The 60,948-nt window shown below is 53.3% G+C and overlaps 1 long non-coding RNA gene across 1 annotated transcript; it reads left to right on the forward strand.

Annotated features, from left to right (window-relative positions):
• The first annotated feature begins 10,453 nt into the window (after positions 1-10,453).
• On the forward strand, positions 10,454-59,861 carry LOC140395743 (uncharacterized). The gene is made up of 3 exons (XR_011936290.1): positions 10,454-10,591; positions 19,045-19,143; positions 55,628-59,861. It is a non-coding gene; the product is annotated as an uncharacterized lncRNA (long non-coding RNA).
• Positions 59,862-60,948: the final 1,087 nt, after the last annotated feature.

Here is a 60,948-nt window from a genome sequence, read left to right on the forward strand (position 1 = left end):
TTACAGGGAACAGATCAGTCCGAGGGGGAGTCGTTGAGGAGTCTAGAAGCTGTGGGGAAGCTGTTCCTATCTCAGGATATGCGGGTCTTCAGACTTCTGTACCTTCTGCCTGATGGAAGGGTCTGGAAGAAGGCAATGCCTGGGTGGGAGGGGTCTCTGATAATGCTGTCTGCCTTCCTGAGGCAGCGGGAGGTGTAGACAGAATCAATGTGGGGGTGGCAAGCTTGTGTGATGCGTTGGGCTGAGTTCTCCACACTCCGCAGTTTCTTGCGATCTTGGACCGAGCAGTTGCCATACCGACTGTGATGCAGCCGGATAGGATGCTCTCTATCGCACATCTGTGGACGTTTGTGAGAGTTGATGCAGACATGCCGAATTTCTTTAGCTTCCGTAGATACCGACGCCAAACGGGTCTGCGCATGCAGACTGGGACTGTACTCGGAATTTAGAAGGATGCGGGGGGATCTTATAGAAACATATAAGATTATGAAGGGAATAGGTAGGATAGATGTGGGCAGGTTTTTTCCACTGGTGGGTGAAAGCAGAACTAGGGGGCATAGCCTCAAAATAAGGGGAGGTAGATTTAGGACTGAGTTTAGGAGGAACTTCTTCACCCAAAGGGTTGTGAATCTCTGGAATTCCTTGCCCAGTAAAGCAGTTGAGGCTCCTTCTTTAAACGTTTTTAAGAAAAAGATAGATACCTTTCTAAAGAATAAAGGGATTCGGGGATATGGTGTACGGGCCGGAGAGTGGAGCTGAGTCCACAAAGATCAGCCATGATCTCATTGAATGGCGGAGCAGGCTCGAGGGGCCAGATGGCCGACTCCTGCTCCTAGTTCTTATGTTCTTATGTTACGACCGGCGCAAACTCGCGCATGCGCGCTGGCTTCCTTCTCTGCGAAGGCCCTGACGCAACATGGCGTAGGGCTACAGGGGCCGGCGCGGAGTAAAGAGGCCCCCACCAGGAGAGGCCGGCAGGCCGATCGGTAGGCCCCAATGGTGGGCCAGGCCACGGGGTCAGAGAATCCCGCCCAAGGAGACAGAATAGTTACAGGAACAGTTTCCCGATATTTGTCAGTGGTGTGTGGTGACCAGGGCAATGGTGAAACAAAGTTCCCCACCAGAGATTGAAGTCACATCACCATCGGATGGTAGAATAGCCGAAACCATCCGAGAGGATGAGGATAATTCCGAGGATTCGGTAGGACCTCATTAATTGAGACCCATGGGACAGACCCAGAGTTACATTGATTAGCAGAGCCAGCTCTCCCAGAGTTCTGATGAGGAAGTGAAGACATCCTCATAGACCTGCGGACGAGGAATGGATCAGATTGCTCATCAGATTGCGGTACCGCCCAATTGTCGTCGGGAAGTCCTGCGGGTGGAAGTACTGAGATGCCAATGACAGGACAGGTAGGAATTCGGAAAACTCCGGCATCAATCAACTGCCATTTTTCCTGGCCAGGACTGCCTCAGGATGTTGCACGATTCTGTAGAACCTGTGATACCTGTCAGGTGATAGGTAAACCACAACATGTGATTAAATCCGCTCCTTTAATACCCCATTCCAGTGTTTGAAGAACCATTTAATCCGGCATTGGTAGATTGCGTAGGACCATTGCCTAAAATTAAGGTGGAGCATCAGTACATTCTTACGCCCATGGATATGACCAGCTGATTTCCGGAAACTATACCTTTGAGAACAGTTACAACAAAGGGAGCAGTGGAAAAGTTAACACAGTTTTTCACTTTTAAAAACAATTTAGAATACCCAATAATTTTTTTCCCAATTAAGGGGCAATTTAGCATGACCAATCTACCTAGCCTGTTGTGGGGGTGAGACCCACGCAGACACGGGGAAAATGTGCAAACTCCACATGGACAGTGACCCAGAGCCGGGATTCGAACCTGGGTCCATAGTGCTGTGAGGCAGCAGTGCTAACCACTGCACCACATGTCGCTCTTCAAATAACTAAAGTTGACCACCTATCACCCACTAACTCAGGTAGATTTGGAGAGATATCATCAGACTCTCAAAACCATGATTAGGGCCAAGAGTTTGGGACAACGGGGTGGATTTTGTACCATATGTCCCGGAGATTCTATGAACAAATCTCCTGGGTTTAGCCCATTTGGATTAGTCCATGGCCATGAAATACAGGGTCCATTAAAATTGGTGAAAGAGAAGTTTCTAAAACAACAGAATAAATCCTGATTGTTGGATTACGTGTCCACGTTTCTGGAAAGACTCCCAGGAGATTGTCAGGTCGCCTCTTGGCACCATGTGGATCTTAGGAAGCAGGTTTGGAGGGAGTCAGATTGATTGGTTGGCTGACAAGGGACAGTGTTCTGCGATCAGTTCCTGTGTGACGCTTTCTGAGAGAACAGGGCACAGCATTTAGAGTTTCATAGAATTTACAGTGCAGAAGGAGGCCATTCGGCCCATCGAGTCTGCACCGGCTCTTGGAAAGAGCACCCTACCCAAGGTCAACACCTCCACCCTATCCCGATAACCCAGTAACCCCACCCAACACTAAGGGCAATTTTGGACACTAAGGGCAATTTACCATGTCCAATCCACCTAACCTGCACATCTTTGGACTGCGGGAGGAAACCGGAGCACCCGGAGGAAACCCTCGCACACACGGGGAGAACGTGCAGACTCCGCACAGCCAGTGACCCAAGCCGGAATCGAACCTGGGACCCTGGGGCTGTGAAGCAATTGTGCTATCCACAATGCTGCCGTGCTGCCCCTGGGACCTTGGAGCTGGAGGCAGCAGTGCTAACCACTGTGTCACCGCACCACCCTGGTGCTCTGAGGCAGCAGTGCTAACCACCGCACTGCCCTGACTCTGTGAGGCAGCAGTGCTAACCACTGTACCGCCCTGGCTCTGTGAGGCAGCAGTGCTAACCACTGTGCTGCCCTGGTGCCCTGAGGTAGCGGTGCTAACCACTGTGCCGCCCTGGCACCGTGAGGTAGCAGTGCTAACCACTTTAGACCTTGCAAGTGAAAGGAATGGCTCAGTGGTTAGCACTGCTGCCTCACAGAGCCAGGGAGGCACAGTGGTTAGCACTACTGCCTCCAGCTCCAAGGTCCCAGGTTCAATCCAGCCTCAGGTCACTGTCTGTGCGGAGTCTGCACGTTCTCCCCGTGTCTGCGTGGGTTTCCTCCGGGTGCTCCGGTTTCCTCCCACAGTCCAAAGATGTGCAGGTTAGGTGGATTGGCCGTGATAAATTGCCTCTTAGAGTCCAAAAAGTTTGAAGGGGTTGTGGAGTTCTGGGTAAAGGGTGGAGGCGGGGCTGAAGTAGGATGCCCTTTCCAAGGGCTGGTGCAGACATGATGGGCCGAATGGCCTCCTGCTGCACTGCAGGGTCTCTGGATCACTCTCTCGCTCCTGTTTGAAGTGAAAGTACTGCTTTATTGTTCAGAAAGTGAGAGGAGGAACGTCCTTTACTGTGAACCTGAAATGATGCTGAGTCTGCAGAAGGTGGACAGCCTTCAGGAAGATGTATCAAACCGAAAGCTGAACTTCAGAAAGATATTAACTGAAAACCATCCCAGTGAGTCAAAGATCCTTATCCTCTTATTTTTATTAGTATTTTCTTTCCCTGTCCACCATCCTTCAGTGTTGTCTGTCTGTGTGTGTGTGTCTGTGTGTGTATCAGTCTGTCTAGGTGTGTGTGTGCGTCTGTGTATATGTCTGTCTGCCTGTGTGTGTGTGCATGTGGCTGTGTATTAGTCTGTGATGCACTATCAATTACGATGAGACGAGAGTGGAGAGTAATCGAGGCTTTATTACACAGAGATGTGTGGCCTCCTACAGCTGCTACCGAAATGGCTGCAGCTCGGTGAGCACACACATTTATACTCCGCCTACTGGGCGGAGCCAGCAGGCAGGGATCTACCCCCGTACCTGTAGTACAGGGGCCTTATCGTAATACCCATATATACAATATAATACAACAGTGGTGACTACCACATTCACCCCCTGTTAAAAAAAGAGTCCAGTGGGGAGGGGGGGTGGAAAACTATTTACATGTAATTGCATTTTTAAAGTGTACAGTTCTGGAAAAGTTCACAAATTTAGCCGGTCGGGTGCCTTGACCCTCCGTTGTGAGCGCCGCAGTCCCGGTGATGATACAGGCGACGGCGTGGTCGCCGGTGACTCTGGGAGCGTGTGGTCTTCATCTTCATCCCCGGGTGGAGCCAATGGGAGGACGGATCGTCCTGGAGCGGGGGCTGGGGTGAGGTGCACTGGGGGGAGGATGGGTGGTGCCGGGGCAGTTGGGGGGGTGGGGGGGACCAGCTGGTGCCAGGTCCCTGAGGGAGATTGTGTCTTGGCGGCCGTCGGGGTACACTACGTAGGCGTACTGCGGGTTTGCGTGGAGTAGCTGTACCCTCTCAACCAACGGGTCCGCCTTGTGGAGCCGCACGTGTTTGCGGAGGAGGACAGGTCCTGGAGGTGCCAGCCACGTTGGGAGCGAAACCCCGGAGGTGGACTTCCTGGGGAAGGTGAAGAGACATTCATGGGGAGTTGCATTAGTCGCAGTGCAAAGTAGCGACCGAATGGAGTGGAGTGCGTCGGGGAGGACCTCCTGCCAGTGGGAGACTGGGAGATTTCTGGACCGCAGGGCCAGCTGGACGGCCCTCCAGACCGTCGTGTTCTCCCTCTCCATCTGTCCGTTTCCCCGGGGGTTGTAGCTGGTCGCCCTGCTTGAGGCAATGCCCTTGCTGAGCAGGAACTGACGCAGCTCATCGCTCATAAAAGAGGACCCCCGGTCTCTGTGGACGTAGGTGGGGAAACCGAACAGAGCGATGATGCTGTTGAGGGCTTTGATGACTGTGACAGGCGTCATATCCGGGGCATGGGATGGCGAAGGGGAATCGGGAGGACTCATCGACCACGTTCAGGAAGTACGTGTTTCGGTTGGAGGAGGGGAGGGGCCCTTTGAAATCCACGCTGAGGCGTTCAAAGGGGCGGGAGGCCTTCACCAGGTGCGCGCGGTCCGGCCGGTAGAAGTGCGGTTTGCACTCCGCGCAGGCCTGGCAGTCCCTGGTGACTGTCCTGACTTCCGCAATGGAGTAGGGCAGATTGCGGGCGTTTATGAAGTGAAAGAACCGGGTGACCCCTGGGTGACAGAGATCGTCGTGTAGGGCCCGGAGTCGGCCCACTTGTGCGCTGGCACATGTACCTCGGGATAGGGCATCGGGGGGCTCATTGAGCTTACCGGGGCGATACACATTAGGCTCTATCCTCCACCTCAAGATTTTATCATTTTTGATCTTGCCCCGCTGTGTGTTAAACATGAAGGCAACCGACCGTTGGTCAGTGAGGAGAGTGAATCTCCTGCCGGCCAGGTAATGCCTCCAGTGCCGCACAACTTCTACGATCGCTTGGGCCTCCTTTTTGACGGAGGAGTGCCGAATTTCAGAGACATGGAGGGTGCGGGAACAGAATGCCACGGACCTGCCTGCCTGGTTGAGGGTGGCGGCCAAAGCGACGTCTGATGCATCGCTCTCAACTTGACAGGGGAGGGTCTCATCGACCGCGTGCATCGCGGCCTTGGCGATGTCGGCCTTGATCCGGTTGAAGGCTTGGTGAGCCTCGGCCGTCAGTGGGAAAATGGTGGAGTGGATGAGTGGGCGGGGCTTGTCCGCATAGTTAGGGACTCACTGGGCGTAATACGAGAAGAACCCCAGGCATCGTTTGAGGGCCTTGGGGCAGTGGGGAAGGGGGAGTTCCATGAGGGGGCGCATGCGGTCGGGGTCGGGCCCTAGGATTCCATTTTGCACCACATAGCCGAGGATGGCTAATCGGTTTGTGCTGAACACGCACTTCTCCTTGTTGTAAGTTAGGTTCACGAGTTTGGCGGTGTGGAGAAATTTGGAAAGGTTAGCGTCGTGGTCCTGCTGGTCGTGGCCGCAGATGGTGACATTGCCCAGGTACAGGAAAGTGGCCCGCAGTCCGTACCGGTCAACCATTCGGTCCATCTCCCGTTGGAAAACCAAGACCCCGTTAGTGACGCCGAAGGGAACCCTAAGGAAGTGGTAAATGCGGCCGTCTGCCTCGAACCCAGTGTACGGGCGGGTCCGCCTTGCGGGTGGGGAGCTGGTGGTAGGCAGATTTCAGGTCCACTGTCGAGAAGACCCGGTACTGTGCAATCTGATTGACCATATCAGATATGCGTGGGAGGGGGTACGCGTCGAGCTGCGTGGGAGGGGGTACGCGTCGAGCTGCGTGGGAGGGGGTACGCGTCGAGCTGCGTGTACCGATTGATGGTCTGGCTGTCGTCGATGACCATCCTGTGTTTCTCCCCAATCTTTACTTGGGCCACTTGGGCTCTCCAGGGGCTGTTGCTGCCTTGATGATACCTTCCCGCAGTAGCTGCTGGACCTCGGACCTGATGAAGGTCCTGTCCTGGGCGCTGTACCGTCTGCTCCTAGTGACGACGGGTTTGCAATCCGGGGTGAGGTTAGCAAACAGGGAAGGTGGATCGACCTTAAGGGTCGCGAGGCCACATACGGTGAGGGGTGGTAGGGGCCCGCCACATTTCAGGGTTAGGCTCTGGAGGTTGCACTGGAAGTCCAGGCCGAGTAGCAAGGCAGCGCAGAGGTCGGGGAGGACGTAGAGCCGGAAGCTGCTGAACTCTACGCCCTGGACGGTGAGGGTGGCGGTGCAGTACCCCCGGATCTCCACGGAGTGGGATCCCGAGGCCAGGGAGATTCTCTGGGTAACGGGTGTATCGCGAGGGAGCAGCGCCTTACCGTATCGGGGTGGATAAAGCTCTCCGTGCTCCCGGTGTCAAGAAGGCAAGGTGTCTTGTGGCCATCGATTTTCACCGTCGTTGTCGCGGTTGCGAGGTTGTGTGGCCGGGACTGGTCGAGCGTGATGGAGGTGAGCTGCGGCTGGTGTTGGTGGGCCCCGGGCTGGTCGGCGGCGGTTGCGGGCGATGAGCGGCCCGATGAGGTGCCCGACGAGCAGGGGTCCTGAGGCGGCGTCCAAAATGGCGCCGAAGATGGTGAGTTAAAGATGGCAGCGCCCACAGGCCGCACGTGGGGGCTGCAGGAACAATGGGGCTGGTTACAGCGGCGATCAACCGGCCTGGCACACTGCAGCGAAATGTCCTTTCTTCCCGCAGGCCTTGCAGAGCACCCGGGCGGCGCTGCCGGGGGTGTTTTGTCTTTCCGCAGAAGTAGCACTTGGGCCCCCCGGGCTTGGCTGGCTGCCGCGCGGCGCAGGCGTGGGGTTAGCTGGGGGCGGTCGCTGGTGGGGTCCACGATGTCCAGGAGGGGGCGCTGTGCGGTCGGGGGCGTACGCTTGCACATTACGGGAGGCGACCGTTAGCGAGGTCGCGAGTTTCTTGGTAGGCACGAGGTCGAGCGTACCCCCTTCTAAGAGGCGCTGGCGGATGTATATCGACCCTATGCCTGTAACGAAAGCGTCCCTGATTAAGAGTTCGGAATGCTGAACGACTGAAATTGCCGGGCAATCGCAGTTCCTCGCCAGGGCGTGCAGGGCACGCCAGAAATCTTCCAATAACTCACCGGGGAGTTGGTGCCGCGGGGACAGGAGGTGCCTGGCGTAGAGTTTGTTGATCGGCCGGGTGTAGTTCTCTTTCAGAAGCGCCACGGCCTCAGTATAGTTGGGCACGTCCCGGAAAGAGGAAAAATATCGGAGCTCAACCGTGTGCACAGGATCTGGAGTTTCTGTGCCTCTGAGGGTGGTTCTGTTGCTGATCCGATGTAGGCTTCAAAGCAAGCTCGCCAGTGGTCGAAGGCCGACGTGGCGTTGTCTGTTTGAGGGCGCAGCTGCAGGCGACCTGGTTTGATGCGAAGGTCCATCGCTGTAAAATCTCTGCGTAATAAATTGATGCACTATCAATTACAACGAGACGAGAGTAGAGTGTAATCGAGGCTTTATTACACAGAGATGTGTGGCCTCCTACAGCTGCTGCCGAAATGGCTGCAGCTCGGTGAGCACACACATTTATACTCCGCCTACTGGGCGGAGCCAGCAGGCAGGGATCTACCCCATACCTGTAGTACAGGAGCCTTACCGTATTACCTCTTATACGTGCACTATATACAACAGTGGTTACTACCACAGTCTCTGGGTGTGTGTGCGTCTGTGTATGTGTATTAGTCTGTCTGGGTGTGTGTGTGCGTCTGTATATATGTCTGTATATGAGTCTGTCTGTGTGTGTTTGTGGCGAGGGGGGGTAGTTAGGAAGGGGGTTGGGAAACTTAAAAACCTGCGACTGCAGTTTATTGGCTCAGCCAAGGACCTCGGGTATTTTAAATGAAATTTAATTTCACCTGTGTTTGCGACTCCAGATCACGTGCGGCTGGAATTGACGGCGCAATCACCCCGCCTCGGGTGTGGTGACAGGGAGAATTTCTGAAATGTGTTCAGGAGAACGACCTTGTTCAGTATGTTTCAGAATGACTCGGAAGGCAGCATTGCTGCATCTGGTGCTGGGAACTGAGCTGAACGAAGTGTCTGTGGGGGAACATTTCGATAAGAGTGATCAAGGTATTGAAGCGGGAAATTAGGAGGGCTCGGAGGGGTCATGAAAAGTCCTTGGCAAGTAGGATTAAGGTGAATTTCAAAGCTTTTTATTCATATGTAAAACGCAAGAGGGTGGCCAGGGAAACGATTGGACCACTGAAGGACAGAGGGGGGAATCTATGTGTTGAGCCAGAGGAAATGGGTGAGGTACTAAATGAGTACTTTGCATCAGTGTTCACCAAAGTAAAGGACTTTGTGGAAGATGATTCTTGGGTAGGGTATGTAAATAGTCTGGGGCATGTTAACATCGAAAAGGAGGAGGTATTGGGTGTTTTAAAAGACATTAAGGTAGATAAGTCTCCTGGGCCGGATGGGATTTACCCCAGAATACTGAGGGAAGCAAGGGAGGAAATTGCTGGAGTCAGATGTAACGGTATTACAATTAAATAAGGGTAACTACAAAAACGTGAGGGAGGAGCTGGCCAGAGTTGATTGGAAAAGGAGAATGTCATAATATACACCAGTATATCATGGGGCAGACACACACACTGATGGACACACAGTGGGACCAATCAACACACACAACACCGCAGCCAATCAACAGTTAGAGCACACGCACTATAAAGACAGGGGGCATCAGAGTTCCCGCTCATTCGGGATGCAGCCTCCTACAAGGACAGAGCTTACAGCGTACAGCACAGATCCTCACCATGTGCTGAGTGCGTAGACTGGGTAGGACAGGCATAGGTCTTTAGTTTAATATAACATCGTGTTAACCCACAGTGAAAGTATGTTCAACTCTTTCTAACTTAATAAAATAGTGTTGTACTATTTTAAGTGTTGGTTGCCTGTATGTGTTCCACGGATCCAGAGCACCCAACACATCAGAGAAGACAGTAGAACAGCAATGGCAGGAGTTTTAGGGGTTTATTAGGGTTTAGGCCAACCACGGTTGGTATCATGACCGGTACAGGCTTGGAGGGCTGAAGGGCCTGTTCCTGTGCTGTGTTGTTCTTTGATCATTGCATGGTATAATTTAGATTCTAAACTGGAACAGCGTATTAATAAACAATGCAGCAACTGGTGATCTTTAAGGAAGAGAGGCTTCAAGTACAGGCGATTGGTAGATTCCAGCAAAGGAGAAAGGTGCCGGTGAACCGAATCCAGGATCTCCTGGGACAGCAAGAACCACAGAGAGAATGATGGAAATAAAGAGGCTGGACTGACCGACCAAATGAATCCTTCGAGCAAGAACCTGAGCCCAATACAAAAAAGCTGGAGGGCAAGTGAAAAGGAAAATTGGAAAAGAGACAATGTGACAATGGATTTGTTGTTAAAGTAAAAGGGAATCTAAAACTCTGATTGCATTGTAAATATTCCGTGTGTTCTAAGAGGTGGGGTCTGTCTGGAACCCAGACCTTCCTCGTTCCTGTTAATTAATCACAGGTAATGTTTCCTTTCTTGGTTTTTGACGGATGAGCCAATTTTCCCATACCCACTATTTTAATTTATAAAAACTTTCACTCTTCTCCTTGACATCACTCACAGAATTTCTTTTCATATTATGTTCTTGATACTTTCCTTGAGATACCTTCTAATCTGCTGGCAGTGTTTGTCAGCCTCGTCCGCACCCCTGGGACATGCCAGTGAAACACGGAAACCTGGACGCCATTGATTGCCAGTAGATCAGATTAAACTTCCTGTTTCACAACTACCAGCGGTTTGCTGGTAATACGATCTCAAATTCAGTAACATAAAGGAATTTCAGCAGCTTGATCTTTGGGGCGTTGAAACCGCATTCCTCAGTGACAAGGGTCAAAGGTATTGTGAACATTGCTTTAATTAGTGAGAAAAACAAGTGAACAGCAACTTGCTGAGCAACTGGGTGTTTATAATAAACATCCTGGAATATAATCTCCCCAAACCTGCTGCTGAATACATAACTAAGTAATCTGCAGCAAAGACACCACAGGGAGCGGTTACATATTGCTGTGGGATTCGGAGATTTACAAATCCACAATATAAAACAGAAGAAATAACAACAGCAGAATTTCTTCCAATTCCTGAAGGCGTTCAACAAGGTGAATAACAGGCGGTGTTGTTGGAGGGACTATATTGGCATCGGTAGAAAACTAGCGAATGGGCAGGAAACAGTGAGTGGGGGTATGGGATGATTTTTCAGGATGGTGATCTGTAACCAGTGGGATCAGTGCTGGGACCGCAACTGTTTGGATTTGGTACTGGGTAATGAACCAGGACAAGTGTTAGATTTGGAGGTAGGTGAGCACTTTGGTGATAGTGACCACAATTCCATTGTGTTTACTTTAGTGATGGAAAGGGATAGGTATATACCGCAGGGCAAGAGTTATATCTGGGGGAAAGGCAATTATGATGTGATGAGGCAAGACTTAGGATGCATCGGATGGAGAGGAAAACTGCAGGGGATGGGCACAATGGAAATGTGGAGCTTGTTCACAATAGCTTTTATTGGTAGAGGGATTGAGTTTCGGAGCCATGAGGTCATGTTGCAGCTGTACAAAACTCTGGTGCGGCCGCATTTGGAGTATTGCGTGCAATTCTGGTCGCCGCATTATAGGAAGGATGTGGAAGCATTGGAAAGGGTGCAGAGGAGATTTACCAGAATGTTGCCTGGTATGGAGGGAGGATCTTATGAGGAAAGGCTGAGGGACATGAGGCTGTTTTCGTTAGAGAGAAGGTTAAGAGGTGACTTAATTGAGGCATACAAAATGATCAGAGGATTAGATAGGGTGGTGTTATAACCTGCCTACTTACCATTGGCTGGGGACTAATGACAATCCCACAATCCTGTGGGAGTATGAGCTTCCCCAATGAGGGGGGCGGAGAAACCATTAGTAAACTCCAAGTATAAATAAAGCTGGCCAGTTCAGGAACCAGCAGGAAGAAGTATGCAGCAAGGGAAGTTGCTGCTGTTATATATATATGTTATTGTAAATAAATGTTATTACTTTGTATCCTTAAGACTCGTGCTGGATTCTTCGTGGCCCTCACAAAACTGGCGACGAGGGTTAAAGTGAATAGCTGTCTACACTGCTGAAGCCACCTCCCTGGATTTTTGTTGGATACAGGTTGGAAGTTGTTTTCGATTATACCATGCCTCTGTACGGACGTTTGGATGTTTTTGATGCTGCGCTGGAAAGCTGGAACCAGTACACACAACGGATGCGTTACTATTTCCGGGCAAACAATATCACCGAAAACGAGCGCCAGGTGGTCATATTGCTCACCGCCTGCGGGCCGCATACGTTTGGGGTGATTAGGAGCCTTACGTACCCAGCTGCGCCGGACACCAAAACGTTTGATGAACCTGTGAATATAGTGGGGCAACATTTTAACCCAACCCCGTCCACGATAGTCCAGCGTTACCGGTTTAATACCGCTGAGAGGACCCCTGGAGAATCCCTTGACGATTTTCTATCCAGGCTACGCGGGATTGCGGAATACTGTGACTATGGCGAGACCTTGTCAGAAATGTTACGCGACTGTTTGGTTTGCGGTATTAACAATGCGGCCACCCAGAGAAAGTTGTTAGCTGAGCCAACATTGACTTTTCAACAGGCAATACAAATAGTATTGTCCCGAGAGAGCGCAGAGCGAGGAGTACAGGAGCTACAGGGAACGGAGGTGCATGCCTTGGGGCGCAACCCCTTCCGTCCGAAATCGTCCCCCCCGCACTCCTGCGGTACCTTGGGCGAGGCAACGTTCGGACCGACGCCAGTGGCCGACGGACATTCCTCCCCGAAGGGAGCCTTCTCCAGAACCAATGGATGAGGAGCCATGTCCGTGTCAGACTTGTAGGCGCCGACCCCATCGCGGACGGCGGTCCTGGGGGCGCCAGAGGCGCCGTCGTTCCGACCGAAACTGGGACCAGCCCAGGGGCCATAACTGGGACCAGCCCAGGGGCCGTATCTTCCATGTGGATGAACCTGCGGCGACTACTTCTGAGGACGTGGAGACGGAGGACGACTGCCTGCAGCTGCATTGTGTGGCAGCTCCCCGTGTGGCCCCCATTAAGGTGACAGTACGGGTCAATGGCCACCCGCTTGAGATGGAGTTGGATACTGGCGCAGCGGTCTCCGTGATCGCCCAGAGGACATTCGACCGCATCAAGCAGGGTATACAGACCCTTACACTAACTGACTCACAGGCCAGGTTGGCCACCTACACGGGGGAACCACTGGACATTGCAGGAACTACAATGACCCCTGTTGTTTATGGATGCTAGGAGGGGCGTTTCCCACTTATCGTAGTGCGTGGCCATGGGCCCAGCCTGTTGGGTCGGGACTGGTTGCGCCATTTGCGGTTGCAATGGCAGCACATCCTCCAAACAGTTTCTGAAGGGTTGACTGAGGTGCTAGGACGATACCCAGATGTATTCCAGCCTGGTTTGGGGAAAATAAAAGGGGCCGTAGCCCGTATCCAAGTTGAACCAGGAGCCACGCCGCGCTATTTCCGGGCGCGCCCAGTGCCTTACGCTTTGCTCGAGAAGGTAGAAGGGGAGCTCACTCGTTTGGAGAGTTTGGGTATTATCAGGCCTGTCCGTTTTGCTGACTGGGCAGCACCAATTGTACCTGTAATGAAGCCAGATGCCACAGTTCGCTTGTGTGGCGACTATAAACTTACAGTGAATACGGCTTCCCGACTCGACCGATATCCAATGCCTCGCATAGAGGATCTCTACGCGAAGCTTGCAGGTGGACTCTCGTTCACAAAATTAGATATGAGTCACGCCTACCTGCAGTTGGAGCTGGACCCTGCCTCCCGACCATATGTAACGATTAACACACACCGGGGCCTGTATGAATATACACGGTTGCCCTTTGGAGTATCCTCTGCCTGCGCAATTTTTCAACGTGTTATGGAGGGCATTTTGAGAGGTTTACCACGTGTTGCTGTGTACTTAGATGACGTTTTGATGACAGGGACGTCGGAGCAGGAACATTTGGAAAATCTGGAGGATGTCCTTAGACGCTTTTCAGAGGCTGGAGTCCGTTTACGTCGCACAAAGTGCATATTTCAGGCAAAGGAAGTAGTCTACCTAGGATATCGGGTGGACTGCGAGGGTCTGCACCCCGTCGCAGAGAAGGTGCGTGCAATTCAACATGCCCCCACCCCGACTGACACTTCGCATCTTTGTTCTTTTCTCGGCCTCGTAAACTATTACGGGAAGTTCCTCCCCAATCTGGCAACTACGCTGGTCCCCTTACACCTGCTGCTAAAGAAAAATCACACCTGGGTTTGGGGTCAGCCGCAAGAAACCGCTTTCCGGCGGGTAAAGCAATTGTCGTCGTCTGGGTTACTAACCAACTATGATCCGGGAAAGCCTTTGCTCGTCACATGTGATGCATCCCAGTATGGTATTGGGGCCGCCCTGTCCCACAAGATGGAGAACGGGGCCGAGCGACTGATAGCTTTCGCCTCCCGCACATTGACTGCAGCGGAGAAAAAGTACGCGCAGATCGAGAAGGAGGGCCTGGCAGTGGTTTTTGCGGTGAAACACTTCCACCAGTACGTGTATGGCCGCCATTTCACTATCGTGACTGATCATAAGCCCCTGCTGGGACTTTTCAGAGAGGATAAGCCAATACCGCCCATTGCTTCTGCACGGATCCAGCGCTGGGCTTTGTTGCTTGCTGCATATGAGTATTCTCTGGAGCACAAACCAGGAACGCAGATAGCAAATGCCGACGCACTGAGCCGATTGCCTTTATCGACCGGCCCCATGTCGACCCCCACGACCGGTGAGGTGGTTGCAACCCAAAATTTTATGGACACCTTGCCTGTCACGGCATCACAGATCCGTGAGTGGACCCAGACGGAGCCAGTCCTGTCAAAGGTTCGGCACATAGTCCTGTATGGTGGGCAGCATAGACAGCTCCCAGGCGAGTTGCGGGCATTTTCCTCCAAGCTGTCAGAATTCAGCGTGGAAGACGGCATCCTCTTGTGGGGGACGCGTGTGATTGTCCCGGAAAAAGGCCAGGAGCTGATATTATCAGACTTGCACAATGGGCATCTGGGCGTGACCAAGATGAAAATGTTGGCCCGGAGTTATGTCTGGTGGCCAGACCTCGACACCGACATTGAGAAGGTGGCCCAAAACTGCTCCATTTGCCAGGAGCATCAGAAGCTTCCGCCGGCCGCGCCCCTACATCACTGGGAATGGCCAGGGCGGCCTTGGGCACGCTTACATGCAGATTTCGCAGGCCCTTTTCAAGGATCCATGTTCCTTCTACTAATTGACGCCCAGTCTAAATGGCTGGAGGTGCATAAGATGCAGGGGACAACGTCCTGCGCAACAATTGAAAAGATGCGTTTGTCGTTTAGTACGCATGGCCTCCCCGAGGTGCTGGTCACGGATAACGGCACTCCATTCACGAGTGAGGAGTTTGCGAGGTTCATGAAGATGAACGGCATACGCCATATCCGCACTGCCCCTTACCACCCGGCTTCAAATGGGTTGGCAGAGCGCGCAGTGCAGACATTCAAAAGAGGCCTAAAGAAGCAGTCTTCCGGATCAATGGACACGAGACTGGCTCGCTTTTTGTTTACGTACAGGACCACCCCCCATGCGGTGACTGGGGTAGCTCCCGCAGAACTCCTAATGGGCCGGAGACTTCGCACCCGCCTTAGTATGGTTTTCCCGGACATTGGCGCAAAAGTACGCCGCACACAAGAACGACAGGGACAGGGATTTTTTCGGCATCGTCCGATTCGGCAGTTTGCGCCCGGTGACAAGTGTTCGTTCGGAATTTTGCTGGTGGTGCCCAGTGGGTTCCTGGCGTAATCTTTCACCAAACGGGCCCTATATCTTACCAGGTGCAAGCCCAGGGTCGTCTCCAGCGAAAACATGTAGACCACGTTCGGTCCAGAAGACCATCCCCTCCAAAGATTCCCCGCCCCCGGAGCTCATTTCAACAGCTGCAGAGACCAGAGACAAGGGAAGGGAGTCCTCACAATCTTCCACTGGTGCCTCACGCGAAGCCTGCGCAGGTCATGACGGGACCGAATGGAGATAGAGATGCTGACATGACGGAGGCAGCAGACTCTGACTCCGAGATGGAGACACAGGATGCATCAGAGGGGGAATCCTTGGGTCCACGGGCCGTGGATGTACAACCGCGCCGTTCATCACGGAAGCGCCGGTCTCCATCTCATTACACGTCGCCTGATCCAGCGCCGTGTGCAAATGGTGTCCAGCCTGCGGCCAAACGAGTCCGACGCCCTCCTTCGCCAGGGTCTTCGGTGGATTCCTTGGACTTTGGGGGGGAGGGGATGTTATAACCTGCCTGCTTACCAGTGGCTGGGGACTAATGACAATCCCACAATCCTGTGGGAGTATGAGCTTCCCCAATGAGGGGGGCGGAGAAACCATTAGTAAACTCCAAGTATAAATAAAGCAGGCCAGTTCAGGAACCAGCAGGAAGGAGTGTGCAGCAAGGGAAGTTACTGCTACTGTTATGTATATATGTTATTGTAAATAAACGTTATTACTTTGTATCCTTAAAACTCGTGCTGGATTCTTCGGGGCCCTTACAAAAGGTGGACAGTGAGAGCCTTTTTCCTTGGATGGTGATGTCTAGCATGAGGGGACATAGCTTTAAATTGAGGGGAGATAGATATAGGACAGATGTCAGAGATAGGTTCTTTACTCAGAGAGTAGTAAGGGCGTGGAATGCCTGCCTGCAACAGTAGTGGACTCGCCAACACGAAAGGCATTCAAATGGTCATTGGATAGAAATATGGACAATAAGGGAATAGTGTAGATGAGCTTTAGAGTGGTTTCACAGGTCGGCGCAACATCGAGGGCCGAAGGGCCTGTACTGCGCTGTAATGTTCTATGTTCACCCAGCTGGATTTGCCAGAATCCATGCTACGCATCTAACTTCGCAAAGAACCTGGCGTGTGCCATCTCACTGGTGAGTTCCTCCCGCTTCGGGATCGTGTTCGGGGTAGTGTTGCCGCATTATATTTTGGTTGACATCCTTGGGATCAATACAGATACGCATCTCTCCCGAGGGCTTTTTCACACAGACCATCGAGCTGACCCAGTCAGTCAGTTCCGTCACTTTGGAGATGATGCCCTGGTCTTGAAGATCCTGGTACTATGCCTCCAGGCGCTCCTTCAGTCGAGCCGGTACCCGGCGTGGTGCATGGACCACAGGCTGGAGCAGGATCTTGTAACAGTATGGCAGAGTGCCGATCCCGTCGATCACATCTGGATACTGAGCGAGGATGTCGTCAATGCCGGCTTGAAGATCCACGTTGGAGGAAGTCATGGTGTAGACTCGCTGTACCAGGTTGAGATGCTTGCATGCATGGGCACCGAGCAGGGAGGCCCTGTCTGGCTTGATGATTTCAAACCTCAGTCTGGCATGAGTGCTTTTCTTGGAGCCGAGCAGACGGCAGGATCCCAGTGCTGTGATGGCGTTGCCGTTATAGTCCAGGAGCTGGCAGGCTGCTGGAAGAATCGTGGGTGGCTTCTTGATGCGGTTGAAATCTGCCTGTGAAAGGAGATTAGCAGAAGCACCTGTGTCCAGCTGGAACTGGATCGAGCATTGATTTACTTACAGCGCCGCTCGCCATTGGTCCGCAGAATCCACAGTGAGGATGGGCAGGCACCGTGATGATGTCGGTGAGACATGTTCACGTGTGGTAATGATGCCCACACAGTAGGGGGACTCCAGGCAGTCGTCCTCTCGATCCATTGTGCTGAGAGTATCAGAATCCTGGAAACCTTGTTGGACACTTCGAACGCGCCTGCGTTGGAATTGGGAGCGCTGACCCCTGACTGGTGGTGCAGATCTGCACAAGGCTGCACCGTGTCCAGGCTTCCCGCAGTTTAAACATCGCCTGCCTCTTGCAGGGCAGTGTTTCTTTAAGTGGGCGGTGCCGCAGTTCGGGCACGTCATGACGTCGATGTCGTTACGCTCCGGCCGCTTCGTTCTCCCGTTCGTGTTGCGCATGCGTGGGGCCCTGGGAAGAGCACGCGAAACGGCCGCTTTCATCGATACTGAGGCGCTGCACCCAGGCGATGGCCTGGACACTCCCTGCCTCGTGGGAGGCAGGTTTTTCGTTTTCAGCCGACTTGAACCAGGAGTACCGATTTTTTTGCATGCTTATGCACTGTACACGTTTCAATCGCAACTGACAGGGTCATATACTTTGGGCGGCGGGTCGGAGAATGGCCGTTGGCCGCCGTGAATCCCACCCCCGGTAGTTGCCGAAGTCTCCGGTACCGGATATTCAGCGGGGGCGGGAATCGCGCCGCGCCGGTTGGCGGGCCCCCCCCCGCTCGATTCTCCGGCCCGAATGGGCCGAAGTCCCGCCGATAAATTGCCTGTCCCGCCGGCGTAAATTAGAGTACCTATTTACCGGCGGGACAAGGCGGCGTGGGCGGGCTCCGGGGTCCTGGGGGGGGCGCGGGGTGATCTGACCCCGGGGGGAGCCCCCACGGTGGCCTGGCCCGCGATCGCAGGCGAGCCTGTGCCGTGGGGGCACTCTTTCCCTTCCGCCTCCGCAACGGTCTCCACCATGGCGGAGGCGGAAGAGACTCTCCCCACTGTGCATGCGCGGGAAACTGTCAGCGGCCGCTGACGCTCCCGCGCATGCGCCGCCCCGACATGTCATTTCCGTGCCAGCTGGCGGGGCGGAAATCCCTCCGGCGCCGGCCTAGCCCCTCAATGTTGGGGCTCGGCCCCCAAAGATGCGGAGCATTCCGCTCCTTTGGGGCGGCGCGATGCCCGTCTGATTGGCACCGTTTTGGGCGCCAGTCGGCGGACATCGTGCCGTTTGGGGAGAATTTTGCCCATGATCTTAAAAAGCTGCTGTCTCAGAGAATCAGAGTGCACTCCAAAAACGATTTGGTCTCTGATCATGGAGTCAGCAATGGCACCATAGTTGCAGGACTGCGCTAGTAAACGGAGATGAGTTACAAAAGAGTGGACAGGTTCATCTTTACCTTGAAGACGTTGCTGGAAAATATAACACTCGAAGATTTCATTGGTGTCCACTTCACAATGACTGTCAAACTTTTCCAGAATGGTCTGAAACTTTGTCTTGTCCTGGCCTTCGGTGAAGTAAAGCGAGTTGAAAATTTGGATGGCTCGATCCCCCGCAGTTGAGAGAAGCGCGATCTTCCTGGCATCAGACGCACCCTCGAGGTCTGAGGCTTCAATGTAGAGCAGGAAATTTTGCAGCAGCAACCTGGGTAGAGGCGGGGGGGGGGGCGGGGGGGAACGTCCAGGGAGGGGGGGGAATGGGGAGCTGCCTGGGGGGTGGATGAGCAAGAGACAACATGAAGAGTCAGGGAAACTGGCACGTACGGGAGAGAGCCAGTGTACAAAGCTATGTAAATATACTATTTTGCCATGTATATATCTTGCTCCGCGCGATTTCTCATTTTGTTTTTTTGTTTTGTTACGGGGGGTGGGGGTTATTGTTTGTAAGGGAGAAAAACTGTGTTAAAAACTTTATTAAATATATTTTTTTTAAAAAGAGATAGAAGTCACCTGGTACCATGTTGTGTTAAGCACACTGTGATAACACGGGCTGCAACTGGATGCAGCTTTAACTGAAAGATACTCCAAACCTTGAGGTTAGTTCAATCCGATTTATTGATACCGCCAAACAGTTAGCACAGTTCTTTGTGAGTTCGACTCTCTGCTAACCTAAGTGTGATTACTCTGTCTGACTGGACCAGACTAGCTCTTAGCCACGTGTAGAAGGTGCTATGTGATATTTAACACCCTGACTGTCACTGTAGATGTCACCAGTGGAAAGAGGCAGAGTGTCAGTGCCTCGTGTGTTTTATAGAGGGAATCCACACCCGAGTGTCCTGCCTGCTGATTGGTTATGTCCTGTTCTCTGTGTTGATTAGCTATCTGTCACTGCCTGTCTGTGTCTCATTATGTGCATGACTGCAAATCATGACAGAACCCGTAGCCAAGTGAGAATCAGTGTTTGTGGAACTGTCCCCCAGTGAGAGTCTGTGTGTGGAACTGTATCCCAGTGAGAGTCAGTGTGTGTGGAACTGTATCCCAGTGAGAGTCAGTGTTGTGGAACTGTATCCCAGTGAGAGTCAGTGTGTGTGGAACTGTATCCCAGTGAGAGTCAGTGTGTGTGGAACTGTACCCCAGTGAGAGTCAGTGTGTGTGGAACTGTACCCCAGTGAGAGTCAGTGTGTGTGGAACTGTATCCCAGTGAGAGTCAGTGTGTGTGGGACTGTATCCCAGTGAGAGTCAGTGTGTGTGGAACTGTATCCCAGTGAGAGTCAGTGTGTGTGGAACTGTACCCCAGTGAGAGTCAGTGTGTGTGGGACCCGTACCCCAGTGAGAGTCTGTGTGTGTGGAACTGTATCCCAGTGAGAGTCAGTGTGTGGGGGAATGTATCCCAGTGAGAGTCAGTGTGTGTGGAACTGTATCCCAGTGAGAGTCAGTGTGTGTGGGACTGTATCCCAGTGAGAGTCAGTGTGTGTGGAACTGTATCCCAGTGAGAGTCAGTGTGTGTGGAACTGTACCCCAGTGAGAGTCAGTGTGTGTGGGACCCGTACCCCAGTGAGAGTCTGTGCGTGGAACTGTATCCCAGTGAGATTCAGTGTGAGTGGGACTGTATCCCAGTGAGAGTCAGTGTGTGTGGAACTGTATCCCAGTGAGAGTCAATGTGTGTGGAACTGTATCCCAGTGAGAGTCAGTGTGTGTGGAACTGTATCCCAGTGAGAGTCAGTGTGTGTGGAACTGTACCCCAGTGAGAGTCAGTGTGTGTGGAACTGTATCCCAGTGAGAGTCAGTGTGTGTGGAACTGTATCCCAGTGAGAGTCAGTGTGTGTGGGACTGTATCCCAGTGAGCGTCAGTGTGTGTGGAACTGTACCCCAGTGAGAGTCAGTGTGTGTGGAACCCGTACCCCAGTGAGAGTCTGTGCGTGGAACTGTATCCCAGTGAGATTCAGTGTATGTGGAACTGTATCCCAGTGAGAGTCAGTGTGTGTGGAACCCGTACCCCAGTGAGTCAGTGTGTGTGGAACTGTATCCCAGTGAGAATCAGTGTGTGTGGAACCCGTACCCCAGTGAGTCAGTGTGTGGGGAACTGTACCCCAGTGAGAGTCAGTGTGGTTGGGACTGTATCCCAGTCAGAGTCAGTGTGTGTGGAACCCGTACCCCAGTGAGAGTCAGATTGTGTGGGACCCGTACCCCAGTGAGAGTCAGTGTGTGTGGAACCCGTACTCCAGTGAGAGTCAGTGTGTGTGGGACTCGTACCCCAGTGAGAGTCAGTGTGTGTGGAACTGTATCCCAGTGAGAGTCAGTGTGTGTGGAACTGTATCCCAGTGAGAGTCAGTGTGTGTGGAACTGTATCCCAGTGAGAGTCAGTGTGTGTGGAACCCGTACCCCAGTGAGAGTCAGTGTGTGTGGAACCCGTACCCCAGTGAGAGTCAGTGTGTGGGACCCGTACCCCAGTGAGAGTCAGTGTGTGTGGAACTGTATCCCAGTGAGAGTCAGTGTGTGTGGAACTGTACCCCAGTGAGAGTCAGTGTGTGTGGGACCCGTACCCCAGTGAGAGTCAGTGTGTGTGGGACCCGTACCCCAGTGAGAGTCAGTGTGTGTGGAACTGTATCCCAGTGAGAGTCAGTGTGTGTGGAACTGTATCCCAGTGAGAGTCAGTGTGTGTGGAACTGTATCCCAGTGAGAGTCAGTGTGTGGGGAACTGTACCCCAGTGAGAGTCAGTGTGTGTGGAACTGTACCCCAGTGAGAGTCAGTGTGTGTGGAACCCGTACCCCAGTGAGAGTCTGTGCGTGGAACTGTATCCCAGTGAGATTCAGTGTATGTGGATCTGTATCCCAGTGAGAGTCAGTGTGTGTGGAACCCGTACCCCAGTGAGTCAGTGTGTGTGGAACTGTATCCCAGTGAGAATCAGTGTGTGTGGAACCCGTACCCCAGTGAGTCAGTGTGTGGGGAACTGTACCCCAGTGAGAGTCAGTGTGGTTGGGACTGTATCCCAGTCAGAGTCAGTGTGTGTGGAACCCGTACCCCAGTGAGAGTCAGATTGTGTGGGACCCGTACCCCAGTGAGAGTCAGTGTGTGTGGAACCCGTACTCCAGTGAGAGTCAGTGTGTGTGGGACTCGTACCCCAGTGAGAGTCAGTGTGTGTGGAACTGTATCCCAGTGAGAGTCAGTGTGTGTGGAACTGTATCCCAGTGAGAGTCAGTGTGTGTGGAACTGTATCCCAGTGAGAGTCAGTGTGTGTGGAACCCGTAACCCAGTGAGAGTCAGTGTGTGTGGAACCCGTACCCCAGTGAGAGTCAGTGTGTGGGACCCGTACCTCAGTGAGAGTCAGTGTGTGTGGAACTGTATCCCAGTGAGAGTCAGTGTGTGTGGAACTGTACCCCAGTGAGAGTCAGTGTGTGTGGGACCCGTACCCCAGTGAGAGTCAGTGTGTGTGGGACCCGTACCCCAGTGAGAGTCAGTGTGTGTGGAACTGTATCCCAGTGAGAGTCAGTGTGTGTGGAACTGTATCCCAGTGAGAGTCAGTGTGTGTGGAACTGTATCCCAGTGAGAGTCAGTGTGTGGGGAACTGTACCCCAGTGAGAGTCAGTGTGTGTGGAACTGTACCCCAGTGAGAGTCAGTGTGTGTGGAACTGTATCCCAGTGAGAGTCAGTGTGTGTGGAACTGTATCCCAGTGAGAGTCAGTGTGTGTGGAACTGTATCCCAGAGATAGTCAGTGTGTGGGGAACTGTATCCCAGTGAGAGTCAGTGTGTGTGGAACTGTACCCCAGTGAGAGTCAGTGTGTGTGGAACTGTATCCCAGTGAGAGTCAGTGTGTGTGGAACTGTACCCCAGTGAGAGTCAGTGTGTGTGGAACCCGTACCCCAGTGAGTCAGTGTGTGTGGGACCCGTAGCCCAGTGAGAGTCAGTGTGTGGGACCCGTACACCAGTGAGAGTCAGTGTTTATGGGACCCGTACCCCAGTGAGAGTCAGTGTGTATGGGACCCATACCCCAGTGAGAGTCAATGTGTGGGACCCGTACCACAGTGAAAGTCAGTGTGTGTGGGACCCGTACCCCAGTGAGAGTCAGTGTGTGTGGAACTGTATCCCAGTGAGAGTCAGTGTGTGTGGAACTGTATCCCAGTGAGAGTCAGTGTGTGTGGAACTGTACCCCAGTGAGAGTCAGTGTGTGTGGAACCCGTACCCCAGTGAGAGTCAGTGTGTGGGGGACCCGTACCCCAGTGAGAGTCAGTGTGTGTGGAACTGTATCCCAGTGAGAGTCAGTGTGTGGGGAACTGTATCCCAGTGAGAGTCAGTGTGTGTGGAACTGTACCCCAGTGAGAGTCAGTGTGTGTGGAACTGTACCCCAGTGAGAGTCAGTGTGTGTGGAACTGTACCCCAGTGAGAGTCAGTGTGTGTGGAACTGTACCCCAGTGAGAGTCAGTGTGTGTGGGACCCGTACCCCAGTGAGAGTCAGTGTGTGTGGGACCCGTACCCCAGTGAGAGTTAGTGTGTGTGGAACTGTATCCCAGTGAGAGTCAGTGTGTGTCGGACCCGTATCCCAGTGAGAGTCAGTGTGTGTGGAACTGTACCCCAGTGAGAGTCAGTGTGTGTGGAACTGTATCCCAGTGAGTCAGTGTGTGTGGGACCCGTAGCCCAGTGAGAGTCAGTGTGTGTGGAACTGTATCCCAGTGAGAGTCAGTGTGTGTGGAACTGTATCCCAGTGAGAGTCAGTGTGTGTGGAACTGTACCCCAGTGAGAGTCAGTGTGTGTGGAACTGTACCCCAGTGAGAGTCAGTGTGTGTGGAACTGTACCCAAGTGAGAGTCAGTGTGTGTGGAACTGTACCCCAGTGAGAGTCAGTGTGTGTGGGACCCGTACCCCAGTGAGAGTCAGTGTGTGTGGAACTGTATCCCAGTGAGAGTCAGTGTGTGTCGGACCCGTACCCCAGCAAGAGTCAGTGTGTGTGGGACACGTACCCCAGTGAGAGTCAGTGTGTGTGGGACCCGTACCCCAGTGAGAGACAGTGTGTGTGGAACTGTATCCCAGTGAGAGTCAGTGTGTGTGGGACTGTATCCCAGTGAGAGTCAGTGTGTGTGGAACTGTATCCCAGTGAGTCAGTGTGTGTGGGACCCGTAGCCCAGTGAGAGTCAGTGTGTGGGACCCGTAGCCCAGTGAGAGTCAGTGTGTGTGGGACCCGTACCCCAGTGAGAGTCAGTGTGTATGGGACCCGTAACCCAGTGAAAGTCAGTGTGTGTGGGGCCCGTACCCCAGTGAGAGTCAGTGTGTGTGGAACTGTATCCCAGTGAGAGTCAGTATGTGCGGAACTGTATCCCAGTGAGAGTCAGTGTGGTGGAACTGTATCCCAGTGAGAGTCAGTGTGTGTGGGACTGTATCCCAGTGAGAGTCAGTGTGTGTGGGACTGTACCCCAGTGAGAGTCAGTGTGTGTGGAACTGTATCCCAGTGAGTCAGTGTGTGGGGAACTGTACCCCAGTGAGAGTCAGTGTGGTTGGGACTGTATCCCAGTCAGAGTCAGTGTGTGTGGAACCCGTACCCCAGTGAGAGTCAGTGTGTGTGGGACCCGTACCCCAGTGAGAGTCAGTGTGTGTGGAACCCGTACTGCAGTGAGAGTCAGTGTGTGTGGGACCCGTACCCCAGTGAGAGTCAGTGTGTGTGGGACCCGTACCCCAGTGAGAGTCAGTGTGTGTGGGACTCGTACCCCAGTGAGAGTCAGTGTGTGTGGAACCCGTACCCCAGTGAGAGTCAGTGTGTGTGGAACCCGTACCCCAGTGAGAGTCAGTGTGTGGGAACTGTACCCCAGTGAGAGTCAGTGTGTGTGGGACCCGTACCCCAGTGAGAGTCAGTGTGTGTGGGACTGTACCCCAGTGAGAGTCAGTGTGTGTGGAACTGTATCCCAGTGAGTCAGTGTGTGGGGAACTGTACCCCAGTGAGAGTCAGTGTGGTTGGGACTGTATCCCAGTCAGAGTCAGTGTGTGTGGAACCCGTACCCCAGTGAGAGTCAGTGTGTGTGGGACCCGTACCCCAGTGAGAGTCAGTGTGTGTGGAACCCGTACTGCAGTGAGAGTCAGTGTGTGTGGGACCCGTACCCCAGTGAGAGTCAGTGTGTGTGGGACCCGTACCCCAGTGAGAGTCAGTGTGTGTGGGACTCGTACCCCAGTGAGAGTCAGTGTGTGTGGAACCCGTACCCCAGTGAGAGTCAGTGTGTGTGGAACCCGTACCCCAGTGAGAGTCAGTGTGTGTGGGACCCGTACCCCAGTGAGAGTCAGTGTGTGGGAACTGTACCCCAGTGAGAGTCAGTGTGTGTGGGACCCGTACCCCAGTGAGAGTCAGTGTGTGTGGAACTGTACCCCAGTGAGAGTCAGTGTGTGTGGGACTCGTACCCCAGTGAGAGTCAGTGTGTGTGGAACCCGTACCCCAGTGAGAGTCAGTGTGTGTGGAACCCGTACCCCAGTGAGAGTCAGTGTGTGTGAGACCCGTACCCCAGTGAGAGTCAGTGTGTGTGGGACCCCAACCCCAGTGAGAGTCAGTGTGTGTGGAACCCATACCCCAGTGAGAGTCAGTGTGTGTGGAACTGTACCCCAGTGAGAGTCAGTGTGTGTGGAACTGTATCCCAGTGAGAGTCAGTGTGTGTGGGACCCATACCCCAGTGAGAGTCAGTGTGTGTGGAACCCGTACCCCAGTGAGAGTCAGTGTGTGTGGAACCCGTACCCCAGTGAGAGTCAGTGTGTGTGGAACCCATACCCCAGTGAGAGTCAGTGTGTGTGGAACTGTACCCCAGTGAGAGTCAGTGTGCGTGGAACTGTACCCCAGTGAGAGTTAGTGTGTGTGGAACTATATCCCAGTGAGAGTCAGTGTGTGGAACTGTATCCCAGTGAGAGTCAGTGTGTGTGGGACCCGTACCCCAGGGAGAGTCAGTGTGTGTGGAACTGTACCCCAGTGACAGTCAGTGTGTGTGGAACCCGTACCCCAGTGAGAGTCAGTGTGTGTGGAACTGTACCCCAGTGAGAGTCAGTGTGTGGGACCCGTACACCAGTGAGAGTCAGTGTGTGTGGGACCCGTACCCCAGTGAGAGTCAGTGTGTGTGGGACCCGTACCCCAGTGAGAGTCAGTGTGTGTGGGACCCGTACCACAGTGAGAGTCAGTGTGTATGGGACCCATACCCCAGTGAGAGTCAATGTGTGGGACCCGTACCCCAGTGAAAGTCAGTGTGTGTGGGACCCGTACCCCAGTGAGAGTCAGTGTGTGTGGAACTGTATCCCAGAGAGAGTCAGTGTGTGCGGAACTGTACCCCAGTGAGAGTCAGTGTGTGTGGAACTGTATCCCAGTGAGAGTCAGTGTGTGTGGAACCCGTACCCCAGTGAGAGTCAGTGTGTGTGGGACCCGTACCCCAGTGAGAGTCAGTGTGTGTGGAACTGTACCCCAGTGAGAGTCAGTGTGTGTGGGACTGTATCCCAGTGAGAGTCAGTGTGTGTGGAACTGTACCCCAGTGAGAGTCAGTATGTGTGGAACCCGTACCCCAGTGAGAGTCAGTGTGTGGGGGACCCGTACCCCAGTGAGAGTCAGTGTGTGTGGAACTGTATCCCAGTGAGAGTCAGTGTGTGGGGAACTGTATCCCAGTGAGAGTCAGTGTGTGTGGAACTGTACCCCAGTGAGAGTCAGTGTGTGTGGAACTGATCCCAGTGAGAGTCAGTGTGTGTCGGACCCGTACCCCAGTGAGAGTCAGTGTGTGTGGAACTGTACCCCAGCAAGAGTCAGTGTGTGTGGAACTGTACCCCAGTGAGAGTCAGTGTGTGTGGAACTGTATCCCAGTGAGAGCCAGTGTGTGTGGAACTGTACCCCAGTGAGAGTCAGTGTGTGGAACTGTACCCCAGTGAGAGCCAGTGTGTGTGGAACTGTATCCCAGTGAGAGTCAGTGTGTGTGGAACTGTATCCCAGTGAGAGTCAGTGTGGGTGGAACCCGTACCCCAGTGAGTCAGTGTGTGTGGGACCCGTAGCCCAGTGAGAGTCAGTGTGTGTGGGACTCGTACCCCAGTGAGAGTCAGTGTGTGTGGAACCCGTAGCCCAGTGAGAGTTAGTGTGTGTGGGACCCGTACCCCAGTGAGAGTCAGTGTGTGGGAACTGTACCCCAGTGAGAGTCAGTGTGTGTGGGACCCGTACCCCAGTGAGAGTCAGTGTGTGTGGGACCCGTAGCCCAGTGAGAGTCAGTGTGTGTGGAACTGTATCCCAGTGAGAGTCAGTGTGTGTGGAACTGTATTCCAGTCAGAGTCAGTGTGTGTGGAACCGTACCCCAGTGAGAGTCAGTGTGCGTGGAACTGTACCCCAGTGAGAGTTAGTGTGTGTGGAACTATATCCCAGTGAGAGTCAGTGTGTGGAACTGTATCCCAGTGAGAGTCAGTGTGTGTGGGACCCGTACCCCAGTGAGAGTCAGTGTGTGTGGGACCCGTACCCCAGCAAGAGTCAGTGTGCGTGGAACTGTACCCCAGTGAGAGTCAGTGTGTGTGGAACTGTATCCCAGTGAGAGTCAGTGTGTGGAACTGTATCCCAGTGAGAGTCAGTGTGTGTGGGACCCGTACCCCAGTGAGAGTCAGTGTGTGTGGAACTGTACCCCAGTGACAGTCAGTGTGTGTGGAACCCGTACCCCAGTGAGAGTCAGTGTGTGTGGAACTGTATCCCAGAGAGAGTCAGTGTGTGCGGAACTGTACCCCAGTGAGAGTCAGTGTGTGTGGAACTGTATCCCAGTGAGAGTCAGTGTGTGTGGAACCCGTACCCCAGTGAGAGTCAGTGTGTGTGGGACCCGTACCCCAGTGAGAGTCAGTGTGTGTGGAACTGTACCCCAGTGAGAGTCAGTGTGTGTGGGACTGTATCCCAGTGAGAGTCAGTGTGTGTGGAACTGTACCCCAGTGAGAGTCAGTGTGTGTGGAACCCGTACCCCAGTGAGAGTCAGTGTGTGGGGGACCCGTACCCCAGTGAGAGTCAGTGTGTGTGGAACTGTATCCCAGTGAGAGACAGTGTGTGGGGAACTGTATCCCAGTGAGAGTCAGTGTGTGTGGAACTGTACCCCAGTGAGAGTCAGTGTGTGTGGAACTGATCCCAGTGAGAGTCAGTGTGTGTCGGACCCGTACCCCAGTGAGAGTCAGTGTGTGTGGAACTGTACCCCAGCAAGAGTCAGTGTGTGTGGAACTGTACCCCAGTGAGAGTCAGTGTGTGTGGAACTGTATCCCAGTGAGAGCCAGTGTGTGTAGAACTGTACCCCAGTGAGAGTCAGTGTGTGGAACTGTACCCCAGTGAGAGCCAGTGTGTGTGGAACTGTATCCCAGTGAGAGTCAGTGTGTGTGGAACTGTATCCCAGTGAGAGTCAGTGTGGGTGGAACCCGTACCCCAGTGAGTCAGTGTGTGTGGGACCCGTAGCCCAGTGAGAGTCAGTGTGTGTGGGACCCGTACCCCAGTGAGAGTCAGTGTGTATGGGACCCGTACCCCAGTGAGAGTCAGTGTGTGTGGGACCCGTACCCCAGTGAAAGTCAGTGTGTGTGGGGCCCGTACCCCAGTGAGAGTCAGTGTGTGTGGAACTGTATCCCAGTGAGAGTCAGTGTGTGTGGAACTGTATCCCAGTGAGAGTCAGTATGTGCGGAACTGTATCCCAGTGAGAGTCAGTGTGGTGGAACTGTATCCCAGTGAGAGTCAGTGTGTGTGGAACCCGTACCCCAGTGAGAGTCAGTGTGTGTGGAACTGTACCCCAGTGAGAGTCAGTGTGCGTGGAACTGTACCCCAGTGAGAGTTAGTGTGTGTGGAACTATATCCCAGTGAGAGTCAGTGTGTGGAACTGTATCCCAGTGAGAGTCAGTGTGTGTGGGACCCGTACCCCAGGGAGAGTCAGTGTGTGTGGAACTGTACCCCAGTGACAGTCAGTGTGTGTGGAACCCGTACCCCAGTGAGAGTCAGTGTGTGTGGAACTGTACCCCAGTGAGAGTCAGTGTGTGGGACCCGTACACCAGTGAGAGTCAGTGTGTGTGGGACCCGTACCCCAGTGAGAGTCAGTGTGTGTGGGACCCGTACCCCAGTGAGAGTCAGTGTGTGTGGGACCCGTACCACAGTGAGAGTCAGTGTGTATGGGACCCATACCCCAGTGAGAGTCAATGTGTGGGACCCGTACCCCAGTGAAAGTCAGTGTGTGTGGGACCCGTACCCCAGTGAGAGTCAGTGTGTGTGGAACTGTATCCCAGAGAGAGTCAGTGTGTGCGGAACTGTACCCCAGTGAGAGTCAGTGTGTGTGGAACTGTATCCCAGTGAGAGTCAGTGTGTGTGGAACCCGTACCCCAGTGAGAGTCAGTGTGTGTGGGACCCGTACCCCAGTGAGAGTCAGTGTGTGTGGAACTGTACCCCAGTGAGAGTCAGTGTGTGTGGGACTGTATCCCAGTGAGAGTCAGTGTGTGTGGAACTGTACCCCAGTGAGAGTCAGTGTGTGTGGAACCCGTACCCCAGTGAGAGTCAGTGTGTGGGGGACCCGTACCCCAGTGAGAGTCAGTGTGTGTGGAACTGTATCCCAGTGAGAGTCAGTGTGTGGGGAACTGTATCCCAGTGAGAGTCAGTGTGTGTGGAACTGTACCCCAGTGAGAGTCAGTGTGTGTGGAACTGATCCCAGTGAGAGTCAGTGTGTGTCGGACCCGTACCCCAGTGAGAGTCAGTGTGTGTGGAACTGTACCCCAGCAAGAGTCAGTGTGTGTGGAACTGTACCCCAGTGAGAGTCAGTGTGTGTGGAACTGTATCCCAGTGAGAGCCAGTGTGTGTGGAACTGTACCCCAGTGAGAGTCAGTGTGTGGAACTGTACCCCAGTGAGAGCCAGTGTGTGTGGAACTGTATCCCAGTGAGAGTCAGTGTGTGTGGAACTGTATCCCAGTGAGAGTCAGTGTGGGTGGAACCCGTACCCCAGTGAGTCAGTGTGTGTGGGACCCGTAGCCCAGTGAGAGTCAGTGTGTGTGGGACTCGTACCCCAGTGAGAGTCAGTGTGTGTGGAACCCGTAGCCCAGTGAGAGTCAGTGTGTGTGGGACCCGTACCCCAGTGAGAGTCAGTGTGTGGGAACCGTACCCCAGTGAGAGTCAGTGTGTGTGGGACCCGTATCCCAGTGAGAGTCAGTGTGTGTGGGACCCGTAGCCCAGTGAGAGTCAGTGTGTGTGGAACTGTATCCCAGTGAGAGTCAGTGTGTGTGGAACTGTATTCCAGTCAGAGTCAGTGTGTGTGGAACCGTACCCCAGTGAGAGTCAGTGTGCGTGGAACTGTACCCCAGTGAGAGTTAGTGTGTGTGGAACTATATCCCAGTGAGAGTCAGTGTGTGGAACTGTATCCCAGTGAGAGTCAGTGTGTGTGGGACCCGTACCCCAGTGAGAGTCAGTGTGTGTGGGACCCGTACCCCAGCAAGAGTAAGTGTGCGTGGAACTGTACCCCAGTGAGAGTCAGTGTGTGTGGAACTGTATCCCAGTGAGAGTCAGTGTGTGGAACTGTATCCCAGTGAGAGTCAGTGTGTGTGGGACCCGTACCCCAGTGAGAGTCAGTGTGTGTGGAACTGTACCCCAGTGACAGTCAGTGTGTGTGGAACCCGTACCCCAGTGAGAGTCAGTGTGTGTGGAACTGTATCCCAGAGAGAGTCAGTGTGTGCGGAACTGTACCCCAGTGAGAGTCAGTGTGTGTGGAACTGTATCCCAGTGAGAGTCAGTGTGTGTGGAACCCGTACCCCAGTGAGAGTCAGTGTGTGTGGGACCCGTACCCCAGTGAGAGTCAGTGTGTGTGGAACTGTACCCCAGTGAGAGTCAGTGTGTGTGGGACTGTATCCCAGTGAGAGTCAGTGTGTGTGGAACTGTACCCCAGTGAGAGTCAGTGTGTGTGGAACCCGTACCCCAGTGAGAGTCAGTGTGTGGGGGACCCGTACCCCAGTGAGAGTCAGTGTGTGTGGAACTGTATCCCAGTGAGAGACAGTGTGTGGGGAACTGTATCCCAGTGAGAGTCAGTGTGTGTGGAACTGTACCCCAGTGAGAGTCAGTGTGTGTGGAACTGATCCCAGTGAGAGTCAGTGTGTGTCGGACCCGTACCCCAGTGAGAGTCAGTGTGTGTGGAACTGTACCCCAGCAAGAGTCAGTGTGTGTGGAACTGTACCCCAGTGAGAGTCAGTGTGTGTGGAACTGTATCCCAGTGAGAGCCAGTGTGTGTAGAACTGTACCCCAGTGAGAGTCAGTGTGTGGAACTGTACCCCAGTGAGAGCCAGTGTGTGTGGAACTGTATCCCAGTGAGAGTCAGTGTGTGTGGAACTGTATCCCAGTGAGAGTCAGTGTGGGTGGAACCCGTACCCCAGTGAGTCAGTGTGTGTGGGACCCGTAGCCCAGTGAGAGTCAGTGTGTGTGGGACCCGTACCCCAGTGAGAGTCAGTGTGTATGGGACCCGTACCCCAGTGAGAGTCAGTGTGTGTGGGACCCGTACCCCAGTGAAAGTCAGTGTGTGTGGGGCCCGTACCCCAGTGAGAGTCAGTGTGTGTGGAACTGTATCCCAGTGAGAGTCAGTGTGTGTGGAACTGTATCCCAGTGAGAGTCAGTATGTGCGGAACTGTATCCCAGTGAGAGTCAGTGTGGTGGAACTGTATCCCAGTGAGAGTCAGTGTGTGTGGAACCCGTACCCCAGTGAGAGTCAGTGTGTGTGGAACCCGTACCCGAGTGAGAGTCAGTGTGTGGGAACTGTACCCCAGTGAGAGTCAGTGTGTGTGTAACTGTACCCCAGTGAGAGCCAGTGTGTGTGGAACTGTATCCCAGTGAGAGTCAGTGTGTGTGGAACTGTATCCCAGTGAGAGTCAGTGTGGGTGGAACCCGTACCCCAGTGAGTCAGTGTGTGTGGGACCCGTAGCCCAGTGAGAGTCAGTGTGTGGGACCCGTACCCCAGTGAGAGTCAGTGTGTATGGGACCCGTACCCCAGTGAGAGTCAGTGTGTGTGGGACCCGTACCCCAGTGAAAGTCAGTGTGTGTGGGGCCCGTACCCCAGTGAGAGTCAGTGTGTGTGGGACTGTATCCCAGTGAGAGTCAGTGTGTGTGGAACTGTCCCCCAGTGAGAGTCAGGGTGTGTGGAACTGTATCCCAGTGAGAATCAGTGTGTGTGGAACCCGTACCCCAGTGAGTCAGTGTGTGGGGAAATGTACCCCAGTGAGAGCCAGTGTGGTTGGGACTGTATCCCAGTCAGAGTCAATGTGTGTGGAACCCGTACCCCAGTGAGAGTCAGTGTGTGGGTCCCGTACCCCAGTGAGAGTCAGTGTGTGTGGAACCCATACTCCAGTGAGAGTCAGTGTGTGTGGGACTCGTACCCCAGTGGGAGTCAGTGTGTGTGGAACCCGTACCCCAGTGAGAGTCAGTGTGTGGGAACTGTACCCCAGTGAGAGTCAGTGTGTGTGGGACCCGTACCCCAGTGAGAGTCAGTGTGTGTGGAACTGTATTCCAGTCAGACTCAGTGTGTGTGGAACTGTACCCCAGTGAGAGTCAGTGTGCGTGGAACTGTACCCCAGTGAGAGTTAGTGTGTGTGGAACTGTATCCCAGTGAGTCAGTGTGTGTGGGACCAGTACCCCAGCAAGAGTCAGTGTGCGTGGAACTGTACCCCAGTGAGAGTCAGTGTGTGTGGAACTGTATCCCAGTGAGAGTCAGTGTGTGGAACTGTATCCCAGTGAGAGTCAGTGTGTGTGGGACCCGTACCCCAGTGAGAGTCAGTGTGTGTGGGACCCGTACCCCAGTGAGAGTCAGTGTGTGTGGAACAGTACCCCAGTGACAGTCAGTGTGTGTGGAACCCGTACCCCAGTGAGAGTCAGTGTGTGTGGAACTGTACCCCAGTGAGAGTCAGTGTGTGTGGGACCCGTACCCCAGTGAGAGTCAGTGTGTGGGACCCGTACCCCAGTGAGAGTCAGTGTGTGGCGGACCCGTACCCCAGTGAGAGTCAGTGTGTGTGGAACTGTATCCCAGTGAGAGACAGTGTGTGGGGAACTGTATCCCAGTGAGAGTCAGTGTGTGTGGAACTGTACCCCAGTGAGAGTCAGTGTGTGTGGAACTGATCCCAGTGAGAGTCAGTGTGTGTCGGACCCGTACCCCAGTGAGAGTCAGTGTGTGTGGAACTGTACCCCAGCAAGAGTCAGTGTGTGGAACTGTACCCCAGTGAGAGCCAGTGTGTGTGGAACTGTATCCCAGTGAGAGTCAGTGTGTGTGGAACTGTATCCCAGTGAGAGTCAGTGTGGGTGGAACCCGTACCCCAGTGAGTCAGTGTGTGTGGGACCCGTAGCCCAGTGAGAGTCAGTGTGTGTGGGACCCGTACCCCAGTGAGAGTCAGTGTGTATGGGACCCGTACCCCAGTGAGAGTCAGTGTGTGTGGGACCCGTACCCCAGTGAAAGTCAGTGTGTGTGGGGCCCGTACCCCAGTGAGAGTCAGTGTGTGTGGAACTGTATCCCAGTGAGAGTCAGTGTGTGTGGAACTGTATCCCAGTGAGAGTCAGTATGTGCGGAACTGTATCCCAGTGAGAGTCAGTGTGGTGGAACTGTATCCCAGTGAGAGTCAGTGTGTGTGGGACTGTATCCCAGTGAGAGTCAGTGTGTGTGGAACTGTCCCCCAGTGAGAGTCAGTGTGTGTGGAACTGTATCCCAGTGAGAATCAGTGTGTGTGGAACCCGTACCCCAGTGAGTCAGTGTGTGGGGAACTGTACCCCAGTGAGAGTCAGTGTGGTTGGGACTGTATCCCAGTCAGAGTCAGTGTGTGTGGAACCCATACCCCAGTGAGAGTCAGTGTGTGTGGGACCCGTACCCCAGTGAGAGTCAGCGTGTGTGGAACCCGTACTCCAGTGAGAGTCAGTGTGTGTGGGACTCGTACCCCAGTAAGAGTCAGTGTGTGTGGAACCCGTACCCCAGTGAGAGTCAGTGTGTGTGGAACCCGTACCCCAGTGAGAGTCAGTGTGTGGGAACTGTACCCCAGTGAGAGTCAGTGTGTGTGGAACTGTACCCCAGTGAGAGCCAGTGTGTGTGGAACTGTATCCCAGTGAGAGTCAGTGTGTGTGGAACTGTATCCCAGTGAGAGTCAGTGTGGGTGGAACCCGTACCTCAGTGAGTCAGTGTGTGTGGGACCCGTAGCCCAGTGAGAGTCAGTGTGTGGGACCCGTACCCCAGTGAGAGTCAGTGTGTATGGGACCCGTACCCCAGTGAGAGTCAGTGTGTGTGGGACCCGTACCCCAGTGAAAGTCAGTGTGTGTGGGGCCCGTACCCCAGTGAGAGTCAGTGTGTGTGGGACTGTATCCCAGTGAGAGTCAGTGTGTGTGGAACTGTCCCCCAGTGAGAGTCAGGGTGTGTGGAACTGTATCCCAGTGAGAATCAGTGTGTGTGGAACCCGTACCCCAGTGAGTCAGTGTGTGGGGAACTGTACCCCAGTGAGAGTCAGTGTGGTTGGGACTGTATCCCAGTCAGAGTCAGTGTGTGTGGAACCCGTACCCCAGTGAGAGTCAGTGTGTGGGTCCCGTACCCCAGTGAGAGTCAGTGTGTGTGGAACCCATACTCCAGTGAGAGTCAGTGTGTGTGGGACTCGTACCCCAGTGGGAGTCAGTGTGTGTGGAACCCATACTCCAGTGAGAGTCAGTGTGTGTGGGACTCGTACCCCAGTGAGAGTCAGTGTGTGTGGGACCCGTACCCCAGTGAGAGTCAGTGTGTGGGACCCGTACCCCAGTGAGAGTCAGTGTGTGTGGAACTGTACCCCAGTGAGAGTCAGTGTGTGTGTAACTGTATCCCAGTGAGAGTCAGTGCGTGGAACTGTATCCCAGTGAGAGTCAGTGTGTGTGGAACTGTATCCAAGTGAGAGTCAGTGTGTGTGGAACTGTACCCCAGTGACAGTCAATGTGTGTGGAACCCGTACCCCAGTGAGAGTCAGTGTGTGTGGGACTGTATCCCAGTGACAGTCAGTGTGTGTGGAACTGTACCTGAGTGAGAGTCAGTGTGTGGGACCCGTACCCCAGTGAGAGTCAGTGTGTGTGGGACCCGTACCCCAGTGAGAGTCAGTGTGTGTGGAACTGTACCCCAGTGAGAGTCAGTGTGTGTGGGACCCGTACCCCAGTGAGAGTCTGTGCGTGGAACTGTATCCCTGTGAGATTCAGTGTGTGTGGGACTGTATCCCAGTGAGAGTCAGTGTGTGTGGAACTGTATCCCAGTGAGAGTCAATGTGTGTGGAACTGTATCCCAGTGAGAGTCAGTGTGTGTGGAACTGTATCCCAGTGAGAGTCAGTGTGTGTGGAACTGTACCCCAGTGAGAGTCAGTGTGTGTGGAACTGTATCCCAGTGAGAGTCAGTGTGTGTGGAACTGTATCCCAGTGAGAGTCAGTGTGTGTGGGACTGTATCCCAGTGAGAGTCAGTGTGTGTGGAACTGTATCCCAGTGAGAGTCAGTGTGTGTGGAACTGTACCCCAATGAGAGTTAGTGTGTGTGGAACCCGTACCCCATTGAGAGTCTGTGCGTGGAACTGTATCCCAGTGAGATTCAGTGTATGTGGGACTGTATCCCAGTGAGAGTCAGTGTGTATGGGACCCGTACCCCAGTGAGAGTCAGTGTGTGTGGGACCCGTACCCCAGTGAAAGTCAGTGTGTGTGGGGCCCGTACCCCAGTGAGAGTCAGTGTGTGTGGAACTGTATCCCAGTGAGAGTCAGTGTGTGTGGAACTGTATCCCAGTGAGAGTCAGTATGTGCGGAACTGTATCCCAGTGAGAGTCAGTGTGGTGGAACTGTATCCCAGTGAGAGTCAGTGTGTGTGGAACCCGTACCCCAGTGAGAGTCAGTGTGTGTGGAACCCGTACCCGAGTGAGAGTCAGTGTGTGGGAACTGTACCCCAGTGAGAGTCAGTGTGTGTGGAACTGTACCCCAGTGAGAGCCAGTGTGTGTGGAACTGTATCCCAGTGAGAGTCAGTGTGTGTGGAACTGTATCCCAGTGAGAGTCAGTGTGGGTGGAACCCGTACCCCAGTGAGTCAGTGTGTGTGGGACCCGTAGCCCAGTGAGAGTCAGTGTGTGGGACCCGTACCCCAGTGAGAGTCAGTGTGTATGGGACCCGTACCCCAGTGAGAGTCAGTGTGTGTGGGACCCGTACCCCAGTGAAAGTCAGTGTGTGTGGGGCCCGTACCCCAGTGAGAGTCAGTGTGTGTGGGACTGTATCCCAGTGAGAGTCAGTGTGTGTGGAACTGTCCCCCAGTGAGAGTCAGGGTGTGTGGAACTGTATCCCAGTGAGAATCAGTGTGTGTGGAACCCGTACCCCAGTGAGTCAGTGTGTGGGGAAATGTACCCCAGTGAGAGCCAGTGTGGTTGGGACTGTATCCCAGTCAGAGTCAATGTGTGTGGAACCCGTACCCCAGTGAGAGTCAGTGTGTGGGTCCCGTACCCCAGTGAGAGTCAGTGTGTGTGGAACCCATACTCCAGTGAGAGTCAGTGTGTGTGGGACTCGTACCCCAGTGGGAGTCAGTGTGTGTGGAACCCGTACCCCAGTGAGAGTCAGAGTGTGTGGAACCCGTACCCAGTGAGAGTCAGTGTGTGGGAACTGTACCCCAGTGAGAGTCAGTGTGTGTGGGACCCGTACCCCAGTGAGAGTCAGTGTGTGTGGGACCCGTACTCCAGTGAGAGTCAGTGTGTGTGGAACTGTATTCCAGTCAGACTCAGTGTGTGTGGAACTGTACCCCAGTGAGAGTCAGTGTGCGTGGAACTGTACCCCAGTGAGAGTTAGTGTGTGTGGAACTGTATCCCAGTGAGTCAGTGTGTGTGGGACCAGTACCCCAGCAAGAGTCAGTGTGCGTGGAACTGTACCCCAGTGAGAGTCAGTGTGTGTGGAACTGTATCCCAGTGAGAGTCAGTGTGTGGAACTGTATCCCAGTGAGAGTCAGTGTGTGTGGGACCCGTACCCCAGTGAGAGTCAGTGTGTGTGGGACCCGTACCCCAGTGAGAGTCAGTGTGTGTGGAACAGTACCCCAGTGACAGTCAGTGTGTGTGGAACCCGTACCCCAGTGAGAGTCAGTGTGTGTGGAACTGTACCCCAGTGAGAGTCAGTGTGTGTGGGACCCGTACCCCAGTGAGAGTCAGTGTGTGGGACCCGTACCCCAGTGAGAGTCAGTGTGTGGGGGACCCGTACCCCAGTGAGAGTCAGTGTGTGTGGAACTGTATCCCAGTGAGAGACAGTGTGTGGGGAACTGTATCCCAGTGAGAGTCAGTGTGTGTGGAACTGTACCCCAGTGAGAGTCAGTGTGTGTGGAACTGATCCCAGTGAGAGTCAGTGTGTGTCGGACCCGTACCCCAGTGAGAGTCAGTGTGTGTGGAACTGTACCCCAGCAAGAGTCAGTGTGTGTGGAACTGTACCCCAGTGAGAGTCAGTGTGTGGAACTGTACCCCAGTGAGAGCCAGTGTGTGTGGGACTGTATCCCAGTGAGAGTCAGTGTGTGTGGAACTGTATCCCAGTGAGAGTCAGTGTGGGTGGAACCCGTACCCCAGTGAGTCAGTGTGTGTGGGACCCGTAGCCCAGTGAGAGTCAGTGTGTGTGGGACCCGTACCCCAGTGAGAGTCAGTGTGTATGGGACCCGTACCCCAGTGAGAGTCAGTGTGTGTGGGACCCGTACCCCAGTGAAAGTCAGTGTGTGTGGGGCCCGTACCCCAGTGAGAGTCAGTGTGTGTGGAACTGTATCCCAGTGAGAGTCAGTGTGTGTGGAACTGTATCCCAGTGAGAGTCAGTATGTGCGGAACTGTATCCCAGTGAGAGTCAGTGTGGTGGAACTGTATCCCAGTGAGAGTCAGTGTGTGTGGGACTGTATCCCAGTGAGAGTCAGTGTGTGTGGAACTGTCCCCCAGTGAGAGTCAGTGTGTGTGGAACTGTATCCCAGTGAGAATCAGTGTGTGTGGAACCCGTACCCCAGTGAGTCAGTGTGTGGGGAACTGTACCCCAGTGAGAGTCAGTGTGGTTGGGACTGTATCCCAGTCAGAGTCAGTGTGTGTGGAACCCATACCCCAGTGAGAGTCAGTGTGTGTGGGACCCGTACCCCAGTGAGAGTCAGCGTGTGTGGAACCCGTACTCCAGTGAGAGTCAGTGTGTGTGGGACTCGTACCCCAGTGAGAGTCAGTGTGTGTGGAACCCGTACCCCAGTGAGAGTCAGTGTGTGTGGAACCCGTACCCCAGTGAGAGTCAGTGTGTGGGAACTGTACCCCAGTGAGAGTCAGTGTGTGTGGAACTGTACCCCAGTGAGAGCCAGTGTGTGTGGAACTGTATCCCAGTGAGAGTCAGTGTGTGTGGAACTGTATCCCAGTGAGAGTCAGTGTGGGTGGAACCCGTACCCCAGTGAGTCAGTGTGTGTGGGACCCGTAGCCCAGTGAGAGTCAGTGTGTGGGACCCGTACCCCAGTGAGAGTCAGTGTGTATGGGACCCGTACCCCAGTGAGAGTCAGTGTGTGTGGGACCCGTACCCCAGTGAAAGTCAGTGTGTGTGGGGCCCGTACCCCAGTGAGAGTCAGTGTGTGTGGGACTGTATCCCAGTGAGAGTCAGTGTGTGTGGAACTGTCCCCCAGTGAGACAAAGGGTGTGTGGAACTGTATTCCAGTGAGAATCAGTGTGTGTGGAACCCGTACCCCAGTGAGTCAGTGTGTGGGGAACTGTACCCCAGTGAGAGTCAGTGTGGTTGGGACTGTATCCCAGTCAGAGTCAGTGTGTGTGGAACCCGTACCCCAGTGAGAGTCAGTGTGTGGGTCCCGTACCCCAGTGAGAGTCAGTGTGTGTGGAACCCATACTCCAGTGAGAGTCAGTGTGTGTGGGACTCGTACCCCAGTGGGAGTCAGTGTGTGTGGAACCCGTACCCCAGTGAGAGTCAGAGTGTGTGGAACCCGTACCCCAGTGAGAGTCAGTGTGTGGGAACTGTACCCCAGTGAGAGTCAGTGTGTGTGGGACCCGTACCCCAGTGAGAGTTAGTGTGTGTGGAACTGTATCCCAGTGAGTCAGTGTGTGTGGGACCCGTACCCCAGCAAGAGTCAGTGTGCGTGGAACTGTACCCCAGTGAGAGTCAGTGTGTGTGGAACTGTATCCCAGTGAGAGTCAGTGTGTGGAACTGTATCCCAGTGAGAGTCAGTGTGTGTGGGACCCGTACCCCAGTGAGAGTCAGTGTGTGTGGGACCCGTACCCCAGTGAGAGTCAGTGTGTGTGGAACAGTACCCCAGTGACAGTCAGTGTGTGTGGAACCCGTACCCCAGTGAGAGTCAGTGTGTGTGGAACTGTACCCCAGTGAGAGTCAGTGTGTGTGGGACCCGTACCCCAGCAAGAGTCAGTGTGTGGAACTGTACCCCAGTGAGAGTCAGTGTGTGTGTAACTGTATCCCAGTGAGAGTCAGTGCGTGGAACTGTATCCCAGTGAGAGTCAGTGTGTGTGGAACTGTATCCAAGTGAGAGTCAGTGTGTGTGGAACTGTACCCCAGTGACAGTCAATGTGTGTGGAACCCGTACCCCAGTGAGAGTCAGTGTGTGTGGGACTGTATCCCAGTGACAGTCAGTGTGTGTGGAACTGTACCCGAGTGAGAGTCAGTGTGTGGGACCCGTACCCCAGTGAGAGTCAGTGTGTGTGGGACCCGTACCCCAGTGAGAGTCAGTGTGTGTGGAACTGTACCCCAGTGAGAGTCAGTGTGTGTGGGACCCGTACCCCAGTGAGAGTCTGTGCGTGGAACTGTATCCCTGTGAGATTCAGTGTGTGTGGGACTGTATCCCAGTGAGAGTCAGTGTGTGTGGAACTGTATCCCAGTGAGAGTCAATGTGTGTGGAACTGTATCCCAGTGAGAGTCAGTGTGTGTGGAACTGTATCCCAGTGAGAGTCAGTGTGTGTGGAACTGTACCCCAGTGAGAGTCAGTGTGTGTGGAACTGTATCCCAGTGAGAGTCAGTGTGTGTGGAACTGTATCCCAGTGAGAGTCAGTGTGTGTGGGACTGTATCCCAGTGAGAGTCAGTGTGTGTGGAACTGTATCCCAGTGAGAGTCAGTGTGTGTGGAACTGTACCCCAATGAGAGTTAGTGTGTGTGGAACCCGTACCCCATTGAGAGTCTGTGCGTGGAACTGTATCCCAGTGAGATTCAGTGTATGTGGGACTGTATCCCAGTGAGAGTCAGTGTGTGTGGGACCCGTACCCCAGTAAGAGTCAGTGTGTGTGGAACTGTATCCCAGTGAGAGTCAGTGTGCGTGGAACTGTACCCCAGTGAGAGTCAGTGTGTGTGGAACTGTATCCCAGTGAGAGTCAGTGTGTGGAACTGTATCCCAGTGACAGTCAGTGTGTGTGGAACCCGTACCCCAGTGAGAGTCAGTGTGTGTGGGACTGTATCCCAGTGACAGTCAGTGTGTGTGGAACTGTACCCCAGTGAGAGTCAGTGTGTGTGGAACAGTACCCCAGTGACAGTCAGTGTGTGTGGAACCCGTACCCCAGTGAGAGTCAGTGTGTGTGGAACTGTACCCCTGTGAGAGTCAGTGTGTGTGGGACCCGTACCCCAGTGAGAGTCAGTGTGTGTGGAACTGTACCCCAGTGAGAGTCAGTGTGTGTGGAACTGTATCCCAGTGAGAGTCAGTGTGTGGAACTGTACCCCAGTGAGAGTCAGTGTGTGTGGAACTGTACCCCAGTGAGAGTCAGTGTGTGTGGGACTCTATCCCAATGAGAGTCAGTGTGTGGAACTGTACCCCAGTGAGAGTCAGTGTGTGTGGAACTGTACCCCAGTGAGAGTCAGTGTGTGTGGAACTGTACCCCAGTGAGAGTCAGTGTGTGTGGAACTGTATCCAAGTGAGAGTCAGTGTGTGTGGAACTGTACCCCAGTGACAGTCAGTGTGTGTGGAACCCGTACCCCAGTGAGAGTCAGTGTGTGTGGGACTGTATCCCAGTGACAGTCAGTGTGTGTGGAACTGTACCCTAGTGAGAGTCAGTGTGTGTGGGACCCGTACCCCAGTGAGAGTCAGTGTGTGGGACCCGTACCCCAGTGAGAGTCAGTGTGTGTGGGACCCGTACCCCAGTGAGAGTCAGTGTGTGTGGAACTGTACCCCAGTGAGAGTCAGTGTGTGTGGGACCCGTACCCCAGTGAGAGTCTGTGCGTGGAACTGTATCCCAGTGAGATTCAGTGTGTGTGGGACTGTATCCCAGTGAGAGTCAGTGTGTGTAGAACTGTATCCCAGTGAGAGTCAATGTGTGTGGAACTGTATCCCAGTGAGAGTCAGTGTGTGTGGAACTGTATCCCAGTGAGAGTCAGTGTGTGTGGAACTGTACCCCAGTGAGAGTCAGTGTGTGTGGAACTGTATCCCAGTGAGAGTCAGTGTGTGTGGAACTGTATCCCAGTGAGAGTCAGTGTGTGTGGGACTGTATCCCAGTGAGAGTCAGTGTGTGTGGAACTGTATCCCAGTGAGAGTCAGTGTGTGTGGAACTGTACCCCAGTGAGAGTTAGTGTGTGTGGAACCCGTACCACAGTGAGAGTCTGTGCGTGGAACTGTATCCCAGTGAGATTCAGTGTATGTGGGACTGTATCCCAGTGAGAGTCAGTGTGGTTGGGACTGTATCCCAGTCAGAGTCAGTGTGTGTGGAACCCGTACCCCAGTGAGAGTCAGTGTGTGTGGGACCCGTACCCCAGTGAGAGTCAGTGTGTGTGGAACCCGTACTCCAGTGAGAGTCAGTGTGTGTGGGACTCGTACCCCAGTGAGAGTCAGTGTGTGTGGAACTGTATCCCAGTGAGAGTCAGTGTGTGTGGAACTGTATCCCAGTGAGAGTCAGTGTGTGTGGAACCCGTACCCCAGTGAGAGTCAGTGTGTGTGGAACCCGTACCCCAGTGAGAGTCAGTGTGTGGGACCCGTACCCCAGTGAGAGTCAGTGTGTGTGGAACTGTATCCCAGTGAGAGTCAGTGTGTGTGGAACTGTACCCCAGTGAGAGTCAGTGTGTGTGGAACTGTCCCCCAGTGAGTCAGTGTGTGGGGAACTGTACCCCAGTGAGAGTCAGTGTGGTTGGGACTGTATCCCAGCCAGAGTCAGTGTGTTTGGAACCCGTACTCCAGTGAGAGTCAGTGTGTGTGGGCTCGTACCCCAGTGAGAGTCAGTGTGTGTGGAACCCGTACCCCAGTGAGAGTCAGTGTGTGTGGAACCCGTACCCCAGTGAGAGTCAGTGTGTGGGACCCGTACTCCAGTGAGAGTCAGTGTGTGTGGAACTGTATTCCAGTCAGAGTCAGTGTGCGTGGAACTGTATCCCAGTGAGATTCAGTGTATGTGGGACTGTATCCCAGTGAGAGTCAGTGTGTGTGGGAACCGTACCCCAGTGAGAGTCAGTGTGTGTGGAACCCGTACCCCAGTGAGTCAGTGTGTGTGGAACTGTATCCCAGTGAGAGTCAGTGTGTGTGGAACCCGTACCCCAGTGAGTCAGTGTGTGTGGAACTGTATCCCAGTGAGAATCAGTGTGTGTGGAACCCGTACACCAGTGAGTCAGTGTGTGGGGAACTGTACCCCAGTGAGAGTCAGTGTGGTTGGGACTGTATCCCAGTCAGAGTCAGTGTGTGTGGAACCCATACCCCAGTGAGAGTCAGTGTGTGTGGGACCCGTACCCCAGTGAGAGTCAGTGTGTGTGGAACCCGTACTCCAGTGAGAGTCAGTGTGTGTGGGACTCGTACCCCAGTGAGAGTCAGTGTGTGTGGAACTGTATCCCAGTGAGAGTCAGTGTGTGTGGAACTGTATCCCAGTGAGAGTCAGTGTGTGTGGAACTGTATCCCAGTGAGAGTCAGTGTGTGTGGAACACGTACCCCAGTGAGAGTCAGTGTGTGTGGAACCCGTACCCCAGTGAGAGTCAGTGTGTGGGACCCGTACCCCAGTGAGAGTCAGTGTGTGTGGAACTGTATCCCAGTGAGAGTCAGTGTGTGTGGAACTGTACCCCAGTGAGAGTCAGTGTGTGTGGAACTGTCCCCCAGTGAGTCAGTGTGTGGGGAACTGTACCCCAGTGAGAGTCAGTGTGGTTGGGACTGTATCCCAGTCAGAGTCAGTGTGTTTGGAACCCGTACTCCAGTGAGAGTCAGTGTGTGTGGGACTCGTACCCCAGTGAGAGTCAGTGTGTGTGGAACCCGTACCCCAGTGAGAGTCAGTGTGTGTGGAACCCGTACCCCAGTGAGAGTCAGTGTGTGGGAACTGTACCCCAGTGAGAGTCAGTGTGTGTGGAACCCGTACCCCAGTGAGAGTCAGTGTGTGTGGAACCCGTACCCCAGTGAGAGTCAGTGTGTGGGACCCGTACTCCAGTGAGAGTCAGTGTGTGTGGAACTGTATTCCAGTCAGAGTCAGTGTGTGTGGAACTGTACCCCAGTGAGAGTCAGTGTGCGTGGGACTGTACCCCAGTGAGAGTTAGTGTGTGTGGAACTGTATCCCAGTGAGTCAGTGTGTGTGGGACCCGTACCCCAGTGAGAGTCAGTGTGTGTGGGACCCGTACCGCAGCAAGAGTCAGTGTGCGTGGAACTGTACCCCAGTGAGAGTCAGTGTGTGTGGAACTGTATCCCAGTGAGAGTCAGTGTGTGGAACTGTATCCCAGTGAGAGTCAGTGTGTGTGGGACCCGTACCCCAGTGAGAGTCAGTGTGTGTGGGACTGTATCCCAGTGAAAGTCAGTGTGTGTGGAACTGTACCCCAGTGAGAGTCAGTGTGTGTGGGACCCGTACCCCAGTGAGAGTCAGTGTGTGGGACCCGTACCCCAGTGAGAGTCAGTGTGTGTGGGACCCGTACCCCAGTGAGAGTCAGTGTGTGTGGAACTGTACCCCAGTGAGAGTCAGTGTGTGTGGGACCCGTACCCCAGTGAGAGTCTGTGCGTGGAACTGTATCCCAGTGAGATTCAGTGTGTGTGGGACTGTATCCCAGTGAGAGTCAGTGTGTGTGGAACTGTACCCCAGTGAGAGTCAGTGTGTGTGGAACTGTATCCCAGTGAGAGTCAGTGTGTGTGGAACTGTACCCCAGTGAGAGTCAGTGTGTGTGGAACTGTATCCCAGTGAGAGTCAGTGTGTGTGGAACTGTATCCCAGTGAGAGTCAGTGTGTGTGGGACTGTATCCCAGTGAGAGTCAGTGTGTGTGGAACTGTATCCCAGTGAGAGTCAGTGTGTGTGGAACTGTATCCCAGTGTGAGTCAGTGTGTGTGGGACTGTATCCCAGTGAGAGTCAGTGTGTGTGGAACTGTATCCCAGTGAGAGTTAGTGTGTGTGGAACCCGTAGCCCAGTGAGAGTCTGTGCGTGGAACTGTATCCCAGTGAGATTCAGTGTATGTGGGACTGTATCCCAGTGGGAGTCAGTGTGTGTGGTACCCGTACCCCAGTGAGAGTCAGTGTGTGTGGGACTGTATCCCAGTTACAGTCAGTGTGTGTGGAACTGTACCCCAGTGAGAGTCAGTGTGTGTGGGACCCGTACCCCAGTGAGAGTCAGTGTGTGGGACCCGTACCCCAGTGAGAGTCAGTGTGTGTGGGACCCGTACCCCAGTGAGAGTCAGTGTGTGTGGAACTGTACCCCAGTGAGAGTCAGTGTGTGTGGGACCCGTACCCCAGTGAGAGTCTGTGCGTGGAACTGTATCCCAGTGAGATTCAGTGTGTGTGGGACTGTATCCCAGTGAGAGTCAGTGTGTGTGGAACTGTATCCCAGTGAGAGTCAATGTGTGTGGAACTGTATCCCAGTGAGAGTCAGTGTGTGTGGAACTGTATCCCAGTGAGAGTCAGTGTGTGTGGAACTGTACCCCAGTGAGAGTCAGTGTGTGTGGAACTGTATCCCAGTGAGAGTCAGTGTGTGTGGAACTGTATCCCAGTGAGAGTCAGTGTGTGTGGGACTGTATCCCAGTGAGAGTCAGTGTGTGTGGAACTGTATCCCAGTGAGAGTCAGTGTGTGTGGAACTGTATCCCAGTGAGAGTCAGTGTGTGTGGGACTGTATCCCAGTGAGAGTCAGTGTGTGTGGAACTGTACCCCAGTGAGAGTTAGTGTGTGTGGAACCCGTACCCCAGTGAGAGTCTGTGCGTGGAACTGTATCCCTGTGAGATTCAGTGTATGTGGGACTGTATCCCAGTGAGAATCAGTATGTGTGGGACCCGTACCCCAGTGAGAGTCAGTGTGTGTGGAACCCGTACCCCTGTGAGTCAGTGTGTGTGGAACTGTATCCCAGTGAGAGTCAGTGTGTGTGGAACCCGTACCCCAGTGAGTCAGTGTGTGTGGAACCCGTACACCAGTGAGTCAGTGTGTGGGGAACTGTACCCCAGTGAGAGTCAGTGTGGTTGGGACTGTATCCCAGTCAGAGTCAGTGTGTGTGGAACCCGTACCCCAGTGAGAGTCAGTGTGTGTGGGACCCGTACCCCAGTGAGAGTCAGTGTGTGTGGAACCAGTACTCCAGTGAGAGTCAGTGTGTGTGGGACTCGTACCCCAGTGAGAGTCAGTGTGTGTGGAACTGTATCCCAGTGAGAGTCAGTGTGTGTGGAACTGTATCCCAGTGAGAGTCAGTGTGTGTGGAACTGTATCCCAGTGAGAGTCAGTGTGTGTGGAACCCGTACCCCAGTGAGAGTCAGTGTGTGTGGAACCCGTACCCCAGTGAGAGTCAGTGTGTGGGACCCGTACCCCAGTGAGAGTCAGTGTGTGTGGAACTGTATCCCAGTGAGAGTCAGTGTGTGTGGAACTGTACCCCAGTGAGAGTCAGTGTGTGTGGAACTGTCCCCCAGTGAGTCAGTGTGTGGGGAACTGTACCCCAGTGAGAGTCAGTGTGGTTGGGACTGTATCCCAGTCAGAGTCAGTGTGTTTGGAACCCGTACTCCAGTGAGAGTCAGTGTGTGTGGGACTCGTACCCCAGTGAGAGTCAGTGTGTGTGGAACCCGTACCCCAGTGAGAGTCAGTGTGTGTGGAACCCGTACCCCAGTGAGAGTCAGTGTGTGGGAACTGTACCCCAGTGAGAGCCAGTGTGTGTGGAACCCGTACCCCAGTGAGAGTCAGTGTGTGTGGAACCCGTACCCCAGTGAGAGTCAGTGTGTGGGACCCGTACTCCAGTGAGAGTCAGTGTGTGTGGAACTGTATTCCAGTCAGAGTCAGTGTGTGTGGAACTGTACCCCAGTGAGAGTCAGTGTGCGTGGAACTGTACCCCAGTGAGAGTTAGTGTGTGTGGAACTGTATCCCAGTGAGTCAGTGTGTGTGGGACCCGTACCCCAGTGAGAGTCAGTGTGTGTGGGACCCGTACCGCAGCAAGAGTCAGTGTGCGTGGAACTGTACCCCAGTGAGAGTCAGTGTGTGTGGAACTGTATCCCAGTGAGAGTCAGTGTGTGGAACTTTATCCCAGTGAGAGTCAGTGTGTGTGGAACCCGTACCCCAGTGAGAGTCAGTGTGTGTGGAACTGTACCCCAGTGACAGTCAGTGTGTGTGGAACCCGTACCCCAGTGAGAGTCAGTGTGTGTGGAACTGTACCCCAGTGAGAGTCAGTGTGTGTGGGACCCGTACCCCAGTGAGAGTCAGTGTGTGGGACCCGTACCCCAGTGAGAGTCAGTGTGTGTGGAACTGTACCCCAGTGAGAGTCAGTGTGTGTGGAACTGTATCCCAGTGAGAGTCAGTGTGTGGAACTGTATCCCAGTGCGAGTCAGTGTGTGTGGAACTGTATCCAAGTGAGAGTCAGTGTGTGTGGAACTGTACCCCAGTGACAGTCAGTGTGTGTGGAACTGTACCCCAGTGAGAGTCAGTGTGTGTGGGACCCGTACCCCAGTGAGAGTCAGTGTGTGGGACCCGTACCCCAGTGAGAGTCAGTGTGTGTGGGACCCGTACCCCAGTGAGAGTCAGTGTGTGTGGAACTGTACCCCAGTGAGAGTCAGTGTGTGTGGAACTGTACCCCAGTGAGAGTCAGTGTGTGTGGGACCCGTGCCCCAGTGAGAGTCAGTGTGTGTGGAACTGTACCCCAGTGACAGTCAGTGTGTGTGGAACTGTACCCCAGTGAGAGTCAGTGTGTGTGGAACTGTACCCCAGTGAGAGTCAGTGTGTGTGGGACTCGTACCCCAGTGAGAGTCAGTGTGTGTGGGACCCGTACCCCAGTGAGAGTCAATGTGTGTGGAACTGTACCCCAGTGAGAGTCAGTGTGTGTGGAACTGTACCCCAGTGAGAGTCAGTGTGTGTGGAACTGTATCCCAGTGAGAGTCAGTGTGTGTGGAACTGTATCCCAGTGAGAGTCAGTGTGTGTGGAACTGTATCCCAGTGAGAGTCAGTGTGTAGGGAACTGTACCCCAGTGAGAGTCAGTGTGTGTGGAACTGTACCCCAGTGAGTGTCAGTGTGTGTGGAACTGTATCCCAGTGAGAGTCAGTGTGTGTGGAACTGTATCCCAGTGAGAGTCAGTGTATGGGGAACTGTATCCCAGTGAGAGTCAGTGTGTGTGGAACTGTACCCCAGTGAGAGTCAGTGTGTGTGGAACTGTATCCCAGTGAGAGTCAGTGTGTGTGGAACTGTACCCCAGTGAGAGTCAGTGTGTGTGGAACCCGTACCCCAGTGAGTCAGTGTGTGTGGGACCCATAGCCCAGTGAGAGTCTGTGAGTGGGACCCGGAACCCAGTGAGATTCAGTGTTTATGGGACCTGTACCCCAGTGAGAGTCAGTGTGTATGGGACCCATACCCCAGTGAGAGTCAATGTGTGGGACCCGTACCCCAGTGAGAGTCAATGTGTGGGACCCGTACCCCAGTGAGAGTCAGTGTGTGTGGAACTGTATCCCAGAGAGAGTCAGTGTGTGCGGAACTGTACCCCAGTGAGAGTCAGTGTGTGTGGAACTGTATCCCAGTGAGAGTCAGTGTGTGTGGAACTGTATCCCAGTGAGAGTCAGTGTGTGTGGAACTGTTCCCCAGTGAGAGTCAGTGTGTGTGGAACTGTACCCCAGTGAGAGTCAGTGTGTGTGGAACCCGTACCCCAGTGAGAGTCAGTGTGTGTGGAACTGTACCCCAGTGAGAGTCAGTGTGTGTGGAACTGTATCCCAGTGAGAGTCAGTGTGTGTGGGACCCGTACCGCAGCAATGAGGCAGTGGGGAAGGGAACACTGACAAAGGAGAGTATTTGCAGGCACGGAGATGGGTTGAAGTGTGTATACTTCAACGCAAGAAGCATCAGGAATAAGGTGGGTGAACTTAAGGCATGGATCGGTACTTGGGACTACGATGTGGTGGCCATCACGGAAACTTGGATAGAAGAGGGGCAGAAATGGTTGTTGGAGGTCCCTGGTTATAGATGTTTCAATAAGATTAGGGAGGGTGGTAAAAGAGGTGGGGGGGTGGCATTATTAATTAGAGATAGTATAACAGCTGCAGAAAGGCAGTTCGAGGAGTATCACCCTATTGAGGTAGTATGGGTTGAAGTCAGAAATAGGAAAGGAGCAGTCACCTTGTTAGGAGTTTTCTATAGGCCCCCCAATAGTAGCAGAGTTGTGGAGGAACAGATTGGGAAACAGATTTTGGAAAGGTGCAGAAGTCATAGGGTAGTAGTCATGGGCGACTTTAACTTCCCAAATATTGAGTGGAAACTCTTTAGATCAAATAGTTTGGATGGGGTGGTGTTTGTGCAGTGTGTCCAGGAAGCTTTTCAAACACAGTATGTAGATTGTCCAACCAGAGGAGGGGCAATATTGGATTTAGTACTGGGTAATGAACCAGGGCAAGTAATAGATTTGTTAGTGGGGGAGCATTTTGGAGATAGTGACCACAATTCTGTGACTTTCACTTTAGCAATGGAGAGGGATAGGTACGTGCAACAGGGCAAGGTTTACAATTGGGGGAAGGGTAAATACGATGTTGTCAGACAAGAATTGAAGTGCATAAGTTGGGAACATAGGCTGGCAGGGAAGGACACAAGTGAAATGTGGAACTTGTTCAAGGAACAGGTGCTACGTGTCCTTGATATGTATGTCCCTGTCAGGCAGGGAAGAGATGGTCGAGTGAGGGAACCATGGTTGACAAGAGAGGTTGAATGTCTTGTTAAGAGGAAAAAGGTGACTTATGTAAGGCTGAGGAAACAAGGTTCAGACAGGGCATTGGAGGGATACAAGATAGCCAGGAGGGAACTGAAGAAAGGGATTAGGAGAGCTAAGAGAGGGCATGAACAATCTTTGGCGGGTAGGATCAAGGAAAACCCCAAGGCCTTTTACACATATGTGAGAAATATGAGAATGACTAGAGCGAGGGTAGGTCCGATCAAGGACAGTAGCGGGAGATTGTGTATTGAGTCTGAAGAGATAGGCGAGGTCTTGAATGAGTACTTTTCTTCTGTATTTACAAATGAGAGGGGCGATATTGTTGGAGAGGACAGTGTGAAACAGATTGGTAAGCTCGAGGAAATACTTGTTAGGAAGGAAGATGTGTTGGGCATTTTGAAAAACTTGAGGATAGACAAGTCCCCCGGGCCTGACGGGATATATCCAAGGATTCTATGGGAAGCAAGAGATGAAATTGCAGAGCCGTTGGCAATTATCTTTTCGTCCTCACTGTCAACAGGGGTGGTACCAGGGGATTGGAGAGTGGCGAATGTCGTGCCCCTGTTCAAAAAAGGAACTAGGGATAACCCTGGGAATTACAGGCCAGTTAGTCTTACTTCGGTGGTAGGCAAAGTAATGGAAAGGGTACTGAAGGATAGGATTTCTGAGCATCTGGAAAGACACTGCTTGATTAGGGATAGTCAGCACGGATTTGTGAGGGGTAGGTCTTGCCTTACAAATCTTATTGAATTCTTTGAGGAGGTGACCAAGCATGTGGATGAAGGTAAAGCAGTGGATGTAGTGTACATGGATTTTAGTAAGGCATTTGATAAAGTTCCCCATGGTAGGCTTCTGCACAAAGTAAGGAGGCATGGGATAGTGGGAAATTTGGCCAGTTGGATAACGAACTGGCTAACCGATAGAAGTCAGAGAGTGGTGGTGGATGGCAAATATTCAGCCTGGATCCCAGTTACCAGTGGTGTACCGCAGGGATCAGTTCTGGGTCCTCTGCTGTTTTTGATTTTCATTAATGACTTGGATGAGGGAGTTGAAGGGTGGGTCAGTAAATTTGCAGATGATACGAAGATTGGTGGAGTTGTGGATAGTAAGGAGGGCTGTTGTCGGCTGCAAAGAGACATAGATAGGATGCAGAGCTGGGCTGAGAAGTGGCAGATGGAGTTTAACCCTGAAAAGTGTGAGGTTGTCCATTTTGGAAGGACAAATATGAATGCGGAATATAGGGTTAACGGTAGAGTTCTTGGCAATGTGGAGGAGCAGAGAGATCTTGGGGTCTATGTTCATACATCTTTGAAAGTTGCCACTCAAGTGGATAGAGCTGTGAAGAAGGCCTATGGTGTGCTCGCGTTCATTAACAGAGGGATTGAATTTAAGAGCCGTGAGGTGATGATGCAGCTGTACAAAACTTTGGTAAGGCCACATTTGGAGTACTGTGTACAGTTCTGGTCGCCTCATTTTAGGAAGGATGTGGAAGCTCTGGAAAAGGTGCAAAGAAGATTTACCAGGATGTTGCCTGGAATGGAGAGTAGGTCTTACGAGGAAAGGTTGAGGGTGCTAGGCCTTTTCTCATTAGAGCGGAGAAGGATGAGGGGCGACTTGATAGAGGTTTATAAGATGATCAGGGGAATAGATAGAGTAGACAGTCAGAGACTTTTTCCCCAGGTGGAACACACCATTACAAGGGGACATAAATTTAAGGTGAAAGGTGGAAGATATAGGAGGGATATCAGAGGTAGGTTCTTTACCCAGAGAGTAGTGGGGGCATGGAATGCACTGCCTGTGGAAGTAGTTGAATCGGAAACATTAGTGACCTTCAAGCAGCTGTTGGATAGGTACATGGATTACGGTAAAATGATATAGTGTAGATTTATTTGTTCTTAAGGGCAGCACGGTAGCATTGTGGATAGCACAATTGCTTCACAGATCCATGGTCCCAGGTTCGATTCCGGCTTGGGTCATTGTCTGTGCGGAGTCTGCACGTCCTCCCCGTGTCTGCGTGGGTTTCCTCCGGGTGCTCCGGTTTCCTCCCACAGTCCAAAGATGTGCGGGTTAGGTGAATTGGCCAATGATAAATTGCCCTTGATGTCCAAATTGCCCTTGGTGTTGGGTGGAGGTGTTGAGTTTGGGTAGGGTGCTCTTTCCAAGAGCTGGTGCAGACTCAGGGGGCCGAATGGCCTCCTTCTGCACTGTAGATTCAATGATAATCTATGATTAATCTAGGACAAAGGTTCGGCACAACATCGTGGGCCGAAGGGCCTGTTCTGTGCTGTATTTTCTATGTTCTATGTTCTATGTGTGTGGCACTGTATCCCAGTGAGAGTCAGTGTGTGTGGAACTGTATCCCAGTGAGAGTCAGTGTGTGTGGAACTGTACCCCAGTGAGAGCCAGTGTGTGTGGAACTGTATCCCAGTGAGAGTCAGTGTGTGTGGAACTGTAACCCAGTGAGAGTCAGTGTGGGTGGAACCCGTACCCCAGTGAGTCAGTGTGTGTGGGACCCGTAGCCCAGTGAGAGTCAGTGCATGTGGAACTGTACCCCAGTGAGAGTCAGTGCGTGTGGAACTGTACCCCAGTGAGAGTCAGTGTGTGTGGAACCCATACCCCAGTGAGAGTCAGTGTGTGTGGAACCCGTACCCCAGTGAGAGTCAGTGTGTGTGGGACCCGTACCCCAGTGAGAGTCAGTGCATGTGGAACTGTACCCCAGTGAGAGTCAGTGCGTGTGGAACTGTACCCCAGTGAGAGTCAGTGCGTGTGGAACTGTACCCCAGTGAGAGTCAGTGTGTGTGGAACCCATACCCCAGTGAGAGTCAGTGTGTGTGGAACCCGTACCCCAGTGAGAGTCAGTGTGTGTGGGACCCGTACCCCAGTGAGAGTCAGTGCATGTGGAACTGTACCCCAGTGAGAGTCAGTGTGTGTGGGACCCGAACCCCAGTGAGAGTCAGTGTGTGTGGGACCTGTACCCCAGTGAGAGTCAGTGTGTGTGGGACCCGAACCCCAGTGAGAGTCAGTGTGTGTGGGAGCCATACCCCAGTGAGAGTCAGTGTGTGTGGAACCCGTACCCCAGTGAGAGTCAGTGTGTGTGGGATCCGTACCCCAGTGAGAGTCAGTGTGTGTGGAACTGTATCCCAGTGAGAGTCAGTGTGTGTGGGACCCGTACCCCAGTGAGAGTCAGTGTGTGTGGAGCTGTATCCCAGTGAGAGTCAGTGTGTGTGGAACCCGTACCCCAGTGAGAGTCAGTGTGTGTGGAACCCGTACCCCAGTGAGAGTCAGTGTGTGTGGGACCCTTACCCCAGTGAGAGTCAGTGTGTGTGGGACCCGTACCCCAGTCAGAGTCAGTGTGTGTGGGACCCGTACCCCAGAGAGAGTCAGTGCATGTGGAACTGTACCCCAGTGAGAGTCAGTGCGTGTGGAACTGTACCCCAGTGAGAGTCAGTGTGTGTGGAACCCATACCCCAGTGAGAGTCAGTGTGTGTGGAACCCGTACCCCAGTGAGAGTCAGTGTGTGTGGGACCCGTACCCCAGTGAGAGTCAGTGTCTGGGACTGCTTCCCAGTGAGAGTCAGTGTCTGGGACTGTTTCCCAGTGAGAGTCAGTGTGTGGGACTGTTTCCCAGTGAGAGTCAGTGTGTGGGACTGTTTCCCAGTGAGTGACGAAAGGAACTGTAAAAATGGAAGTCTTTTCAATGCACTAGATGTTTGTTTGAATCCCAGGCAGTGGTTGGCAGCGCAGTCCTTGCCCCTGGCAAATGCCGGTGAAAGACCGGGTAAACCTGGGCTTCATGGACTGGTTCCTCAGTAAAGCATCAGATTCAATTTTATGTTTCAAAATTATCAGCAGTTTGCTGGTAATAGCACCCACCGAACCATTAAATATAGGAGCAGCAGTAGGCCATTCGGCCCGTCAGGTCTGCTCCACCATTCGATCGTGACTGATACGTTTCTCATCCCCATTCTCCTGCCTTCTCTCCGTAACCCCTGGTCTCCATGTGAATCAAAGCCAGATTTGTGCTTGAGGTGCTGGCTCCTACTGAACTACAGACCTGGGGCATGGAATTAGACGGAATAGTTCTTTCTTAGAACAAAAAACAAGGAGCAGGTGTGGACAATTTTGCCCCTCGAACCTGCTCGACGACCCCAAGTTCAGTAACATAAAGGAATAAACAATGTCAGCAGCTCGATCTCCCAGTGGCGTTGAAACTTAATTCCTGTGGCCAAGTTAAAAGCTATTGTGGAAGTTGCTTTAATTCGTGAGAAACAAGTGAAAGGCAACTTACTGAGCAACTTACCGTTAGTAATAAACGTCCCGTAATATAATCTCCCCAAAACTGGATCTGATCAGATAACGAACTGGTTCTGTCTAAGCTTCAGGTCACCCGAAACTCAACAGCCAGAGTCCGAACTCACAGCAGATCCCCTCACTGACTGGAGTCCTGCTGTGCTCGATGACTCTGTGGTGGGTCAGGAAAGCAATGTGGAAGCTTGGGGAAGCAATGTGAGTGTCGGAGTGAGGGGGATGAGAGTCGGAGTGAGGGTGATGAGTGTTGGAGTGAGGGTGATGAGTGTTGGAGTGAAGGAGATGAGTGTCGGAGTGCGGGTGAGTGTTGGAGTGAGGGTGATGAGTGTTGGAGTGAGGGTGATGAGAGTGTTGGAGTGAAGGAGATGAGTGTCGGAGTGCGGGTGAGTGTTGGAGTGAGGGTGATGAGTGTTGGAGTGAGGGTGATGAGTGTCGGAGTGCGGGTGAGTGTTGGAGGGTGATGAGTGTTGGAGTGAGGGTGATGAGTGTTGGAGTGAGGGTGATGAGTGTCGGAGTGAGGGTGATGAGTGTCGGAGTGTGGGTGAGTGTTGGAGGGTGATGAGTGTTGGAGTGAAGAAGATGAGTGTTGGAGTGAGGGTGATGAGTGTCGGAGTGAGGGTGATGAGTGTTGGAGTGAGGGTGATGAGTGTCGGAGTGAGGGTGATGAGTGTTGGAGTGAGGGTGATGAGTGTTGGAGTGAGGGTGATGAGTGTTGGAGTGAGGGTGATGAGTGTTGGAGTGAGGGTGATGAGTGTTGGAGTGAGGGTGATGAGTGTTGGAGTGAGGGTGATGAGTGTTGGAGTGAGGGTGATGAGTGTCGGAGTGCGGGTGAGTGTTGGAGGGTGATGAGTGTTGGAGTGAAGGAGATGAGTGTTGGAGTGAGGGTGATGAGTGTCGGAGTGAGGGTGATGAGTGTCGGAGTGAGGGTGATGAGTGTTGGAGTGAGGGTGATGAGTGTTGGAGTGAGGGTGATGAGTGTCGGAGTGAGGGTGATGAGTGTTGGAGTGAGGGTGATGAGTGTTGGAGTGAGGGAAATGAGTGTTGGAGGGTGATGAGTGTTGGAGTGAGGGTGATGAGTGTTGGAGGGTGATGAGTGTCGGAGTGAGGGTGATGAGTGTCGGAGAGAGGAAGATGAGTGTTGGAGTGAGGGTGGTGAGTGTGGAGTGAGGGTGATGAGTGTTGGAGTGAGGGTGATGAGTGTCGGAGTGAGGGTGATGAGTGTCGGAGTGAGGGTGATGAGTGTCGGAGTGAGGGTGATGAGTGTTGGAGTGAGGGAGGTGAGTGTTGGAGGGTGATGAGTGTTGGAGTGAGGGTGATGAGAGTTGGAGTGAGGATGATGGGTGTTGGAGGGAGATGAGTGTTGGAGTGAGGGTGAGTGTTGGAGGGTGATGAGTGTTGGAGTGAGGGAAATGAGTGTTGGAGGGTGATGAGTGTTGGAGTGAGGGTGATGAGTGTTGGAGTGAGGGTGATGAGTGTTGGAGTGAGGGTGATGAGAGTTGGAGTGAGGGAGATGAGTGTTGGAGGGTGATGAGTGTCGGAGTGAGGGTGATGAGTGTCGGAGTGAGGGTGATGAGTGTTGGAGTGAGGGTGATGAGTGTCGGAGTGAGGGTGATGAGTGTCGGAGTGAGGGTGATGAGTGTCGGAGTGAGGGTGATGAGTGTTGGAGTGAGGGAGGTGAGTGTTGGAGGGTGATGAGTGTTGGAGTGAGGGTGATGAGTGTCGGAGTGAGGGTGATGAGTGTTGGAGTGAGGGTGATGAGTGTTGGAGGGTGATGAGTGTCGGAGTGAGGGTGATGAGAGTTGGAGTGAGGATGATGGGTGTTGGAGGGAGATGAGTGTTGGAGTGAGGGTGAGTGTTGGAGGGTGATGAGTGTTGGAGTGAAGAAGATGAGTGTTGGAGTGAGGGTGATGAGTGTCGGAGTGAGGGTGATGAGTGTTGGAGTGAGGGTGATGAGTGTCGGAGTGAGGGTGATGAGTGTTGGAGTGAGGGTGATGAGTGTTGGAGTGAGGGTGATGAGTGTTGGAGTGAGGGTGATGAGTGTTGGAGTGAGGGTGATGAGTGTTGGAGTGAGGGTGATGAGTGTTGGAGTGAGGGTGATGAGTGTTGGAGTGAGGGTGATGAGTGTTGGAGTGAGGGTGATGAGTGTCGGAGTGCGGGTGAGTGTTGGAGGGTGATGAGTGTTGGAGTGAAGGAGATGAGTGTTGGAGTGAGGGTGATGAGTGTCGGAGTGAGGGTGATGAGTGTCGGAGTGAGGGTGATGAGTGTTGGAGTGAGGGTGATGAGTGTTGGAGTGAGGGTGATGAGTGTCGGAGTGAGGGTGATGAGTGTTGGAGTGAGGGTGATGAGTGTTGGAGTGAGGGAAATGAGTGTTGGAGGGTGATGAGTGTTGGAGTGAGGGTGATGAGTGTTGGAGGGTGATGAGTGTTGGAGTGAGGGTGATGAGAGTTGGAGTGAGGATGATGAGTGTCGGAGTGAGGATGATGAGTGTCAGAGTGAGGATGATGAGTGTTGGAGGGTGATGAGTGTGGGAGTGAGGGTGATGAGTGTCGGAGTGAGGATGATGAGTGTCGGAGTGAGGGTGATGAGTGTCGGAGTGAGGGAGATGAGTGTCGGAGGGAGGGAGATGAGTGTTGGAGGGTGATGAGTGTCGGAGTGAGGGAGATGAGTGTCGGAGGGAGGGAGATGAGTGTCGGAGGGAGGGAGATGAGTGTCGGAGGGTGGATTCTGGCTGGAGGAGTGTCTGTGTTGATAAGTCACAATTCTGTTGCCAACACCAACAAGATGCTTCTGATCGCAGGTGGAGCATTGAGACGGGCAGGATGGGCATGTTTGAAAAAGCGTGGGAGCGTTTTCAATCTCTCTTTCGTGATGACACCAACAATCAACTCTCTTGGTTCAACTATCAAAGAAACGTTGTTCACCTCTCTCAAAAACTAGAAGCAGAAATGCTTTACAGATGGGTGCTGACAGGTGTCTTCACGCTCGTAATGGCTGCGCTGATCGGGATTGTAAGCTACACACTGAAACTTCATCGAAGGATCCAGCGATTGACAGAAAACCATTCAAGAAGTGAAATTAATCAACTCCAACAAGAGAGAGCAGATCTCCAACAAGAGAGAGCAGATCTCCAACAAGAGAGAGCAGAACTCCAACAAGAGAAAACACGTTTGCTGATCAGGAATTCACAGCTACAAAGGGAAATAGCACAGCTCCAGTCTTTAAAACAAGAGAATGAAGAGCTTGAAGGGAAACTAAGATTTCAACAAAAACGAAATGAAGTGCTTGAAGAGGTGATTATAGATCTCAGGCACAACCCCATCATGTCTGGTCAAACTGGGGGAGTCGACCCATCTATTCAAATATTCAGTCGACCTAGACTCGGGCAAAGATCAGGAAGAAACAGAAACAGATCTGAAAACGGTTCTCGATAAACCAACAACCCTATGACCTTAAACATTCACCCACAAGTCAACAATCTCTAAAAAAAAAGCCTCTTCTCCACCAAGTCATCAAGAGCAAAATTCAGGCTCCAGAATAAAGCTGAGAATACACAATAACAATCAGGTTCATGTTTAAAACTGACCCAACTAACTTTTGTATAACATTCTCCTTTCAGTTACACCACTGCACAATAAATCTGAAGGACACATCTTTCAATATGCACCTTGACATCGATCATTATCAAGTGCTTTGACGGGTAGCACGGGCGCAGTGGTTAGCACTGCTGCCTCACTGCGCTGTGGTCCCAGGTTTGAGCCCAGCTCTGGGTCACTACCTGTGTGGAGTTTGCACATTCTCTCAATGTTTGCCTGGTTTCGCCCCCACAACCCAAAGATGTGCAGGGTAGGTGAATTGACCACGCTAAGTTGCCCCTTAATTGGAAAAATTGAATTGGGTTCTCTAAATTTATAAAAAGAAAAAAAATGAAGAGCTTCGAGAGGTTGGTCATGAGACCACATCAACTCCATTCTCCCAGAACGCCTCGATCCACTGCAATTCGCATACCGCCACAACCAGTCCACATCAGACACCATTTCCCTGGCCCTACACTCATCCCTAGAGCATCTCGACAACAAGGACGCCTACATCAGACTCCTATTTATTGACTACAGCTCCGCCTTCAACACCATAATCCCAGCCAAGCTCATATCAAAGCTCCAAAACCTAGGACTTGGCTCCCCACTCTGCAACTGGATCCTCGATTTTCTGACCAACCGACCACAATCAGTAAGAATGAACAACAACACCTCCTCCACAATAGTCCTCAACACCGGCGCCCCGCAAGGCTGCGTACTTAGCCCCCTACTATACTCCCTGTACACACACAACTGGGTGGCAAAACTTGGTTCCAACTCCATCTACACGTTTGCTGCCGACACGACCATCGTGGGCCGGATCTCAAATAACGATGAGTCAGAGATAGAGAACCTAGTGGAGTGGTGTAGCATCAACAATCTCTCCCTCAATGTCAGCAAAACCAAAGAGCTGGTCATTGACTTCAGGAAGCAAAGTACTGTACACACCCCTGTCAGCATCAACGGGGCCGAGGTGGAGATGGTTGACAGCTTCAAATTCACCAACCATCTGTCCTGGTCCACCCACGTCGACGCTACCACCAAGAAAGCACAACAGCGCCTATACTTCCTCAGGAATCTAAGGAAATTCAGCATGACCACATTAACAAACTTTTACAGATGCACCATAGAAAGCATCCTATCGGGCTGCATCACAGCCTGGTATGGCAACTGCTCGGCCCAGGACCGCAAGAAACTTCAGAGAGTCGTGAACACCGCCCAGTCCATCACACGAACCTGCCTCCCATCCATTGACTCCATCTACACCTCCCGCTGCCTGGGGAAAGCGGGCAGCATAATCAAAGATCCCTCCCACCTGGGTTATTCTCTCTTCCAACCTTTTTCATCAGGCAGAAAATAAAATAATCTGAGAACACGCAGTAACAGATTCAAAAACAGCTTCTTCCCCGCTGTTACCAGACTCCTAAACCACCCTCTTATGGGCTGAACTGATCTCTTTACACATCTTCGCTACTGAGTAGTGCTACACTCCGTATGCCTCACCCGATGCCGGTGTCTATGGATTTACATTGGGTGTGATTCTCCAGCCTGGTTACTCTCTCGCTCGAGCGAAACGAGGCCCGTGAATAACGGGAGAGGCCAAAAACGAGAACCGGGCCAGGCGCCAAACAGTTTGCGATGTAGCCGACCCGCTACCATAGGCGAAGTTGGGATCCCGTTGTAGCGAGGCGAGAAACCAATTATCACCACTTAGACCATTTCCTCACAATTAACGGGAGCCACCCCATATCCAGCGGCCTCCCGTCATTCAGCCTCCTCCTCAGCGAGTGGTCACGCTGGCCCCGATTAGTGCTGCTTTTGAAAAACATGAACTTGGCAGAAGGGCTTCTGTGGGGAGCCGAGGAGGCGAGTCGACATCTTTGCCCACAGACACTGGGATTGCCACCCTATCGTCTCCATCAGCTCCGGGTAACCTTGTTCCAGAAGCTCAACGTCAGGCTGGATCCCAGCTGGGTCCTGGGATCCAGCAGACCTCTGACTGCTGTCTGGCCTGGGGGTACCTGCCTCCACCCGAGGTACATCAGCAGCAGCGTGGAGCTCACCAGACTGTGCCCCAGAAACTTGACCACTAACATGTCCCACCGAGGTGTGTGTACCTGTGCTGGAGGAGGGTGGGGATGACAGCTGTGCTGTGACTATAACAGTAGCATCCTCGGAGCTCCCCTCCGAGGTCCTTTCCTGGAAGGCTGGACAGGGTGCCATCCTGCTGAAGGATCGGCTGGAAGAATAGATATGTGGTCAGTGGGACGGATGGGTCAGTCAGTAAGGCAATAACAACTCAGGTTTGACAGGTCCTCCGGGTGGAGCCTGGTGGTTCCTCACCTCTGCAGTGTCCGCCAGCCTCTGTGTTGGTGGCTGCTCTGTCCTCGGCCACTTCAGTCACCACCAGGGCCCGTTCATAAGACATAGGAGCAGAATTAGGCCACTCGGCCCATCGAGTCTGCTCCGCCATTCAATCATGGCTGATATTTTCTCATCCCCATTCTCCTGCCTTATCCCCATAACCCCCGATCCCCTTATTAATCAAGAACCTATCTATCTCTGTCTTAAAGACACTCAGTAATTTGGCCTCCACAGCCTTCTGCGGCAAAGAGTTCCACAGATTCACCACCCTCTGGCTGAAGAAATTCCTCCCCATCTCTGTTTTAAAGGATCGTCCCTTCAGTCTGAGATGGTGTCCTCTAGTTCTAGTTATTCCTACAAGTGGAAACATCTCCACGTCCACTCTATCCAGGCCTCGCAGTATCCTGTAAGTTTCAATAAGATCCCCCCTCATCCTTCTAAACTCCAACGAGTACAGACCCAGAGTCCACACCCGGTCCTCATACAACAAGCTCTTCATTCCAGGGATCATTCTTGTGAACCTCCCCTGGACCCTTTCCAAGGCCAGCACATCCTTCCTTAGATACAGGGCCCAAAACTGCTCACAATACTCCAAATGGGGTCTGACCAGAGCCTTATACAGTCTCAGAAGTAAATCCCATGTCTAGCCCTCTCGACATGAATGCTAACATTGCATTTGCCTTCATAACTGCCGACTGAACCTGCACATTAACCTTAAGAGAATCGTGAACAAGGACTCCCAAGCCCCTTTGTGCTTCTGATTTCTTAAATACTTCCCCATTTAGAAAATAGTCTATGCCTAAATTCCTCCTTCCAAAGTGCATAACCTCACTGTGGTAGTCTGTGTAGAGGTATTACGGTACCTGGTCATGCTGGAACACCATTGGTAGATATTGTATGTTTCCCATTGGTCAAGCTGTATGGTAGGTCCGCCCTGCAAGGTGGGGTATAAGAGCCCGTGCCGCCCCAGCAGCCTTCATTCTGTACCTGAGCTGCTGGGGGAAACATCTAGCTTATTAAAGCCTTCAGTTGGACTACAACCTCGCTTTAGTGGTCATTGATCGTGCATCAATTTAATAAGCTAGATTTAAAAGGACGGAGCTCCGAATCAAGCCGGAGTGTCTGCAACTCAGCCCCCACGGGGCGAACTCAGCGGCAACCTTCAAGCACTGGCTGGCGTGTTTTAAAGGGTATCTCGGAACGGCCGAAAACACACCCACGGGAGAGCAGAAAATGCATGTCCTGCACTCGAGGGTGAGCCCGGAAATTTACACCCTCATCGAGGACGCGGACAACGTCGATGCAGCAATGGAGCTGCTAAAAGGAATTATATTCGCCCGGTAAACCAGGTCTACGCCCGACATCTGTTAGCAACGAGGCGACAAACCCCTGGGGAATCGCTGGAAGAATTCTACCGTGCGCTCCTGGTGTTGGGGAGAAACTGCAGCTGCCCGCAAGTTTCGGCGAGCGACCACACTGAACTCTTGATCCGGGACGCTTTCGTGGCAGGTATGCTGTCCTCCCAAATCCGCCAGCGATTGCTGGAAAAAGACACCCTAGGCCTCGAGGAGGCACGGGCCCTTGCAGGCTCCCTGGATGTGGCCTCCAGAAACACCCACGCTTACGTTCTCGACCGCGCGGCAGCCCCCTGGGAGCGTGGAACCCCTCCGCAGCCGACCCCGAGACAAGCTTGTGCTGCAAGGCAGCCTGGCAACCCCGGGGGGCCCCAGCTGCTACTTTTGTGGGCAGGCCAAGCACCCCCGGCAGCGCTGCCCGGCCCGCGCATCCACCTGCAAGGGATGCGGTAAAAAGGGCCACTTCGTGGTGATATGACAGGTCCGTGCGGTTGCCGCGGTCTCCGGCGGCGAATGCGGACCATCACCACAAACCTCTCCACTGTCCCCGTGCGGCCAGCGGTCGCCGCCATCTTCCTCCTCCAGGGCCACGTGTGGCCTCCGGGCGCCGCCATCTTGTCCTGCGGACGCCACGTTCGATGGATGGGCGCCGCCATTTTGTGCACCCCCAGCCATGTGTGACCAATGGGAGCCGCCATCTTGGATGGACCCCCAGGACCCCAGCTCGGCTGACCACACACTGCCCGAACAGAACTCTCAACTGCTGCGATTCGCCTCGGTGACCCTGGATCAGTCCCGGCCTCGAACACTCTCAACTGCTACAA

This window comes from Scyliorhinus torazame, chromosome 18, assembly GCF_047496885.1.
Source record: "Scyliorhinus torazame isolate Kashiwa2021f chromosome 18, sScyTor2.1, whole genome shotgun sequence".
Lineage (NCBI taxonomy): Eukaryota > Metazoa > Chordata > Chondrichthyes > Carcharhiniformes > Scyliorhinidae > Scyliorhinus > Scyliorhinus torazame.